Here is a 60948-nt window from a genome sequence, read left to right as displayed (position 1 = left end):
AATTTTCTCAAGGGCAGAGTCTCCCAGTGCTTTCAGTTCTTTGGGGATCTGAAGAGACTCTTGTTGCTTTGAATTAAGGACTTCCTTCTGGCTTGACTCCCATAGGTCTGCTCTGGACAGTCTGATTGCTAGCTATGTAGGGACTATCAGAGTGTAGTGCAGTTAGCGGGCACTTCCTCTGACTTGGGGAGCCAGATTGTCAGGCCTCCTTTATTGTGTGCCAAGTGGGGTTGACAGTCACTGATGGGGAGCAGACAACTGCAGCTGTGTGCAGATAGCCCTAGGAGCAGCCCTGGGATCGGAAGACCAGCACGGAGGCCTGGTCCAGCTCTTTTTTATTAGCTCAGTGAATGTAGGTACATTCTCTAACCGTGTGGGGAAGTTCTCTAAACTCTCTGGGTTTCAGTTTCTGCAGCTGTAAATGGGGCCAAGTAACACCTGACTCACTTTACTAGGTTGTTGAAAGGATTAAATTGATAGCATATGTAGAACAGCTACAAGGTGTAGGCACTGTGAACTTGCTTAGTAATCTTATTTGAGTAAGTCATTTAATCACTCTAACCTCAGTTTTCTCATCTGATAAATAGGGATAATATATACCTTCTGACAACTTAATGAAATGAAATGTAATAAACAGCTTTGAAATAATAAATCTCAATATAAATGTTATTCCTGCACACATGCAAATTGATGCCACTAGCAACTGAGGGTTGTGTGGCCCAGCAGATTGCTACTGTGTGTACGGTAGGGAAGGATGTATGTAGGGCTGGGGAGAGTAAAGGACACAAAGTCAGAAGAACATGACATTTTGTGAAATCTCATCTTAGGCAGGCCAGGGTTTTATTTCAAAATAAGACCATGAGGTCAAAGTCATATATAGTTAAATTTAACTAGCCTTAAAGCTCCTGAATTTGCTCACAGGGCATCTCTCAGTAAATCCAGTAGAGTCAGTTTCTTTTCCAGCATAGGAACAGAGTTTTGCCTTTTCTTGGGTTGGGCACCAGCTAAAGTGTTGAATTTAGGTTTCAGGGCCATGCTGAATTGAAAACTTAGCATCACACAGTAAGGGAGACCAGCTGAGAGATCGGCACATTTACAGCTCCCATCATTCATAGCTCTCATCTCAGGCCCACTCTGGGTCTTATGTCCAAGTCAATATTCTATTCTTTAACAAATATTTATTGATCACCTACTGTGTGCCAGGTGCTATGGTAGACACTGGGGAACAGCAGTGAAAAAACATTCTATATTACCTTTTAGTTGGGGAGGCAGATAATAAACAAGCCAAAAGATACTTAGTTTATGAAGTGGAAGCACTGTGGGAGACAAACAGAGCAAGATCAGGGTAAGATAGTGCTGGAATGGCCAATAGCAGTTTAAAAGGAGTAACCTGCCTGACCAGGTGGTGGCACAGTGGATAGAGTGTCGGACTGGGATGCAGAAGGACCCAGGTTCGAGACCCCGAGCTCACCAGCTTGAGCGCGGGATCATCTGGTTCGAGCAAAAGCTCACCAGCTTGGACCCAAGGTTGCTGGCTCCAGCAAGGGGTTGCTTGGTCTGCTGAAGGCCCATGGTCAAGGCACATATGAGAAAGCAATCAATGAACAACTAAGGTGTTGCAGGGCGCAATGAAAAACTGATGATTGATGCTTCTCATCTCTCCGTTCCTGTCTGTCCCTGTCTATACCTCTCTTTGACTCTCTCTCTGTCTCTGTAAAATAAATAAATTAATTAATTAAAATTCTTTAAAAAAAAAAGGAGTAACCTGCTGGGAAGCTCTGCTTTGCATAAGCCCTGCTGGAATAGCCAGTGCAAAGGCACTGAGGCAGGCGGAGGATGCCAGCATGTTTGTGGATGAGGAGCACAGTGTGGCTGCCATGGAAGGAAGGAGGAGGGGAGCCGTGGGGATGAGATCTGAGGGCAGGGGTCGGGAATCTATGACTCACGAGCCAGATGTGGCTCTTTTGATGGCTGCATCTGGCTCGCAGACAAATCTTTAATAAAAAAAATAATAACATTAAAAATATAAAACATTCTCATGTATTACAATCCATTCATTTCCTACCGCCTCATGTTCATGGTTGCGGGTGGCTGGAGCCAATCACAGCTGCCCTCCAGGACAACACCAAATTTTTATTGGATAATGCGTAAGGTACACGGGTCGTTGTATGGCTGTCATGGAATTATATTTTAAAATATGTGGCGTTCATGGCTCTCTCAGCCAAAAAGTTTCCCGACCCCTGCTGTAGGGCCTTGTTGGCCATTGTGCTGACTTTGGCTTTTCATATGGACAAGAGAGGCAGCCATTGGATAGTTTTGAGCAGAGGAGGGACAAAATATGCTTACTGAGGTCATTCTGGTTTCTGTTGAGGAAAACCTGAAGAAGGACAAGGGAGCTAGTCAGGGGACTGTTGCAATGGTCCTGGCTGCAAGGTTGGCTTGAACCAAAATAGTGAGAATTAGTTAATACTGGATATTTTAACATTAGAGCTGCCATTGCATTTATTGTCAGAATAGACTTGGAGTATGAAACAAGGAGATGAGTTCAAGAGAAGTTTCAAGGGTTTTAGCCTGAGTTTTGGAATCAGCTTGCCATTAATTGAGGCGGGAAAGCATTTGGAAGGAGCTGGAGAGTGGTGGTCAGGAACTGGGTTTAGGGCAGATTTAGTTCAAGATCCTACCAGACACTCTCAGGGGTAGCTATAGAATGGGATATTGGATGGATGTAAATCTGGAGTTCAATGTAGAAGTTTAGACCAGAGCTCTATATTCAGGACTCATCAGCACATAGGTAGCATTTAAAACCAGGAGATAGGCCTGACCTGTGGTGGCGCAGTGGATAAAGCATTGATCTGGAATGCTGAGGTCCCCGGTTTGAAACCCTGGGCTTGCCCGGTCAAGGCTCATATGAAAAACAAATACTACAAGTTGATGCTTTCTGCTCCCCCAATTTCTCTCTCTCCTCTCTCTAAAATCAACAAATAAAGCCTTTATAAACAACAACAACCATGAGATGGGACAAGTTCTCCCAGAATAGGTAGGGAAAAAGTCCAAGGCTGAGCTCTTGGCCTTGCCAACATTGAGGTCAAGAGATGAGCAGGAGCCTGACCAGGCGGTGGTGCAGTGGATAGAGCAGTCGGACTGGGATGCAGAGGACTCAGGTTTGAGACCCCGAGGTTGCCAGCTTGAGTGTGGGCTCATCTGGTTTGAGCAAAGCTCACCAGCTTGGACCCAAGGTCGCTGGCTCGAGCAAGGGGTTAATCGGTCTGCTGAAGGCCTGCGGTCAAGGCACATATGAGAAAGCAATCCATGAACAACTAAGGAGCTGCAACAAAGAATTGGTATTTCTCATCTCCCTCCCTTTCCGTCTGTCTGTCCCTATCTGTCCCTCTCTCTGACTCTGTCACCACAAAAAAAAAAAGAAAAGAAAAAGAAAAAGATGAGCAGGAACCAGCCACCAAGACTGGGAAGGAGTGGCTGGGGAGTTGGGAAGAGAAACAGGGGAGTGTGATGTCCTGGATGCAGGTGTTGAGGACAGAGGGACATGGAGAGAAGATGCTTTAACTGTTTGTGGTCATTTCTCTGAGCACTGGCGGTTCTATTTGAGAATGTGAAATACACATAATTTAATTCCATTGTGTTGTCACTTTCAAAAAAGTACCATTTCGGTAGTGTGTGGGACTCTAGGAATGAGACAAGCAGTGTAAAATTCCCGTGCTTGCCCTAATAGAGCCTGTGGACACATGCCAAGAAGGGCTTCTCTAGACACACGACAGTTATCTGACACAGAGACTCTTGGGTATGCATCCAGGTGCTGTAAGCCTGTTTCCCTGTCTCTGAAATGGAGTTCTAATAACCTTCACCCACCCTAGAGTGTTTATGAGGATTCAAAGAAAAACTGCGCCTGAATTGCTGCTCAGCCAGGCCCAGGAACCTACCACGTTCTGGGTAGGTTCTGTGACTCTGGGCCTCTGCCGTGGGGTCTCAGTGTCGCAGTGATTTCTCATGGTGCCAGAGCCTCATGTGGATGCCCTGTGCAGATCCCCTCACCTGTTTCTCATCCCCCCTTCCCCAGTAAGTCACACCACTCTGGTCATTCCAAGAAATCTTACTTTCTTTATTTTTTTTTGACTCAACAATTTTTTAAAACTTTTTCTGAAACGTTCTTGTTATGAGCCTTTTGTTTTTTTTTCTCGTTAAATGCACTCGACCCAAAATTGGTTTGGCATATCGAAAAGGAGACCAAGGAGGGACTGGGGGCATGGAGGGGGTGAAGGCCCGAGTGGACAGAAATTGAGGGTGAGAGAACACAGAGACAGTTAAAAACAGGGAAAGAGGTGGAGACATAGAGAGAAAAGAAGGCTGGGGTAACTAAAAAGGAAAGAAGAAAAAACTAAGAGAAAAATAACAAGATTAAGAAGCAAATGAATTCAGGAGCCCAAGCAAGGGAATAGGAGAGGAAACCAAGACCCTTCCTTCTCTATACCGTCCCAGCTGGGGGGGAGGGGGTATCAAGGCACCAGGTCTGGTTGGGGTGGGGGGATGGACACCTGGGCTCTCGGTGGTGGCTTTGCACTGTTGCATTGATGTTTAGCCCTATTAGGGGCCCTGCCACACAGTTTTGTGGCCTAGGACTTCACCTTGGTGATTCAGTTAGAATGGGAACCAAGGGACCCACTGCACCCTCTCTCCCCGATTGTCAGTGTCTGGAGATAAAAAGAGGGCTGGGCAGGGGAGAGGATGAGGGACTCCTTGCATGCCTTCAGTCCCCCTGGAAACATTCTCACCCTGCCAACTCTTCCAGCCCTCTTGCTGGTGTCAGAGGCAGCCTCTGGCTCTAGCTGGGCTAGGCCTACTCCTTCATCTACCCTTGTCTCCCACCAGCTCTTCACAGACCTCCAGCTACCCCTCCCACAGTGGAGCTTCTGGCCTCCTGAAGCTAAGGCAGACCATAGAGCTGACTCCTGACCTCTGCACAGAGCCATCTGGGCAAGATCATCCCCATCCTTACTTCTCTTCCAGGTCCAGACTCACCCGTAGGTCTTCTGGTGAAAGGCGTTAAGTATCCCTTCCAGAAATGGAACTCAGCACTGCCTTCCCCCCACAGCTGTCCCCCTGCACAGGACAAACCACCATCTTTGGTCTGACCCCTTCTCCCCTAATGGGGACAAGCCAGCCCCAGCTCCCCAGAAGGGAGGGGCTTTCTAGCAGCACAAAGGGCCCCTCCAGCCACCTACCCGTCCCTTTCCCTAGTTCCTCCCTAGAGCCCCTCCCCCTTAACCCAAAGAAGTTCATGGCAGCAGCAGGCTGAGACCCAAAGATGTTTGAAAACTCATGGCACTTGTGAGAAAAGAGGAAGGGGCAAGAGACACGGAGGAGTCAGAGCAGAGGTGGAGGGCCACCCCTGGGGAAATGGCAATTATGGGGCTTGGTTAGTGTGGCAATGGGACTATGCTACCCCGAGTTGGGGGGGGGGTCCTGGGAGGTCCAGGGAGGCAGGCTAGAGAGGATGAGGCCAGAAGAGGTACTTAGGAGACATCCCAAGCCTGATACTTTCAGGGTCTGCAGGCTTGGGGTTAAGTCTCCAGAACATGGGTATCCCGACTACAGGTTTTGCCTCCCCTGTAGGGGGTATAGGGTAGGGAAGGTGATCTCTCACCTTTGTGCCCCATACCATCCCCACCATTCCCAGCCCTTCCTCAGTCACATCAAACCCTGCTGCTCTCCTTTTCCTCCCCCCATCAACCTCTCTAGGCAGGAAATCAGCCCCTCATCCTTCATCCCTGGCCGAGTTCCAAAAGCAATACACAAGAGGCAGGAACTCAAAGGGACAGCGCAGCCATCTTGGCAAAAGCCTCTTTGGGTGTGAGGGGTGCCTCCCCCGGGCCAGTGGGGAGGAAAGGGGGAGACAGGTCCCAGGTCCTGGGGCAGGCAGTGAGGTACATACCCCAGGAGGGCTGGCTGACTGATGCCAGGGACAGGTAGAGCAAGGAAGGAACAGAAATGGGTGCCAGGAAGTTAACGGGTTCTTTGTTTCACTGTTGCTTCTAGATTTTTTTTTCTTTTTTTCTTTTTTTGTCTCTGGATCGTAAAAAGCTGCTCTGGCAGCCTGCCCACCCGGCTGGGGATGCACACATACACAGAGAAGTCCTGGCTGCCAGGGCCCAGCAGCACCGCTCTGCTTCAGGGAAAGCCCCGGCCGGCTGGGCCGCAGGCTCCTGGTGGCTTCAAGTGATTTTTTTTTTTTTTTTGTCTTTTCCATTTCGTTTAAATATTTACAGCAATGGGGGAGGAGAGAGGAAGGGAAAGAGCGCCCCCTAGAGAAAGACCCAAACCCAGGACCCACTCCCCAGGGAGATCCAGACCCAAAATCTGTTCCCCAGATAGCCAAGCCCACAAGGACCGGAAGTGCCCAAATATGGCCACCCTGTGGGCTGGCAGCCCTCGGGGAGTTGTGCTTCATCAGGAGTCGCCCCAAGGGAGGGGGTCATTGGGTGCACTTGAGGACGGCTGAAGGGGCAAGCTTGCTGGGGAGACAGGAACTAAGAGCAGAGGGAAGGAGCTTCAGAGAAAATTCAGCCTTTAAACCACCAGCTACCAATGCCCATTCCTCTAGCCCTGAGGCTATTTCCTGGGCCAGAGGCCCTCCTGGTCTCCGGGGAGCAGGGAACAGCAGTGCAGGAGGAACCTGTCTATCTGTCCTTCTGCCCCCAGTGCTTCCTCGGGGTACAGCCAGCATTTCTGGCTGCAGAAAGAGGAGCAGCTGACAGGTTCCATCCAGCAGGGCTTTTGGCCCAGGGTTACCAAAGCCCTCATTTCCCTCCAGCAGGTAAGGTAGGAAGAGTAGGGGGAGAGGGAAGTCAAGAGTGGGTTGCACACTTCCAATTTCTCCTTCCTCATTCCCTTGGGGATTTCTTATTTCCTCCTTGGGGCACTTCCCTCAAATCCAGCTGGTGTGTGTGGCTGGTGGGGAAACCCTGTCTGTGAACCCTGAACCTCAGGTTGCCACACCAGAGCCCCCAAGGTGCCTAGAGGGCCCTCAGACAAGGGATGTTTAGAGAGTGGCCCACCGGCCATTGCCTCCTTCAGTCTCCCTCTCCCACCAGAGCCCTGTCCAGGGTGCCCTCCCTGGCCTGGGCTACCAGCCCCTGGTCCATGAGGTCCCTCAGAGGCTGGTGACCAGCTGCATCTGCCCATCCCCATCAGGCCCTGGCCCCTCAAGGCCCGGGGCTGCCAAATAGCCTTCATGGCTGGGCCGCCGCACCTGATAGTAGCCCTGCAGGGGGTTTCGGGCCACCAGGGCTGGTGGGCGTGAGGTGTAGTAGATTTCAGGGGGCACTGGAGGCGCAGGGGGGGGTGGGGGTAGAGCTTCGCTGGGCCCCTCTGGGCTGCTGTCCGGGTAGGAGGGTGAGTCCCGCAGGTTGGCCCCACTGGCATAGAGGGAGTCCCGGCCTGGAGGGGAGGACAGGGGCCGGCTGGTGGCCCCGTCCTCTGCCGTGCAGCTCTCCGACTCGTCCAGATCACTCTGGTACAGCACCGACTGGGCCCGGGGCAACAGCAGAGGCTCCTCCAGGGCCTTGTAGAGAAGTTCAATCTCCGCCCGGTCAGCACCCCCGGGCCCACCTGCCTCTTCCTCATTTCCACCCCCTGGCACGGGTGGCACAGGGGGCTCGTGCGGTGGAGGGCCCTTGGCCCCACTGCTGCTGCCCCGCAGGTTGTTGTGTACCAGCTCCGAGATAATCATCTTCTCAAAGGCAGCAGCATCTGCAAGGTTCCGGCCTCGGGGTGGCTCAGGTGCCCCGTCCCCTGGAGGGAAATCTCCACTTCTCAAGGAGTAACTGTTGTTGAAGTTGCCGTTGAGGGGCAGCGTGTCCATGCCGCAGGCTTCTCGGCCTCCCAAGGGGTGTTCTGCAGGCAGAAGGGGGCTGCTCAGGAGGGCAAGGCAATGAGGATGCAGGCCATGTGGAGTTAAGAGTGCTGGGTTTACCCTGCCCCTCGGACTGGGGTCTTCCATTCCTTCTTCTCCTCACTAACACTGGGGACACCCACCATGGAGGCTGGTGGAGGCGGGTGAAGACCAGTTTCCCCTGAGTCCCCTCTGAGCTGGCAGCTCAGAGTCTTAGCAGTGTGAGAAAACCTGAGTGACTGGGCCCACTCCCTGTGCTCTGACCCTCATAACCTTCATTCCCACCTGAGGCCTAAATATGACACCAGCCAGTTGCCAAGCCAGAGGCTGTGCGCGCATGCGTATGTGTACTGAGGGCAGAGGAAGCACCCTGAGTTCTCCTTCCTAAGTAAATGAGGCTATTTACTTCCACTGTCTCCTTCCCCTCCCAGCTCAGAAATGTTATCAGGGAAGTCACACTTACTGGGTTCCCGGTAGCTCCCTGCAGGTGCCAGCCAGGAGGGAAAAGAAAGAAGGTAAGTGGGCTTGTAATGCTGAATCCATGCTCCAGTTCAGGAGGTACGAGGACACCCCAAGTGAAGACCTTGGGATGTAGACCCCACACTCCTGGACCTAGGCTGTTCCCCTCTCCCAGCACTAGAGTATTCTCACCTGGGGAATTGAAGACAGGGGGTGAGGAGGGATTGAAGCCCACTGACTCAGCAATGAGGGTGTTATAGGGGCTAGTGCCCCCACGGGGCTGCAGCACAGGGTTGGTCAACAGGTGATTCCCCATGGTACCTGCCCAGAAGGTCAGAGGTCACAAGGTGGCCTGGAGACACAGACCAGGACTGGAACCTGGGATAAGGGATGCTATCTCACCTCGATTCAGGGTGGGGGTGCTGTTGATGTCTCCTGCCATGAAGGAGGATTCTGTCTGTTTCCTCACGGTGTCATTCCACATCCTCCTGATTCGGCTCTGGGGACATAGCCCAGACATGATGGGGCCCTCAAGCTGCCCACCCCCCAGGATCGTTCTGAGACCAGTTGCCTGATGAGTACCACCAGGGACCTGGGCTGAGCACTGACCCGCCCCTGGGGCTCTTGGGTCCAACACTCAGCCCCAGGGAGCCCTGCCTGGTGTCCAGCCCCAGCTCAGATACCTGGGTCCCTGTGTAGTAGCGGGTGTTGCTCCGCATGGCTGAGGTCTTCAGTGAGCCGTGAGCACCCCCAGGTGGGGAACGGATGCAGCAGTAGGAGTGTCGCAGGCACTTGCTATACTCCTTATGCACCTGTGAGGCGGGGAGGACAGGCACCACCTCAGGAATCCAGAGACCAAGCTATGGGCAAGCATCAGAAACCTGTCCTGTCCTCCAGCAGACACCCAGGTACTCTCTCTCCTCAGGCTCATCTTTCTTTCTCCGCCTCCACCATAGTTTCTCATCCATTCATTGACTCAACAGCTCTTTAATGAGTATTCTTTATGTGTCAGGTCTGGTGTAAGCCTTGGGGATAGTCAGAACAAATCAGACACAAAGCCCTACCTCTCAGAGCTTCTATTTTAGTAGATGGAGACATAACATAGATGCAAAACATCAGTACATAATGTAGGATGTCTGATGGTGTTAAGATGCTACAAAGGGACCTATGGCTAGGAAGGGGGTTTGGCAGTTCTGGAGATGAGGGATGGTGATCATTTGCAGATTTCAAATAGATTAGGGGAGGCCTCACTGAGATGCAGACATTTCAGCAAAGACTTGAGAGAAATATGAAATAAGGCAGCGGGCCCTGTGGCTATCTGGGGAGGAGCAGGGGACAAGCCCTGAAGAGGGTCTACGTCTAGGTGTCTGACGGCAGAGGGCATAGCTGGTGGGGAGGAAGGGAAAGGAGGACCCTGGTCAGACGGTGTGGGCCTAGGAGCTCATATAAGGATGTCATTGTCCCTGTGTGTCCAATGGGGGCCACCAGTTTTGAGGGGAGGAGGGATACAGTCAGCCTTGTAGGACTCTGATCGCTGCCTCCTTCATCTCCAACCTTAGCCACCCACCTCACTGCCCCCTAGACTAGCAACAGTCTGACAGGTACCCCCAACTCCACACTGCCCTCAGGACCAAGCACACAAATGTCTTGGCTCAGTTTCCACACCTTGAGTCTTGTACGCCCTGTATGCCCCTCTATGTTCCTCTGGTTCTGTTACTGCCTTCATTTACTTACGATAAAGATTCAGCCCTGGCCGGCTGGCACAATGGATAGAGTGTCGGTCCAGCGTGCAGATGTCCCGGGTTCAAGCCCCAGTCAGGGTGCACATGAGAAGTGACTGTTGGCATCTCTTCCCTTCCCTCTCCCCAACCTTCCTATCTGGCAGCTAGTGGCTTGATTGGTTCAAGTGTCAACCCCAGGCACTGAGGTAGTTCATTTGATTTGAGCATTATCCCCAAATGGGGGTTGCTGGGTGGATCCAGGTCGGGGTACATGTGGGAATTTGTCTCTCTATCTCCCCTCCCCTCATTTAAAAAAATGTGTGTGTGTGTGTGTGTGTGTGTGTGTGTGTGTGTGTGTGTATATATATATTTTCCCCTATATTTCCCCCCAACACATTTATTTATAAAGGAAACTTTCTATCACTATAAAACTCATAGTTCATCCCGTAACTATTGAAGCAGGAAATGTTTGTTTGGATGGTGCCCAGTCATCCCCATTCTGCACGCTTGCTTCATGCCCCACATCCTGGGAGAGCCCCTGTCACATCCCGAAACCACCCTTATTTCTGCTCTTCCAGTCCCCTCATCCTGCTCTTTTCCAGAGCCCTCTTCATCCCTGGCTAAACCCTCCCTGATGCTGAGCCTGTGCTCCCCTGCAGCAAAGGCCACAGCCGAAGGCAGCAGGTGCCTGGGCTTCCTCCCTGACCTCACCTTCTTCTGTAAGGCGCAGTGAAAGACAAAGATGAAGACCCCCTGGAAGGCGTTGAAGGTGGTGAAGAGATAGGCCATGACCACGGACTCTTTGTTGATGAAGAGGAGGCCGAAAGCCCAGGTGAGGCCCAGCAGGAAGAGCAGCGCGATGGCCCCCAGGGCCCAGGATCTGGGTTGGGGAGGGAGAGGGGCAGGGACATCAAAGTCACTGCCAGTGGAGATGCCTGCTTGACTGACCTCTTTGGGCTGGATACTGTCTGCAGAGACCTATGGGTGAGCACCTCTGGGCAGTGGCCTACCCAGCAACACTTCCACCCAGCTTGGGCTAAGGGGCATGCAGAGGTGGGGGCTCGGGGTTTGTGAATAGTAAGTCATTTCCCTGCATCCTTTATCCTTTTGGTCATATTTCCAGACCCTTAAACTATCTTTTGCTGCCTATTTCTCTTTAAGTTGCCTTGAAATAGACTTATTTTCTGAATTCTGCCTTGCTCTTAGCAATTATGTTTCCCGAACCACAGGCTGAATGTGCTTAATACCAAGTATTTTAATATTCACTAAATAGATATATAACAAGCACAATAAAACACCATCTTTGTCCTTAATTCGCATTGTGTGGTACTAGAAGTGGCAGCACATTTTATGGAGAGGCTGGGCCGGTGTGGGGTTTTAGGGTCCAGGGGTACAGGGAGGGGTTGCTTACTTAATGTTGTCAAGGCGACTTGAGTCAGGCTTCAGCACTGAGGAGCTACGGATCATCTTGTGCAGGGTCACCATGAGGAATACCAGGTTCACCTGGGGGCAGGACAAGGGGAGGGGCTTTGCTAGGGTTGCTCTTCCTGCTGGTGTGAGCTCCTGGCCAAGTGTCAGCCTAGACCCCCTTCTTCAGGGCCTCCTCTACTGGTTGGTGTACCTGCCCCTCAGGTACTTGACAACTGGTATAACTGTCTGCTAACCGGGCTCCCACTGCTGGGAGGATGGGGCTCTCAGCCTGATACAGAGCACAGGCTAAAATCACAGCTGCTGGACAGATGGACCTCAGTGCTGGAGCCTGCAGACCCACTGTGCTCCTGTCCTCTTTGCTGGCTGTTCAGTTCCCATGGTTTCCAAGGGCTTGGGGAGATTGGGGGTGCTCAGAGACATGTCTAGCCTGGATAAAGGGTGGAGATGCAGTATCAGGGATATCACCTTCCAGCTTACCACAATAACAAAGGAGACGGGCCCAATGAAGCTCCAGATGAAATAATTATCCACTCGGAGCCAGCAACTATAAAGGAAGCAGGGCCAGGTAGAGAGAGGCAGTGGGGGGCCCCTCCCTCCAACCCCAGTGCCCCAAGCGTCGTCCTGTTTAGCAAGGAATCAGACAGGAGGAGAGATGGGGGTGGGGGACACTGTGGCACTCACGCCTTCTCGGTGCCGTAGCTGCGGTAGTCAATGGCAGCTGCAATGCCTACCACCAAGGCTGGGAAGCAGTAGCCACCCAGGTAGTAGTACTTGGTGCGGGAGTACTCGCTCTCAAACACCTCCACCAGCAGCAGATAGAGGTGCACACCCTCTAGACACAGCCAGGAGAAGGCAGCCAGGAAGAAGTAGTGCAGCAGACCGGCAAAGATGGGGCAGGCAATCTAGGGGCAAAAGCAGCACAGATGAAGAGCTGCCCAGCCAGATGGCCTCTCTCCCCTCCCCCCACGCCCACCTTGTGCCTGGCCTACCTCATACTGAGTCTTGTCTATGCCAACTAGGAAGAGCAGCTCAGCCAGGAAGAGGTTGATACACAGGTTCTTGTGGATGGTATTGCGGTCGGTCTGCAGCCCCCGCAGGAAGCAGAAGGTGGAGATGCAGATGGCTAGGCAGACCAGGGAGATCACGATGCCCACCCAGGTGATGACTGACAGCAGCAGCTCGTTGATACGGCCCTGGTACTGGGGGACAGCAGAGGATAAGCTCAGTACCCTTGGCCTTACATACGGCCAGGCTCATCCTGGACGCAGCTACGTGCCAGCTGGGGACAAGGCTGCAGGCCACAAGCACTTCTGGTGCAGCCCCCTCCCCACTGGCCTTCAACCCCGCACCAGCCAACTCACTGGCCCCCAACCCTCTGCAGGTGGCACGCTCACTTCCTTATGCTCTGGAAGGTGGGTGGAGAGATGACAAAGGTGACACCAACTTGCTTCTCCATAGTGCCTTGGGAGAAGGTGGGACTGTGACCAGAGAGAACCAGATGTGTGGCCTCCTGCCCTGGGCAAGACTGGTGGCCCTCCATGCCCATGAAGCTGGCCTTCCCTGGTCCTGCCCATGCTTCACTCTATAATGCCATGCAAAGCTGGGCCAGTGAGTGGGCCTGCCGAAGCAGCACGACAACGCCAGCCAGCTTACAATCTCGCGGTGAGCCATGAGCACGGCAAAGTTGGTGAGGTGGCTGCAGGCACATGTGGTATGGGTCTTGTTGGACTCCACCAGGCGGCAGCCCTGGGTCGACCAGTAGCCCAGCATGGAGCGCTCCGAGTAGTTCCAGAAGGAGCAGTTAGCATTGAAGTGGTTCTTGGCCTGTTGTATGGTGGTGGCCTGGGAGTTAGATCTGGGGAGTTTCTCTCCAGCGCTCACCCATCCCCAGCTACAGGGATAGCAACAAGAAAAACGCCTGGGGCTCTAGGTAACAGTCTGGTATCTCTGGGGACAAATGACCTAAGCAGCTGAGGTAGGGGCTGGGAGGGGGCTGGTGTCCCAGGGAGGGTGGGAACTTGCTCTTGGGGAGATGACCAGGCGGTGGGGGGATATGCAGCCTGGAACACAAAGGGGTGCTAGGACCCTCCTGGAGGGTGGGGGAGGCCTCAGCTCACCTCCAGGTGGGCCACGGTGAAGATGACAGGATCCATGAGAAAGACGCGGCTAGATTCCTTATTGATGGAAGCTGCGATGACCTGCGAGTTCACCACCAGGGAGGTGCCCCCTGCGCCCCCCGTGCCTGTTTCACCTGCCAGCTTCACTGTGGCATTCTCAGTGGACAGGAAGAGACCCAGGTTGTTGTAGAGGATGAAGACAACTTTGACCACCCCTGGGGAAGACAGGTGTAGCAGGGTGTGCAATCAGTGCTTGGCTGGTAAATCTCCAGCCACTGGGATCTGCTTTCACCAGGCTGTAGCTCAGGCCAGTGGGGCTCAGGGAGCCCTGCCCCAGAACGACTGTTCATCTGTAGGCAGTGCCAAACAACAAGGCAGCAGGCCAAGACGCACAGGGGCTGGGTCCCCAGGCACCTCTCACTTGTGGAGTGACCTCAAGGGAATCCCTATCCTCTCTGAGCCTTAGTCTCAAGTGGGACAATCCTCTGTGATTTGTGCAGATCAACTGCTGCTGCACAGAGCTGCGCCATACAGACTGCAAAGCGTCCTGGTCTGTGTGGGGCTTTGGGAGGACCCGATGGGTACCCTGAAATGATCTACCAGTCTGAGTGGAGAACTCTGTGTTGTTATAGGTCCTGACCTTTTCTTGGACTCTTAAACCCCATAAAAGCTGAGAGCCACCTCCGAAAGTGAGGTGGGACTACCTGCTCAGGGGCTGGGCACTGACCGTTGCGGCTGTTCTGCTTGATGGTATTAGCTGATAGCTGGATGGAGTTTTCTCTCGGCAACTCCTGAGGGAACACCAGCTCCTGTACTTGGCCCTCTGTGTTCAGAACTGTGACCTCCAAGACTGTGGGGACAGAGGATGGCATATGGCAGCGGAGTCTGTCCCCAATCCAAAGGTCAGGGAGCATTCCCTGTGGTCTCTCGAACAGGTGGGCCCCACAGCTCAAGATCTGCACTAAAACTTGCCCCAGTGAGACAACAGCACTCACCCACATTCTGTTTGGCAGCCAAAAAGCGGGCTGGCTCCCTGACATTGTCAGCTAGCAGGAAGGCGCCCTCTTCTAGGACATCCAGGAGCATGGTGGCCGTATGCACCTGCTCGGTGGCATTCATGTCCTTCCAGGACTCCAGAGCTTCTGGTCGCAGCAAGTTGTCCACTGTCTCCACCACAGCCTAATGGGAGGGGACGAGGGGTGAGAGCTGGGGCAGTGCTGTGAATTCCCCCCACCCCCCAGTTCTTCAGTCTGGGCTCCACATTCCCTCCTCTCAACCTCCATGCCCCCAGTGCCTCCTGTGGCCTACCCCGCCTGCTTTGGACAGCAGGAGCCCCTGGCCTCACCTTGATGTAGTCCTTGCAGGTTCTCTCCCGCTTGTGCATCTACGGAAAGATGGAGGCATTGTCAAGCCCAGCCTCTGGCTCTGCTCATCCCCACACTCTCACTCTTCAGGGTCTGCCACTGACCTGGCACTGGGCCATGAGCAAGAGTTGTTCCTAAGGGATCCCCCAATACCCAGGACCCTCCAGGGTATCCCAGGAGGGAGACCAGCAGACCTGGATTCTATCCTTCCTTCCTCTGACCACTGCTGGTGGCAGCCCAGCTTGTAGGTACCAAGATAGGACCTTCCTAAGCCCCCAGGGCAGTGCCTACAGTTGGCCTCGCTGCCAGACCCCACCTTGTTGTAGTTCTTGCCAGCCGACTCGCGCTCAATGGGTCGCAGAGCCTGCAACTGGGCATCCAGTATGTCCAGAAGCTGTTCCATCAGCTTCACAGAGGAGGACACATCTCCCGCATAAATGGAGCCCCGTGTATGGCGGGCCAGCTCACTGGCAATGTTGGCCGCATTCTCCCCGCTCTTGATCTGCATGAGGCAGAAGAGGGGGACCCCTATTTGTCAGGGACCATCTTGCTTCGCCTATGGTCCCTTTGTACATGCCCAGTCTGCTTGGCCCTTCTCACACTGCTTTCTGCTGTCCCTTCTCCCTGTGTGCCCTCTCCCCTTCTCTGTAAGCCAGGGAGGGGACTCCACATTCCTGCCTCCCAGACCTGCCACCCATTTGTCTCCCCTGTCTCCTGTTGCTTCACTGCCCCCACAGCCCCCAGCACCCAGCCACCCAGAGCCATGTTGAGCACAGGTGCCTGTCTGGGAGGAGCAGCTGCTGCTGGTACCTTCTGGGCCACCTGGTTGACCCAGGGGGAGGTGCAGTTGCTCAGGTCAGGGCCCCGGGGGTTCCAGAGCCCCAGGGCTGGTAGACACTGGAAGGAGGCAATTCCTGCAGGGACAGACAGACAGGAACAGAGAAGGGAGCCACAAGGACGGAGAGAAGGATGGGCCAAAGCAGGGGGAAAGGAGATGACAGAGGGGGCAAGCAGGTGAGGGGAACATGGAAGACCAGACATAAAGTAGGCCAGACAGTCAAGAGAGGTGTCACTCTGAGGTGACATAAGTCACCCCTGACTTCCTAAGCTCTCCCTCTTGGCTCCTCTTCCATCTTTGCTTACAAAAATTAGAACCAAAGCCAACCTTGGAAGCCCCCTTTCCATGAAGCCTCTTCTGACCTTTCCCTCAGATCCCTCTAACATGTGATCCTGGTCCCACTCCTCTGGTACTTCAACTGCTGTCTGTCCTGCTATCAGCCACTCCCAGGGCTGTTCTGTCTCAGACTGAGGCTGGGACACATCCAAGTCACCTCTGTTGGGGTCCCTGCAGGATCTACCCAATGCTTTTCATGCAGCAGGAGCTCAGTATTGCAGGACAGGATAGGGTCTGGGGCAACAGAATGGGGGGTATTAACTGAGCTTCTACTGTACCCTGGGAGCTCTGCTGGGTTCTGGGGACTCAGCTACAGATGTCAGGTGTGACCCCTGCTGCATAAAGCCCACGCTCTGGCAGGGAAGATAGACAGGTAAGTGCATCTATGATAAGCGGTGGGCAGGTCCCCTGTCCTTTCCCTGTCCAGGACTGACCAGCAGTGGCCACCCCCCAAGCCAGCCACAGTGGAGATGACGGAGGCCTCTGCACTCACCTCGAGTCCCCTTAGGGCAGGGCCTCTCCACCAGCATGCCCTGCTGGGTGGCTGGCCACTGGACCCGCCGTACCTCTCGAGGTTCGCAGAAGAGTTCTGGGGACACATGCAGATTGGGGGCTGGGGGCCGCCGGGTGCTTGGGGCTGGGACTGTGGCTGGAGGCAGGTCAGGTCCCAGCTGGTTGATGGCACCCACTGGGTGCGTGGTGAGGGGTGCTCGGCGGAGCGGAGTGGTGGCTGCAGGTGAAGCTGTGCTGGTGAGGGGTGTGGGCCGGACTGTGGTGGTCGTGCTGAGGGGTGGGGAAGTGGCTGGGCCTGGAATGGAGAGAAGACACGAGATAGTCACCACCATGCTTGGGGCCCTGCCACAGTGTGCCCGGGCTCTGGGATCCCTGTCACCCTAGCATCTCTCTTGCCAATGAAGTAGAAAGGTATGCTGGTCCCCACTGGGTTTGAAAGCAGATCTCCCCCACATTCTCTGTCCACAGAGGTCCCTCACACCTGTGGGACCATGTAAAGCATCAAAAGGTGGTAAAAATTCACCCATGTATACCATACCCTGAGGTCTGAAAAGAATCACCAGAGAGGACAAGCCACGAAGGAGGTGAACATAGCCACCTCCCATCCTTAGTTACTTTCACTCTGGTGTCTATAACCTAGCCATGTCCCTTCCCTCAGGGGTGGGGGTGGGGTGGCATGGGGGGGCATGGATCACTTCCCCATTATGCAAAGGAAGCTGGATTAGATTAGTTTCCCTAGAGTCCTGGACTGCTCAGGGCTGGCTCACAGCAGCTGAGGGGATAAATGAAATTAGAGAGAGCCCATCACCCCTTTAACATCAGCAGCTCAGTCTTGTTTCACCCGATATTTGGGCTTCCACCTAAGATTTTGACTGATAAAGGTTCCCGGGCTAAAAGTACACAGACCACTCGAAGAGGAAGTGCAGGTGGGTGGTTAAGTGCCCAGAGTCCTGAATCCAAGTTCTCAAATACATAAACTAATCCCACAACCCCGCCAGTGCCTCAGCTTCCTCATCTGTAAACTAGGGACAGAAAAATCCCCATGACTATGAAGATTAGGTTAGTTACCAGCTATGACATGCTTAGAATAGCATGTGCTGTGACTCCCACTTCCAGGGCTCCCCAAGCCCACCTCTAGGTCTCTAAGAACTCCCAGAATGCCTCCCACCTGGGACTGGGGGTGGAGCCCAAGGGTAATGTAACAGGAGCCATCCTCACCAGCACTGGGGTCTGGTGGTCCAAACTCTAGGCTATAGCGCACCACGAAGTAGTTATTCCAGACATAGAGCTGGTTGTCGCGTGGGTTGTAGTCCACGGAGGAGACAAACTGGTAGGGATTGGGGAAGGCCAGGCTGACTGGCTCCTCGCGGTTAGCATTGGTGTTGAAGGCGTAGTCTATGCGGTTACCAGCTGCCTCACTGTCGTCGTCCACATAGACCGAACGCAGCACATAGAGGACGCCGCACACCATGAAGGCGTTGGATGCAGAGCGCTTGTCGTATCCTGTTTCCCATGTGCCCTCGAAGCGCAGTGTATAGGGGTTGAGCTGGCTCACCACCAGCCGCCCGTTGTTGCCCTCAGTGGCATAGACGACCCATAGCCCATTCTCATCCACAGCCAGATCAATATCGGTCTTGCCCCCCCAGCGGTAGGGCGACGTGTCATGGTAGTTGGCGGTATTGATGACTGTCTCCCCGCTTTTGATGCGTGTGCGCAGGTCGTACTTCACGATGTTGCGCGTGCGCTCCTTGTTGTAGAAGACGGCACCATCATAGACTACAAAACCAGTGCCATCTACGCGGTTGGGCAGGCGGTAAGTGGTGGTGTGGCGCGCCGCCACGTAGTCCTCCCATGAGGCATACTCAGTCAATGTGTCTGTGCGGTAGGGGATCCAAGGCATGACATAGATGCGGTCGCCTGCCTGAAGTGGATCCTTACACCATGCACCAGACTGGTGCTCCGACTCATGCGTTGAGGTGGGCTCCAACACCTTCTGTAGGGTTCCTGGGCACACGAAGACTGGGCCAGGCGGGTGGGAGGGGAGGAGACAGAAGAGGAGGAACAGGGGTGAGGGAGGAGAGAAGAGAGAAAAGGGAGAGAGAGGCAAGTTAGTCACAAGGCCATGGGAGTCAGGCTGTCCCCTCCTGCTGCTGCAGTCACGGTTGCTTGGTAGGGCTAGTGATGGGAAGAGGGTATCCGGGCTGGGACCCCCACCCCGCCCAGCTGCCCCTCTCCCTGGAGATGTCAACCCTGGAGGCCATTAAGAGCAGGGTTAGTGTGTATGTGGGGGTGGCACCCCCCTTTCCTTTCCTGGCTGCTAGAGACCCCACAGGCTGGGGAAAAGGGGTTTGGCAAGAGCCCTCCCAGAGATTTTCTGTCTTAAGCAGGGCAGAAAGACCTCCTCACTGTAGCCACTGCCTGGCGGCTTTGAGATTCCAAGGACTCAGCACCCTGCTCTTTTGCCATTGTCTCCACCCCCTATTGGAAGAGCTGGAGTGGAGGGTCCCACCCTTCACCAACCACACAAGGGCAGATTTATTTATTTTTTACTCCACTTTGTTTCTCCTGCAAAAATTGCAAGGTAGTGACATTTCTATACCCACTATGGGTGTCGGGAGCAGCCCCCCATTCCAGGGTGGGGGAAGCACCCAAGGTTCCTGATGCAGTCTGTGCCCCCTCCCAGTACCCACACAATTAGGAAGGGTTTTTGGAAAAGTCCAGCCACACCCCTGTGGTGCCCAGCCCTGCGCCCAGCCGGCAGGGTCTCTCGTGGGGTTTGTTCAGCAGCAGACACTGACACTGGTGCACAGGGATGGGGTGGGGGTGGGATGTGGGGAGAATTGGGGAGGGAAAAGTAAAGCTGTGTGGAGGGAAGAGAGACAAGGTGGGGGCCTCAGCATAGGTCCTGGCTCCAAGGGAGGCACACTGGAGACCACCTGGGAAGAAAGGGTTAGTGCTGGCGGAGGAGAGAGGGGTGAGCAGAGAATTCACTCCAAAGCCCAGGCCCAACTGAGGGTCCCTCAGGGGGGCAATCCCAGGTCCAGCTCAGAGTGGGCAAGGGAGGGAACCAAGTGCTAGGATAAAGACCCAGCCCACCCCAGCCAGGCCCCCCACCTCCCCTGCCCTGGACCCCGATTTACCTGCGACCATCCCCGGCTCGGGAGGAGGGACCAAAGCAGCGCTGATGTCAGAAAGGTGGGGGGCCCCGCCCCACCCCCCCATTCCCTGAAAAGGAGGAAAACCTCAACTGCATCTCATTGGCCCCCGCTGGCCTGCCCACCCTTGCCCCATCATGTCCCAGGGTCACCTACTCCTAGGCTCCCCTACTGACACAGTGGAGATCTGGACTCTCATGGCCAGTATGGCCAGACTCTCCTCCTCCTCCTCCTCCTCCTCCCAGAGTGGTGATGGCCAGAGGCCCCTCCATCCAGGATGGCTAGGGCCTCCCTCTCACCTCCCTGCTACCAGAACCCACGGACAGGCCAGGGTGAGGATTTGCAGTGAATTCTCTGCTTCTGCTTGGTCTGTCACCAAAGCAGCTGGCTCTGAGGGGGACAGGGAGGGCTGGGACCTGGCACTGGCTTGGGGGGCAGCCCAAGGGTCCCCAGGCACAAAGCAGTCAGGAGCCTGCCCTGTTTTAGGAGGGGCAGGGGAGCCCAGGGCACAGAGGTGGGCAGGGACCAGAAGGATCCTAGCTTGGACCCTAGGGCTTCACCATCTCCCGGTCCCTGGTGCCCTGAGGTGTTGGCCTGTATCCTCTCGCCAGCATACCTGGCCTCTACCTGTTTTCTCTGTACCCAGGTCTCCCCTCTCCCCAAGCCAGGGAAGGCCCCTGTCAACTGTGTGCGTGAGGGGGGCAGTGGGAGGCCTCAGAGCCTGACCTGGTCAGAAGGGTGTGGAGGAGGAAAATGTGGTTAGAGGTTACCCTGGGGAAAGGGGAGAACATGAGGAAGGGTCTGTCTGGGGCTTCTGTCAGTCAGCAAGGACCCCTCCCTAGCACCAAGCTCCCAACACCTCCTCTTTCCTCCCTCTACCCGCCTCTTGAAGAGAAAAGATCCAGGGCTGCGTATCCAAACCACCACCGGACCTGCAAGAAGAGTGTCTGGTGCTGGGTGGGAGAGAGACTCCAGGAAAGTGAGAGGGAGAGAGTGACAGGGTGTTTTGGGGCAAACTGTGGGCTGGCTGCCCAGGTCTCTCTGAGATGGTGGAGGGAGACAGTGGGGAGGGGAGCAGCTTTGAGGGACCCTTCCCCACCTCCCTTGAAGGGGATGCTCCACAGACCACCGTAATTTCAAGGCAAACGCTATCTGGAAAGATGATGTCGCATCCAGACCTTCTCCTGCTGCCAGCCTCAGAACTGTCAATTTCCTAAAACTTTCAGGGGAGGAAGCAACCATCCCCAGCATCCTGTCCCACCCTCCAAGCCCTTTAGCTGCAGACCTTGTCTTCTCCTCCATGACAGGTGCCCTACCCACCACAAGTTCTCCCACTCCCCAGCTGAAGGTTAAACCCAGCAAGAAATTACGGTGCTCCTGGAAGTCCCCAGACCTGGCCTATACTGTCCCCGCCCCCTTTCCCTGGTCCTCTAACAGCCCAAAAGAAACCCTGACTGCAGCTTCGCAAGTGTTTCAGAACCAGAGAATAATGCTCTCCCACCCCGCGCTCCCCCCACCACAAGGCCCACCCCCACCCTTGTGTCCCCCCACCCCAATTTGACAGGCTGCCCTCCCAGGGCTGGGGACAGTTTATACCCTTCCCTAGGAGTGAGCCCCAGCTGGCCAAGGTTGGGATTAGGGTGGGGAAACTGGTGCTCTGTGCTCCAAAACAGCTCTGGGCCTCGGAAATGCCAAACCAGAAGGAACTTAAACCACCAGGAGCCTGAGGGGTAGGACGAATCTGCTCTCCAAAAGGAAAACAAAGGTGTCCCCTCCATCCCGCCTCCCCCAACTGGATAGAAGTTACCAAAGTTGGGGCAGGAAGAAGAGAGGAGAGACGGCTCACCCGGTAACCCCCTACCCCGCCCCCAGTCGGGAGCCAGGGAAGGGGGTCCCCACCCGCCCAGGATGCTTACAAACTTCTCCTGAAGGAGGCAAAAGAAATATGAGAGAAGGCCAGGTCCCTCTAGCAAGGGCCAGGGACTAGGAAGGAGGGACAGTGAGAGACAGAAAGAGGCAGAGAGAGAGACAGAAGGTCCTGTCCGTGTACTCAGAGAGGAGCTTCCTCGGGTGTCTGGAGGGTGGTGTCGCCCAATGGCTGGACCAGGGCTGGCCCCACTGGGAGGACACCTGGGGTGGGGGCTAGAGACTGGTCCCAGTTTGGGGGGAGAAGAAGGGGCCAAGAGGGGAGGGTGGGTCACATAAGTATGGTACAGGTAAAACAAAGTGTGAGTTAGGGGTTAGCATTGGTAACAGTGCGTTTACCTTTCTGCTCCACTTCTACTTTAAGCATCGGAAGAGAGAGAGAAAACAAATTGAAAAAAAAAATGTGCAAGAAAAAAGAGAAAAAAAAAGAGATTAAATTGCTTTCGTTTCTTTTTTGGCAACATGCCCCCTTTTCCTTCCTTTCCTCACTCCTGGTTCCCCAACCCCAAATGTAGCATCAACTCAGCCCCCACCCCCCAAGTCCCTTCCTCTGGGGTAGGGTTGGGGCAAGAGGTTGTGGGGGAAGACAGTCACAGGGAGGGGAAAACACGCAGGAGGACAGAACCAAGAGAGACATGGGATGAGGGGGATACAGGCAGGCAGGTGGACCATGCCTTCAGATGTGAGTGGGTACCCTCGTGGGATGGGGGAGTCCCAGCTGGGAGGCGGGCTCTGGTTAGGGGGCACCAGGGAGGGAGTGGAGGGCACTCTGATCCCCTCCCGCCCTGCCTGCTACCCTCCTGCCAAAACCAGGGGCCCAGGGGAGGGAATTCAGTGCCTCCCGGGGCGGGACCGGGGTGCCCAGAGCTGAGAGATCAGGCTGAATTCCTTCCCAGGCTGTGCTGGCCCCACCTAAGTCCAGCTGGGTTCTTCCAAGCCCTCACAACCCAGAAAAAAACCAACACAGAGAAAGGAAGGGCAGCAGAGTTGGACACATGACTGAGAGGCAGACAGGCAGAGCCCCTGGACCTCAGAGAGCTGGGGTGGGTAGACAGAGGCAGAGAGGGAAGAGGTTGGGTGGGGAGATGTCACAGATGGGGCAGGACAGCAGGTGGCACAGACACGCTCCCCTGAAACTCAGTTTCTCTGCCCAGCAACCCCCCTGGGGGCCCCGGAGCCAGGAGCTCCACACCACCCACTGCCTGGTGGGCTGGCGGTACCTGGGGGAGGAAGGGGGCGTGGTTAGACTGTGCACAGCTGCAAGGCAAATCCAGCATTAGTTGGGCCTGTCCAATGTGTGTGTGGGGGGGATCCCACACACCCACTGCCCCCTCCCCATGGCAGCCCTTACACCCACCCAACAGGCCTGCACCAGCACTGGGATCATCCAGCCTCTGAAGCCTCCAGGCTCTGCGTCCCTGGCCCCTCAGGAACCTCTGAGCAGGGTCTGGCTCTCCTACTCCCTCTTTGGAGGTAGAAGCAGGGAGTTCCACAGGGGCAGGGTTTGGCTGCCTTCCCAGGGCCTTATCCAGGGCCTGGAATACAAGAAGTGCTCAGCGAATGTTTGGGGGACAAGTGAGTGCCTGGCCTCCTGGTTCTGCAGCCTAGCTTTAATCCTCCTGGAACCTGGAAGGGGCTCCTCTGGGACCAGGAGCTAACAGGTCTGCCTGTCCAGGACAGCATGGCCCCAGTGTGTCCCCCACACAAGCACCGTGTGTGTTTGTGTGTCCTGTCTCCCCCAGAGCTCAGGCCAGCTCTCTCCCATCAGCCCAGGAGCCTCCCACCCCCTGGACTGACCTGCCTGCCTCTGGTCTCTATGCGCCATGCTCCTGCCCACCCTGGGGGCTGGCTCCAGGAGGTCTCTTTCTTCTCCAAGCTCTCTAAACTTTTTTCCTGCTTCTTTACCTGTGTGGCATCCACTTTGGACTCCATTTGGACCAAGGGATTTTTTTTTCCTGCCCTTTAAACCATCTGCCTCAGGAGAAACTGGGTTCATCATGTGTTGTTAGTTTTATTTTTGATCACCAGTAGCAATAACAAGAATTGGTAGTTACAGCAGAAATAATGACTACCAAGTGCCCAGTGCTCACTATGCACCAGGGACCACACTAGGCACATCCTGGGCAGTCTTTTGAGAACCCTGTCTATAGATGGGGAAACTGAGGCTCACTGAAGTGAAGTCAAGCAACACGGCTGAGGCCATATGGCTGGCAAAAGTGGGCAGCACTTTATCCACGTCTATGGCTCAGGACACATGAAGAACTTCATCCCTATTCTCTCTATTCCTGGCAGCATCCCAGGGAAGGTGTCTGGGTGCTTCCCCCATCACAGGTGAATATACTGGGTCAGCCAGCTTTAAAGGGCAGTTGGACCATTACTGAGCACATCCTGAGCCAGGCTTGGGTCTGGGTGCTGGGGGGTGAGGAGGTTGCCTCTGCCACTGGAAGCAGGCTCTGATGCTGGCCCTGGGCCAGCTGCTTGGCACATACAATCTTGATTTTTGCCTCCCCTACAGCAGCCCAGAGAAATTAAGTCATTTGCTCAAGTTTCAGAGCCAGAAAATTCAAGAGCCTGGCAGAGCTTTGAACCCAGTCTGATTTCCCCATTGTGCTAAGCCCCCCTCCTGCCCTCCTTCCCTGCTGCCCCAGCCCTGTGGGTGGGCAGTGTCCCCAGTGCTGTGGGAAGGCTTCAAGGATCAGATGGACATCCCCCTCAGGCAGTGGCTGGAGGCCTCGATCGCTAAAAGGAAAGGGTGAGGAGTAAAAGAAGAAATTTATGGAAGCACATAAACAAACGGTCCTGTTTTCCTCAATGTAGATCATCACCTGTGAGGAGAAATCAAAGGTTGGGGGAGAAGGCTGGAGTGGGAGGGGAGAGGAGGGGGAGTCACGGGGCTTCCTGTTCCCCTGCCCCCACCCTCACACTCACACACTCTGGTGGCCCTGCCTCCTCCCACCTCTGCCAGGGGGAGGCCCTACCTCCTGGCTGGCCATAAGAAGCTGGGGTTTGGGGAAGGAGAGGGGAGCAACGGGAATTCTGAGGGCAGGAAAGAAGGATGATGTTAAGGGTGGGATGCTGAGGAGGAGAGACCCTGTCTTTGTCTGTTCCCCTTGGCCAGATGCAGGAAAGCCTGGCCTCTGGCTCCCCAGAGAACCTTCCTCAGGCTTCCTGGGGGCCACTTTCAGTCCAACATGGGGGCACTATCTTTGTAAACAGGAAGTACAATTATGATAATGGACAAACCAACCAGGAGATAGGAATGTGTAGATGCCCCAGCCCTTCACACAGAATCTGCCACCAGGCCTCAGCAGGTGATCTGCCTCTCTCTATGAGCATCGAGTCCAGCTTCCAGGGCTGGGAAGGGGCAGGAGTGGGCATCTGTGAGGTGTGAGGAGGACAAGAGAAAGGAGAGGGAGTTCAGAAAGGAAAGGGAGTGAGAGGGAAGAACATGTGTGTAAGGGAAGGAGGGTCAGGAACAGAAGGGATGAGAGAATAAGGAGGTAGAGGGATTATAGGGCACAGGGTCAAGGGAAAGATGTAAGTGTGCCAAGCAGAGTGTGGCAGTGTGGCCTTGAAGTGTGGAAACAGGCAGGGGCCCGTAAGGAAGCAGGCAGAGCGGGCCAGGGTAAGGAGAGTTGGAGATGGTGCCCTGTGGAAAGGGACAAAGTCCTCAGTGACGGCTATGGGGAGAGGGGAGCTGAGGCAGCAGAGTGTAGACAAGGGTCTCTAGGAGAAGAGAATGTGCAAGGGAGGGAACAGGCCCAGCTGTCCCCAGGTACCTAGCCCCAACTCTGTGTGTGTGTCACAGGTCAAGGTGTCTCCTCCTCACTCACTCTGGATGGGGGAAGGGCCCATGTCCGCATGAGGAACAAGAAGACTCACTGTAGGGGACACAGTCGTACTGCACCTCCAGGTACTTGTAGGTCCCGGGACAGGGGTCAGGAAAGGCGTCAGACCCGGCAACCACCACGCACTGGGTGCGGTTGTTACACCTATGGAGGAAAGACAAGGAGCTGGGAAAAGACAGGTCTAGAACTGGGGATGGGGCTCCAGTGTAAGGAGTGGAATGAATACCCCAAATCGGGAAGGAACCATGAAGACCAAGGCCAGGTACCTTTCATGGACGTTGCTTTCTGCTTCCTGCCTGCTCTGTCTCTTCCACTAGACAGGCTTCTCCTCTCCACCCAGCATGGCATTGAGCTCAGGGTGGGGACTGGAGCACTGCCCAATGCACTGCCTCCCCAGCCACCCTTCATCACTTCCATCCTATCTCTGTGTCACTAGTGCTAGCACATCCTTGGTATTTTTCCCTAAGTTGACTGTAAAGCCCCTTTTGTTCATGGAAGAGTAAGACATGTGAAGCCACACATGGGAGGGGGTATCTCTGCAAACATTCTGTTAACAAAATGTTCAGGGTCCATCTGTGTCTATCTCTTTGGACAGTGCTGCTGTGAGGACCTGCCACCAGGACGAGCAAAGTCCCCACCTCGTGGTGAAGCCATTCTGGATTCCCCATGGAGCACTATGAGTGTCTGCTTGCTTCTCAGGGTCTGACTAATATGTCAAGTGAGGCCCACTTAATAACAGCTAGAAGATGTTTCTCCTATGCTGTCTGTCTCAAAGTCAGGACCTCCATTTCCCGCAGCAGCCCAGGTCCCAGCCAGTGGGAAGGTGATCTGACTGTGGGTATGCAGGAAGTGGTTTGGAGGGACTTCCTGACAGGTATGGGGCAGAGGGGCTCCTGTGTCTTCTCTCTTTAATTCCGCCCTGAACCAATGACGATCTGCTCATACCCACCCACCTCAAATTCCTTCTTTAAAAATAGAACACTGGCACCTGACCAGGTGGTGGCTCAGTGGATAGAGCGTTGGACTGGGATGCCGAGGACCCAGGTTCGAGACCCCAAAGTCTCCAGCTTGAGCGCAGGCTCATCTGGTTTGAGCAAAGCTCACCAGCTTGGACCCAAGGTTGCTGGCTTGAGCAAGGGGTCACTCGGTCTGCTGAAGGCCCACAGTCAAGGCACATATGAGAAAGCAATCAATGAACAACTAAGGGGTGTTGCAATGAAAAACTAATGATTGATGCTTCTCATCTCTCTCTGTTCCTGTCTGTCTGTCCCTATCTATCCCTCTCTCTGACTCTATGTCTGTAAAAAAAAAAAGGAACACTGGCCCTGGCTGGTTGGCTCAGTGGACAGAGCATCAGCCCACTGTACGGACTTCACGGTTTGATTCCTGGTCAGGGCACACAGCAGAAATGACCATCTACTTCTCTTCCCCTCCCTTTCCCCCTTCTCTCTCGTTTCCCATCTCATAAGCAGTGAGTGACTCAATTGGTTTGAGCATTGGCCCACGACGGGGGTTGACAGGTGGATCCCGGTCAGGGCACATGTGGGAGTCTGTCTCACTATCTCCCCTCCTCTCACTTAAAAAAAAAAAATCTAGAAAATAAAAAAATAATTTAAAAAAACACTGGCCTCAGAAGGTTAAGCCCAGAAACTCTCTTTTGTTATACTCCCAAAAGAACTAAAAGCAACTGCTTAAACAGCTACTTGCAAGTGAACATTCACAGCAGCCATTCACACAATCGCCAAAAGGTGGGAATAACTCAAATGTCCATCAGTGGATGAACAGATAAATAAAACCTGGTCCATCCACACAACGGAATTCTCCTCAGCCAGAAGAAGGAATGAAGCAGTGACATGTGCCACAACAATGGATGAACTTCGAAAACACGCTACAAGAGAAGCCAGACACAAAATAACACATTTCGTGATTCTATTTACATGAAGTGTCCAGAACAGGCAAATCCAGAGACAAAGAGAAGATTGGTGCCAAGAAGAGGGAGCAATGGCAAGTGACTGCGAACGGGTACAGGGTTTCCATTGGGGGGGAACAAAATGTTCTGGAATTAGGCAGGGATGGTGGCTGCACAACTTGTAAAACATACTAAATGCCACTAAACTGTTCACTCTAAAATAGTAAATTTTATGTCATGTGAATTTCACCTCAATATTGAGAGGAAAAGAGAAAGCTGGAAGGCAGGGAGCCTGTGTCCCAATGCCCCCTGCAGCTGGAAGTGCGTGTAGTGGCTGTGCAGAAGCCCAAGACAGAGAAGTGGGTGCTTATGGTCTCAGCTTGATCACTGTATTGATTCTGGGGCATCTCCGTCAGAGCAGTGAGCTGTAACCTCACTGGTACAGAGTACCTCAAGGTTTCAAGATAGTGGAGCAGCAGCCTGATAACTCTCCCTCAGCCCTGGTGATCACATAGCTCAGCGTGCCTGCCTCTGGAACTGAGAAGCCATGAGCACTGGAATGGAGCCAGACACTGTGCTTGGTGCTGGGGAGACACCGCAGAGCCCAGAGCCAAGCCTGTGTGCTGGATGAACGGAAGGAGAATTCGGAGAAGCAGGAGGGAGGAGCAAAGGGATTCTCAAGAAGGGGCATAGTCTAAGCGAGCAACACCGGGAAGGCTGGACTGTCAGCACCCATGCAGGGGTGACTGGAAAGGTTTGGGGCGAGATTATCGGAAAGGGATGGACGTTGGAGACAATAAGGGTGGGAGGGAGGGGATGAGGTGGCTGGCAACCAGGCTGAGCCACCTGACCATGCCTGTTCTGCGCCCCAAACTCTCCGCAGGCACTCAAGGACCCCACCAGTGATATAGTCTAGAATCCTCTCCTGCCATTCAAAGAGCTGCAGAGCTAACCCACGCTCCCCTTTTCCAGTTCTATGCCCTGGGTACCGGAGTGAATCCTGCATTCTTGTAGGTATGTGTAAAACCGCAGTGCCTGCTGCGGGCACAGCACTGACAGACAAAGCTCCCCACCCCCGTCGGGCTCACGGCCCAGGGAGGGAAGACACGAAGTAAACAGCATAAAGAGGCAAAATATTTGATAGAAGTGTGGATGGAAGTCAGGGCCAGCAGAGAAACAAAGCAGAGGAGGGGTGGGGAAGTGGGAAGCTGATTTTAGAGAGGTGGTCAGACGGGGCAGTTAGGTGAAAAATCCCCAGCGAGGGGAGGGAGGAGCCACGCGGCCACTGGGTAGTGTTCTAGGCTAGGGGAACAACCAACGCAAAGGCCCAGGGAGGCCCTGAGGGGAAGGTACCTGCTGTGTGTAAGGGCTGGGCGGGTGTCTAGAACCGAGTGAGAGGGGTAGCACGGAGGAAGTGAGGGCTGGGAGAGGAAAGGGCAGAGCATGCAGGGCCTTGCAGGCCAAGGGAGGACTTAGGCTTTCGTTCTGAGTGAGGTGGGAGCCAGGTAGGGTTCTAAGCAGAACAGAGATGTGCCCAAATTCAGGTGCTTACAGATGCCATCTGGCTGCTGTGAAGGGAACAGACTGTGGCAGACAAGAGGGAGCAAGGAGAGGGGGAAAGGAGAGGGGCAGAAGGTTCCAGGGGTATGGGGAAGGTGAGAGGGGGAGGCAGGGGTTGGATGCGGACTTGGTGGAAACAGTGGTCAGATCAGTATAATTTGAAGGCAACAGTGACCAGTTTTAAGTGGACCGGCAGTGGGTGTGGGAGAGGCTTCTGCAGCAGTGCCTCTTCTGGCATACCCCCACACTCACTCAAACTCAGACACATGCAGAGAACCAGTCTTGCACACTCAAGCACTCACATTCTCTCACACTCACATGCACTTCTGTCATCTGTACTCAGAGCTGTCACCTCCACAGGGAAGCCTGACCAGACTCTGGGCCCTCCCTCAGCTCCCACGATACCCGCACCTTGTCCTGCCATTGCTTTCACACTGCAAGCCCCGCCATCTCCCATAACCCCGGCGTGAGCCTCTGCAGGCGTCAGGCTCACATGTGAATGTGTGTGTGTGTGGGTACAGACTGCTGGGCAGATGGGCTGAGTGGGGGATGGGCGTCTCTATGTTGTTTGCATGGCACCTGGTACCTAGAAGGTGCCCAAGAAATGTGTATGGGATGCATACAACTAAGACAGAAGGTGCACAGGGTGCACTGTCCAACGAGTGCATGGTGTACAGGCACGCCATTCAGGGAATCCATGAACAGGCACCATCCTCCTCTGAGAGCCCAGGGGCGCCCTCACCTCTGCGACATGATCTTGAAGGCATCTGGCAGGTAGCACTGCACATTCTCCATCTGGAATGGGTCAGCGTCACAGATCTTGTCATCCGTGCGTCCGTAGTTGGCGTTTTCTACCATGATGACATCACTACCTGGACACCGTAGCTCGATGGGGTAGCCTTCACACGCCAGCTCCCTGCGCATCAGGCCAAATGGGAGCCCAGCCCGGCTCAGGCCTGTGGGGGGTAGGGGAAGGCATCACACTCAGGGCACAGGGAAGGGAGCCAAGACCCCTCAGGGGAGGTCCCACTTCCAACCTGGCTGTATCTGGGACAGAGGCTATATGAACCTCAGCTTATTCATTTGCAAAATGGGCTTCTCAGGGGGCCCAATGTATAGGAAGGTCATTAACTTGCTCAAAGAGAATTTGACATTTGCCTCAGGAGCTGGGTGGGGCCCTCGAAGCCCTTGGAATGTTCTGATTGATAGAGCGTGTTTACCTGGGGGCCTTGGGCCATGCCAGATAATGTGTGCTAATAGTTATGGGTTGAATTGTGTCCCCACCTTCCAAATTCCTGAGCTGAGGTCTTAACCCTAGGACCTCAGAATGTAACCAAATTTAGAGATATGGCCTTTACAGAGATACTCAAGTTAAAAGGAGGCCATTAAGATGGACTCCAATCCAATATAAAAAGAAGAAATCTGGACCAAGAGACATACCAGAGGGAAGACCATGCGGAGTCAGAGGGAGGAAATGCCATCTACAAGCCAAGGATAGAGGCCTAGAAGGAACCCTCCCCTGTGGCCCTGAGAAGGAACCAACCTTGCCAACGCCTTGATCTTGGACTTCCAGCCTCTAGCACTGTGGGAATTAAACTTGTTGTTTAAGCCCCCCAGTCTCTGGTACTTGCTTACAGCAGCCCTAGCACGCTAGTTGTTGGGCAGATAAAATATATTATGCTCACTTTGTTAAAGACGGCGCTGCCCACGAGGAGGCCATCGCCCAGGTGATATTAATGTGTGTCTCTGTGGGCAAGTAGAATCCTTGTAGCCTGGGGCTTGGTTTTGGGATTAGGCCTTTCCCACCCGTTTTGATGTGGGGTGGCACAATCCAATATTGCCTCAGAGAAGTGTCTTTGTATTAGAGACTTCCCTGTTTTGTATATTGGATTAAAGGTTTGGATTCCTACACTATAAAATGGGGGCAGAACGAGAGCTTGCTCTCTTGGTTCCTGGGATGATTAGCATGAGAGAGCAGAGGGAGCAGAGCAGAGAGCAGCGGAAAGAGGCCGTGTGGCCAGGAGAAGCAGCCAAGATGGCGGAGTGCTGAGTGAGATGCCAGTTTGTGTAGAGTTTGTATCTGGGATAAGGAAGGAGATGGGGAACTGAGGAGAATAAGGCTGGTGAGCTAGAAACCTTTGATTCTAGGAAACTCGGATAAGTCAGTAGCTTTGTGAGCACTGAATGTGAGTGGGTTTTGGAGCCCAGTGTGTATTTTTACTTGCCCGCCGGGTGCAAGCTAGAATTAAAGACTATGGCCCATCAGTTTTTGGCTCTGCTGTTTCTTTACCGACTGTCTGAATCCAATGCGAACCTGCATGGGCCAGGCTGCTGTGATGGTGGTGGCCCTGGCCGTGGATACTGGCTTTACACTAGTGCACTAACAATGTGGTTTTGGGTGGGAGCTTTGTGTCATGAAGTATCAGTTGACCTCTGGAGGGACTGAAGATCAAGGTCAGCCATGTGGGTGGTCGTCAGTCATGACTGAGCCCCAGTAAAGATGGTGGACCATACCAAGGCTAGGGGAGCTCCCAGGTTGGCAGTACCATGTTGTCACTCGGCACTGTCAGGAGAGTTAACACTGTCCACGACTCCACCGAGAAGGGACATGTTACAGTAATATGTTATAGTAATTAAATATATAGAAAATATAGAGGATATATAGAAATAAATTAGGATATAATACTATTAAAAGCCATTAAGGCAAGTGGATAAGGCTACACCCTCTGGGTGGGAACTAATCTAGTGTGTACAGATATGACAGGCAGACTAGGCCTTTTGCACAGGGCCCAGTTAGTGTGTGTGAAGTTATATATAGATAAAAAGTGGTTTGATGTGACAACTCTATAGATTAACATAAAAAAGGAGCTTCCCTAGGAACTCCCTAAAAGTGGTTTGATATGACAATTCTGTAAATTAACATAAAAAAGGGCTCCCTGCTAGGAACTCCCAAAAAGTGTCTTGATGTGATAATTCACTAGATTAACACCTATTAGAAGGCTTTGGCCAGAAAAAAATACTAAAGCCGAGGGGCCCCAGCTGCAGGTAGTCGTCCAAACTCCAACATTGAACGTGGACTGTCTCCACCACTCGGACCAAGGACAGCTGAGAGGAGCACGCCGACAGGGCCCCATTAAGCTGTACCCAGGCACACCATAGGATTTGTGAGTAGTAAACTGGCCGTGTGATTCTTGCAACTAACTTGTGTGTCGGTCATGTCTTTCCTCTGGTGGCAACTGGTCTCAGTACCAGTAAGTAGAATTCCTCATAGTTGCCTCAAAAGTAGTCTCAAAGAGACCACCAGCCCTGCTGATAAGCAGGAGTGTCCCCCTACATGGGGAAGTCGAACAGGGGATGGATGCCTGATCAAAGTAGAGCTTGGGCTCTACTGGGACAGGACAAGTGCCAATCTCCACACATGAAGCTTGCCTGGACGCTGCCCCACACACCTCTTCTCTTGGATGGTTTTAATCTGTATCAGTTCACTGTAATAGACTACAACTGTAAGTTTAATGGCATTTTGAGTCCTGTGAAACCGTCAAACCTGAGGGTGGTCCAAGGAACCCCCAAATTGCAATTAGTGTCAGAAGCAAGGGTGCTCTGGGATGCCTCTCTAAATCCACACCATTCCACACAAGAAGTAGAAGGCATGGGGGTAGGTACACTCATATTCTGGAAAAAAACACAGTGCCTGGCTTTGCCACTTCCCAGCTGACAGGCCAGGTGTGGCCCAGGGATCAGCAGCACCAGTCACATGGCAGCTGGTTCAGAGTGCCAATTACTGCCACCCTCCCCCCAGGTCGGCTGAATCAAGATCTTCAGATGAAGCCAGGAGCCTTTGGATCTACACATCCACCAGAAATTCTGATGCACACTCTTTTGGACAGTCACCCCTGTAACTTCCCTAGGCCTCAGTTTCCCGATCTGAGAAATGGGCACCCAGAGCCAGGGCAGTACTGTCTGGATTCATGCAATAGGAATGTTTGTGAAGGAAGTGCTAAGCATGGCACCATGAAGGGTAAGGGTGCCCAAGGGAGGGGCCTCCTCGTTGTCACCTGGGAAACCCTCCCCCCAGGGTTGTGTGAAAAGGAAAGAGCACACTGCACAGGCCCAGCTCTCCCTGGGTCCCAACGGCGCGGGTCAGTCCCCATCACATATTTTGTGGGGACAGAGAGGGACTGATTGGTTTAAATCCAGCTTGGCCACTTCCTGGCTGGTAGCTCTGTCTAGTCACTCACTGCCTCTGTGCCTGTTCCCTTCCCTAAGGGGCTGATAGCTCCCATGTCACAGAATCAGGATGTGACCAGGATGAGGGAGGGATGCGGTGGATGCAGCAGGACACAGTGAGACAACAGAGTGCTAATTACTGTTATTACTAAGGTGATTAAGGCAGTTAGTCTCTGCATGATGGAGTGGCCTTGGCAGGGTCCAAGCCTGCTGAGGCAGCCACCTTCTCAAACACTAGTCCAAGCCAGGCCTTGCTGGGGGCCAGAGGGAAGTGGGGACGCACAGTGGCCTGGAGGCTCCAACGTGGAAGCAGCTGTCATTGGTAGATGAGGAGAAGGTACCAGTGCATGATGGCAGCAGAGTGAAGCAGGCCCGTTCTCTGAGATCTGGACCCTCCCCTGTGGCTGGAGACCCATGGAGAATGGCAGCCAGGCCCCTGGGGTTTTCTGGGGTGAGCTGTCCTGCTTGGGGGAAAGTTTTGCATGTATTCCTCTAGCACCATCTGCTTCCACAGCTAATTTTAGCCCTTCTTGTGGCTGGGAGGCAGGCCAGGGGTGGAGGGCTAGCTCAGATGGGTCTGGGGTAAGGGGTGGGGGGTGGAAGCAGCCCCTCCCGGCCCAGCTGGGGCTATGGGACAGGACCCGGTTGGGCAAAGAATGCAGGCACTGAGGAATCAGAGGGTGCCAGCTAGCCAGAGTAGTGTCAAAGCCCTGGGGCATGGTTCAATAATGCCCCCTCCCCTTTCATGGCTTTCTGAAGGTGGGGCTATATGATGGGGCAGTGTCCACTGCCAGTGCCCTTCAGACAGGGCTGGGAGGGGTGGGCTGGGGGCATGCCCCAGGGTGAGGGGCAAGGCCAGCAGGCCCCTTTTCTCTGCTTCCCTCCTTGCCCTGCCCTTGCCTTGCCTATTATGGGGACCATAATTGAGTAACTGGTGAGGGTGGGCGGGCAGGCTCAGGGCACTAATTGTGGCATGCACAGGATCCTGGGGCCGGCATAGGGCTGAGCTGGGTAATTAGTTGTTTTTAAATAAATGTCAACAGGCATGCTTTAATTAAGCCTCTTCCCAATGAGAGCTGGAAGATGTAATCACGGACACACACTCAAGCCTCAGCTCACCAGGAAGGCCTGTCCTGTCTCCCGGGGGGCACAGCCTGTATCTCAGACTCTGGGATCCCTGAGTGTTGGGGGTGAGGGACCGGGGACCCCCCTCAGTGTTACTGGGGCATGCAGCCACCAAGTCTCCTGGTCTGGTACCTCTGAGATGTGGGTGGGGTGGGGGCTCTAATAAGTGGTCCAGAGGTAATCTACTGTTCTACCCACCCTCCCAGTTGAGGTTTGGAGGCATGGCCCCAGCAGCACCTACCTTGGGTGGCCGAGGTGACCAGGACAGCGGTGATGCAGAGACTCCACAGCACAGCGGCCAGGCGGGCCATGGCAACGGCCGGGGGCGTTTTGGGGGCTCTCAGCGGCTTATGCAGAGGTCCTTGCCCCGCATCACCAGGTGGGCATCACTGCCTGGCCCACCAGCCTGTGAAGGACAGAGAGGGTAAGGTAGGGGCCATCCATAGCAGGCCCAAGAAAGGACTTTTGGGCCACTCCCTCCTGCTAGTGGCCAAGGGCATCTGTCCTTTAGGCCTGAGAGAGGCCAGACCATGTCCAGCATCTCCACTGACAGAAGCCACACACCACACACTTTGGCCAGAGGCTGCTCCCTCCAGGGCCTCTGGCTCATACTGTATTCCTACACCCACCCCAGCACACAGGCCTACCTGTTTTGGCACCTCAGAAGTACCCATGGTTTGACAGCACCCTCTAATAACAGGAGCAACTCATCAGGATGTCACTAGGCAGGCCTCAGACCCTACACCTTGAGGAAAGGGACCCTTTGGGCGCCTCTTCTCCATTCTGAAATCCCAACCCTGTCCATTGGTCCTTCAGTCTGGCCTCCTCACCCAGCAGGGCATCCAGGGTAAGGACCAGACATCCTGGTCCAACTTGTAGCTCTCCCCTCCAGATCACCGGTAGAAACTCAGGCCCTGCCCCAGCCCTCTACTTCCTGTCTCTCTCACTCTGGCAGCTAATTAGAATCTAGCTGGCTGGCGCCACAGATCAGGGACTAGGGACAACTGAGTCCCATCTTTCTTTTCCAGGGGGCCTTGGGAGTAAGCTGGAGACAGGCAAGCAGGGGAGTGCAGCCCCCTTCAGGGTTAGGTGGGTGAGGTAGGGGGGTGCTGGGTGCCCTCCCCCGCAGTCCTCCCCAGGACAGGGGCTGTTCCAGCAGAGTGAGGTCTGGCCCTCCAGCTCCCCCTTGCAGTCACTCCTCCCCACTTCTCACTGCCTTGGCTTCCCGTTCCAGCAGAGCGAGGTCTGGCCCTCCAGCTCCCCCCTCGCAGTCACTCCTCCCCACTTCTCACTGCCTTGGTTTCCCATTCCAGCAGAGCGAGGTCTGGCCCTCCAGCTCCCCCCTCGCAGTCACTCCTCCCCACTCTCAGTGCCTTGGTTTCCCATTCCAGCAGAGCGAGGTCTGGCCCTCCAGCTCCCCCCTCGCAGTCACTCCTCCCCACTCTCAGTGCCTTGGTTTCCCATTCCAGCAGAGCGAGGTCTGGCCCTCAGCTCCCCCCTCGCAGTCACTCCTCCCCACTCTCACTGCCTTGGTTTCCCGTTCCAGCAGAGCGAGGTCTGGCCCTCCAGCTCCCCCCTCGCAGTCACTCCTCCCCACTCTCACTGCCTTGGTTTCCCGTTCCAGCAGAGCGAGGTCTGGCCCTCAGCTCCCCCCTCGCAGTCACTCCTCCCCACTCTTACTGCCTTGGTTCCCCGTAGGTGCTCTTCAGGCTGCATGTCCAGATTTCCACTCTTGGTTTTTTGCTGCATCTACACCCAGTTCGCCACGTGTGGCCCAGGCACAGCAGCACCAGCCTGGCCAGGAACCTGCTAGAAATGCATTCTCCGTGGGAGCCAGCACCCGTGTTTTAACCAGCCCTTGAGTGTATCAAACCCCACTCTGTACTCTCCCGCTGTCAGCCCAGCCTGCCCCATGGTTTCAACACCATCAACCACCCAATACTTTCCAAATCTCTTATTTCCAGTCTGGAATCTCTCAACAGAGCCCCAGCTACTGTTTCCCCTCCCAAAACGAAAGCCTGTTTGTTACAGGCCGGGCTGTTAGCTCGCTGACCCGGCTCTGCTCCCGCCACCCGTCCGCTGTTCCTCCACCACACCAGGCCCTACTGCACGGCCTCGCTTCCTCTGCATTTATCTTCTGCCTGTCAGTTATCCACATGGTCACTCCCTCTGCTCCTGCTCCTCCTGTAGGCCTTTGTTCAAATGTAACGATCTCATGTATGGAGTGGCCCCTGCACAGGCAGGGATCATCGGGTTGTTTCCCTCACGACCCCAACTCCACCTTCTAGAACAGGCCTGGCACACAGCAGTGAGTACTTGTTAAGTGAATCTCAGACCTCAACCTAGGAATCTGCCTCAACTCCTCGCCTCTTCCCTCCTCTTCATAAGCTCTGTCAGCAAGTCCTGTGGGGTCTGCTTCCACAGGATCTCACCAATCTGTCCATTTCTGGTCCCCCCTGTCACCACCCAGGAACAAGCCACCACCCTGCTGCACCTGGACACTGTCCTGGCCTCCTCCTCCTCCTGGCTTCCCTGCTTCCACGCCTCCCTCCACTCAGGGCTAAAGGACCCTTTAATGCTGCAGATCCCTCTGCTCTCCCTGGGGGTCTCCATTCCTCACCAGGGCCCACAGGCTGCTGCTGATCTGGAGCGACCAGGTTCTCCATCCCTTCCACTCCCGGAATGCTCCAGCCTCCTTCTACCCCCTACCCCAACCCTGGCCTGGGCTGCTCCCTCTGCCTGGAACACTCTCCCAGGATGCTGCACACCTGCTGCCGCTTTTCACCATTCCGGCCAGTCTCCTCTCTCATGGAGGGGACAGTCACCCACAGTGCAGCACGGCATCCCCATGCCTCATCCTTTCATCCCTGCAGCAGCTCTCTGCCACTTCCCCACCCCACGGCAGGAAAGTGCCCCTCTATGGCCCCAAACTAGGTCTCCCCCACAACCCTGACCAGACATGGCCTGCGGCACTTTCAGGTCATTTCACAGCATTTTACAATTTTGCATTAGAGGAAGGGCATTCCTCACCACCACATGTCTCCCCAAGTTTGTCCTCCCGCCATGGTCAGGATCAGGGGAGGCACTGACCCCAGGCTGATGGACACTCCCTTCCCTGGCTGTCCCTGAGGCAGTTAAACTGGTCAGCAGCTGGTTAATGCTGGGGAAGCTGGGATGAGAGGCTATGAGGGCAGCTAACCCATTGGGTCTAGATCACGACTCCACCATTTATGTGCTATGACCTTGAACAGGTCCTTTTCCCTCCTCCACCCCAGTTCCCTCAGTAGTCTGAATCTGCAGGGTTCTGGTAAGGACAACAGTCTACATACACAACAGGCCAGCTGGGACCTATCTGAGGGTGCTGTTCACAGCACCTGAGCCAGGGTACAAGGGCATCCCTCTGGGGGGTGGCTCCTCTCCCTCCTCCTAGGCTGCACTCCAGGACCGTGGGAATCCAGTTGGAGTCCCCAGGCCTCTTCCCTGTCCCTACTCCCCTCTCAGGGATCCCTACCAGTCTCATGGCTTTAGCCGCCATGTATACCGTGATGACTGCCACATTTGAATGCCAGCCCTGCCTCCCAACTCACCGTTCACACCTCCACAGAGTCTCCAACATACCTTCTGCCTGCCAAGACCAAAATGAAGCCCCGTATCAGTCCATGGTCCCACCCTCCCAGGTCCTTGGGCCAAAGCCTCAGGAGTCAAAATCCTTTGGCTCCTCTGTCTCCCCCCCCCCCCCCCCTGCCAGGAGCAGGTCCTGGGTCTGTACCTCCGGGACATTTCAGTGACCATCTCTCCTTCGCAGCCACACTTCAGACCTGGGCTCACTGTCTACCCCAGAAGGCCTTGACCTCTTTCTTTAAAAATTTTTAATTGATTTTTAGAGAGAGAAACATCAATTTGTTATCCCACTTATTTATGCATTCCTTTGTTGTTCGTTATATGTGCCCTGACTGGGGATCAAACCTACAACCCTGGCACATCAGAACACTCCACCAACTGAGCTGTCCAGGGCCCTGACCTCTTTCCTACTGCATTCTGGCCTCTCTTACTCCAACAGTCAGGCTTCAGGCTGCCCCAACAGCCAGAAGGGTCTTTCAAAAACCTTATAGTTAAATATGTATATAACATAAAATTAGTCATTTTAACCATACAATCCAGTGGCATTAATTATATTCTCAATGCTCTGCCACCACCACCATGATCTGTTTCCAAAACTTTTCATCAGCCCAAACAGAAACTCTATCCCTATTAAGCAAAACCGCCCTCCCACTCCCCACCCCTGGCAACTACTATCCTGCTTCCTATCTCTACGGATTTGCCTGTTCTGGACATTTCGCATCAATGGGATCATATACAACGTGCCTTTTCTGTCTGTCTTCTCTCACTCCACATCATGTTTTTGAGGTTCACCTACGTTGTAGCTGCATCAGTGCTTTATGATTAATATTCCACTGTATGGATGAACCATATTTTGTATAACCATTCACCCAAAGATGGACACTGGGTTGTTTTCACAGAAGGTCTTTTCAAAGACAACCTGGACAGATTGCTCCCCAGTTTAAACCCTGCAACAGCTCTCACTCCATGGCCCCTGAGCCCACACACGCTCTGACTCCTGTCCCTTCTCCCCCTGCCCCAGCTACCCTGTTCCCACCACAAGGCCTTGGCCTGCGTCCCCAGTTCTGCATTTCTCCTTAGATTTCAGCTCAGATGTGCACCCTTCAGCAGTGCAGACAGGCCCCTGCCACCCTGTGTCACAGCACCTCGCAGCCAGCCCCCGTCACCCTGCAACCTCCTGTGTCCCTGTTTTCCTCTTGGTAAAATGGGGATAGCTCAGAGGCTAGCTGTGTGATAAGATAGTCATTGTTTTTTGTTCATTTTTCTTTATTTTTTTAAGTGAGAGGAGAGGAGATAGACTCCCACATGCACTCCAACTGGGATCCACCTGGCAAACCGTCTGGGGCTGATGCCTGAATCAACCAAGCTATCCTCAGCGCCTGAGGCTGACACTCAGACCAACCGAGCCACTGGCTGAGAGAGGGAAGAGAGAGAGAAGGGGGAGAGAGAGGAGAGGAGAAGCAGATGGTCGCTTCTCATGTGTGCCCTGCCCAGGGAATTGAACCCGGGATGTCTACATGCCGGGTTGACACTCTATCCACTGAGCCAGCCAGCCAGGGCAAGATAAATTCATATTCATAGAAACACTTAGGGCTGTGCCTGGCACGCAGTGAGTGCAAAATGTCCATTGTAGCAATCATCACCACTGCCAACACAAATCACATCTCTGCCATGTGACTTTACTTGTCCACTCGTGGATTTCTCTTGTACCCCCAGGAGAATGGAGTCTCTTGAGACCAGCTCCTGGGACCTAGACATGCAGCAGGTTCTCAAACAAATATTCACCAAATGAACCAAAGTGAGTGACTAAGGATGATGGTGAGAGCCGCTGGACATGGGGCATGTGCCCTGTGACCAGGGGCCAAGCCTGGCTCATACTGGCTAGGCACCAATGCCTCAGGGGCACAGAAAGCGTTCCCCAAGGGCTGCCTACTGCTCCCTGAGGCTGGCTCCCTGGAGGAGTTCCCCCATGAAGACCCAGCCAACATAGAACCAGCCCCAGCTCAGGAGCTGGACACTGTGGCTCCCATTCCCTCCCTTCCTAGCCTGATTGCATGCCCACCCACACTGGGGTGTTTCACTTGCCACCTGGTGCCTACCCAGGTGGGAAGGCCAGGCTTGGGTACGTGAGCACCAGCTGGGAGACCCAGGTCTGACCATCCCTGAGGCCTTCAGAGGGGGTCATTATAGATTGAATTTTGTCCTCCACCCAAAAAGATATGTTTGAGTCCTATCCCCCAGGATCTCAGAATGGGACATATTTAAAATCAAATTACAGTGAGGTCATCAAGCTCAACCCTAACCTTATATGTTGTCCTTACAAAATGGGGAAATTTGGACACAGACATGTACAAGAGGAGAACCCCACGTGAAGACAGAGGCACAATCGGGGTGATGGTTCCACAAGCTAAGGAACAAAGACTGGTGGCAGCCACCAGAAGCCAGGGGAGAGGCCTGGGACGGACTCTAACTTAAGAGCCCACAGAAGGACCCACCCTGACAACACCCTCACCTTGAACTTCTGGCCTCCAGGACTTGAGACAATACATTCCTGGGAACTCTGTCACATCAGCCCTAGGAAAGTCCCACAGGGGTCAGCACACATGGGAGGTGGGAGGCAGAGAGAGGGGCAGGGCCCTGGGCCACACAACTTCGGGGAACCTTTCATAAACTGCAGGGGGCCGGGGACTGCTGGGATCTCCAAGGCTTGAACTATCTGAGATGCCAGGCACAAAAACTGACACCATGCCCCTGCCAAGCACTGTGCACACTTAACTCATGTAATCCTCATAAGAACTTAGTAAAGTTGGTGTCCACATTTTATAAATGAAGAAAGTGAAGTTTCAAGGGTACCAACCTATAAGGTGGTTTCGAACCCAGGTAGGCTGGCTTCTCAGGCTGGGTACCAGGAACTGGGGAGACCGGGGGCCAGCAGAGCCCCTCCTCCAGCCCCCACTGCATGTGTGAGACTGAGGTTTCTCAGAGCTGAACACTCCTCGAGGTTCCACACCATCAGGGCCAGGTGAGCCTACACCTGCCTCTGTCGCCACCCTGAGGCCCAGTGGACTTGAGTGACCCCAGCTGAACCCAAGGGAACCCTCACTGCCCTCATGCTAAGGAGGTCTGGGCCCCAGGTATATCTGACTATCAGGTTGGGTAGGTGGCCCACCTGCCTCCCACTTGCCTTTCGGTTTATGCCTGAGTGCCTGATCCCCACGTTGGTCTCAAGTCAAGGGGTGAGGGTGCAGTGGACAACCTGGTGTTGGACCCAGGCTTTGTCCCTGGGTGCCTTGGGATGGGGTGGGGTGGGGCAGGGCAGGTGACAGGAGAAAAACAGGTTGCTGGAGGAGAGGGGGCACCTCCAGCTTGCCCTAGAGTGTGGTTGCCTTGGCAACCCTCTGTGTTTGAGTGGGTGGGGCTTTGAGCTCCTCACTAACCTGCGCCTCCTCCACACAGCATTTCCTGTCTCCTGTTCCTTCCCCAGTAGATTGAGTCCTCCCCAAACTCGGCAAGCAGCCTCAGAGCCCAGCTCCAGAGGCATGACAGAGTGAGGAAGGGGCAGGCCCTGGGTCTGAATCTGCTGTACTGCCTTGGGCAGGGCTCTTGGCCTCTCTGAGACGATTTCCCCACCCCTACTCCAGACTAACAGATGCACCTAGCATAGACAGAACAACTGTCCAGAGTGCTCAGAACATGGCCCTCCTTCATGAAGGGAGCTGGAACTCAGGGAAGGCAGGGTCTTTGCCGAACATTCATAGTCTCCCATTTCAGCAGTGAGCTGCTGATCCTCCCAGGTGCTCAGAAACTACAGTTACCCTGGACCCAACTCCTCTCACTCCCACATCTGAGCCCAGCGCTTCCTGTGCCTCCCCTTTACAATCTGTTCACTTCTCCCACCCCTGGCCAATTCCCTGGTCCAGTCCCATCATTTCCCCTCTGCAGCAGCTCCAGGTGGGCTGGGGGGCCCTTTCCGGGTTTCTGCTCTCAATGCCCAGTCTGTTCCCCCCATAGAAGCCAGAGGGCGCCCATGAGCAACTGAGTGCAGGCCTGTCCCTCCAAAACTCGGACTCCTCCATGGCTCCCACCTCATTCAGAGCCAAAGCCCAAGTCCTCCTGTGTCCTGCAAGGCCCGCAAGACCCTGTCCCCTCTCTGCCCACTTTGCCCTGTCCCCTCTCTGGCTAACTCAGCTCCCTTTTTCCTGGTGAGAAACACCAAGCCCAGTCCCACCTCGGGGCTTTGCAGGAACTGTGCACTCTTCCCCAGCCACCCCACCAGCTCCTATCAGGCCTCCTCCATCCAGGCCTTTATTCAAACACCAGCTGCTGGGAGGCCCTGGGGGCCCCAGCACTTCAACAGCTCATTCTGGCTTGATTTTTGTTGTTTTTTTTATCCCACTGTACTTATCCCTCACACACCAGCCATGCATTTTACTTATTTGCTTATTATCTCTCTTCCACTAGATGTCAGCACCACTGGGTGGGGTTTGCCTGTCAAGTTTTAAAAGATCACTCTGGCTGCTGAGTGGCATTGGACTGCAGAGGAGCAGGGGCTAACCAAAATATCTCCACACCCCAGAAGCCTCCTCCCTGCTCTCCACCGCTATCTGCCACTCCCACTCCATCCAATCTCCATCCTGTAGCCAGAACAATCTTTGCAAAATGAAAACCAATCATGTCCCTCCCTACCTGCAGTCCTCCACTGCTCCCTATTGCCTCAGTGCCTTAACGTAGTGTCATGGGCCCTGGTCTCCTGCCACCTTGTCATTGACTTCTCTACTCCGTCTCTCTCACTCACACACAGCGCTGGGCCGCCCCCACGCCTCCCAAAGGCTCTGCCCACCAGGACTGTACTGCTCTCTCCAGGCCCACATTTGTAGCACACTGGGCCTCCATCTTTTGCTCCCCTAGTCAGATCTGGACTCTGCTGTTGATCAGTTGTCTTTCCCACCCACTGGGGACTCCAAGGGGAAAGTCCCATCGTGGTTGCTTGGTGCTCTGTTGCATCCCCAGCCCTGGGCCAGGAGCCTGTACTTGTTAGTTTGTTTGATGAACTAAGATGAAACAAATCCAGAGAACAGGTTGTTCATTCAGTGAATGGCTGCCTAGTTCTCACCAAGTCACAAGTGCTTGGGGGGTAAGCTCAAAGGGGAGAGACTGGGGGGATAGTATCCACAGGGAATGCCTCATTGAGGAGGTGACAGTTTTGGCAGAGGTCTCAGGGAGGTGAGTCATCTAAGCACCTGGGGAAAGAGCATCCCGAGTGGTAGGGACAGCCTGTACAAAAGCCCTGAGGCAGGATGTGGAGTGTAGCTTCAGCCAGGTGAGAGAGGGAGCTAGTGGGAAGAAGAAAGAAAGGGTTACAGAGCAGACCATGCAGGGCCTTGTGGGCCTCAGGAAAGACTTGGGCTGTTTTCTAGGTGAGGTGGGAGTCAGGGCGTTTCTGAGTGGAGAGAGGTGGGACCTGACTCAGGTGTTCACAGATTCTTGAGGCAAGAGGAGATCAGACTGTGTGGGGGGCAGAAGGGGGTGAAATGGGGGAGACTGAGAGTAATGGGTACTCTCCACTCCCACCCTCTTCTTTCCTTCTAGTTTACCTCTGCAAAACCAGAAACCTGAAGTTTCTCCCATCCTGCCTTCCCTCCACCCTCCAGCCAATCACCAACCAAATGATGTCAACTCAGACTTGAAAACCCCATGCCAACCCATCTCTACCGTCTCAAGGCCTCCACTACAGCCCTTGGCCTGATCACAGCAATGGCCTCCTCTCCTTGCCCTCTGTGGTTCTCTCCCACACAGCAGCCAGAGGGAGCTGACGCTGGACATTCAGACCCCGTCCTGTGGGGCTTGCCCCCTCCACAGGTCTTCTCATTCCCACAGATGAATAGAAACACAAACTCAAAAACGTAGTTCTGTGGCCCCTAGAACAGGCTTAGCGTTCTCTGCATGTGCAGCCATGAAGCATCTTTCATCTTTCCTTTCCCCTCTGAGCCACCACTTTCTTTCTGGCCTCACAATGGGCTCCTCCCTCTCCTTCTCCTTCTCCCTTCAGGCCACCGCTGAGAAGCCCCTTCCTCCAGAAAACGCTCCCAGACTTGCAGGCTGGCCAAGTGCCTCCTCCGTGCTCCCCACCACGAAGGGTGGCACCATGGTGCTCTGTGGTCCATTTCCCCACCAAGGTGTTCACTGCCTGGCCCTAAGCCCCCACTCTGGGAGAGGTGAAAAGTGGCAAAAGCCAGGGCCAGAAGCAGAGGGCACGTAAGAAAGCTCTAGGCTCTCTGCTGCCACCAGATGCTGGCAGTGAAGGGGGGTAGGGGACACAGAACGAAAAGCACAGGAGATGGTGCTGGCATGGTACGCGTGTTTGAGGACCAGTGAAGAAGCCAGTATGATGGGGGGCGCACGCACAGGAGAGTAGGACAGGGAGAGGGCAGGGAGGTGACAGGAACAGGCTGAGCTGGAGTCGCCCCGAATGGAGCTGCCCCTCTGCTGGGGAGGGTACATCCAAGGGTGCCCCAACCTCCACTCCCACAGGCAATCTGGGGATGCTCCATGGCAGGGGTTGGCTACCGAGGGCCCGGCCACCACCTGTTTTGGCACAGCACTGAGAAGAGGCCGAGGAAGAGTACGCAACAGAGGTGGAAAGTGGTCCCCAAACTTCTCCAATACTTATTATTTGACTCTTCACACAGAAAGTCTACAAACCCTGGTTTAAAGCAGTGGTTCTCAACCCAGGGTGGTGGGGACATGTGGGATGGGGGGGACCAATTTTGACCCCCACCCTGACCATTTGGCAATGCCTGAAGAAATTTTTAGGTGTTGCAATTAGGAGGTGGGTGTGTGGGGTGCTACTGCTATTTAGTGTTTGGGGGCCAGGGATGCTGTTAGAAGTCCTATGATGTACAGGACAGCCCCCCACAAAGAATAATGTGGCCCCAGTCAAGACTGCCATGGCTGAGAGACTCTGCCTTGGGCCCCTCACTTGTTTGCACCACCTCACCTACCTGAACTACTTTACCTGCCTGCCCCATTCCTCATCAATGGACACAAGCCCCACCTGACTTCCTGGGTATCTTTAGCCTCTGATGGAGAGCCTTGGCTATTTTTAGCTTTGGGGGGCAGGGCTATTTTGAACCTGGCATGTATTTATTAAAATTTTTATCCTCCCCAAATTTTGGAGTTGGAGGGTAGCAGGGGGCTTCTATTTGGCTAGTTTCCGAGGGCCAGGGCAGCCCAAAATGATGGGTCCCCTCTCATGAAAGGTTGTGCCAGTGACCTGGGAGGAGGTGGGGAGGGGCTGCTCAGGTTTTGACCTTGGAGCTCCTACCCCTGGCAAGGGCAGGGGGCCCCACATCCCCTCTCTGAGCTCTAAACTCTAGCACACACAGCCCCACAGGGAAGCCTCCTGCCCACTCAGACACCCTCATCCACAACTACCATGAGGCCACCTCAAAGACAGTCTACCCAGGTGTGCCAGGGGACAGGTACAAAGCTGGTCTAGCCTGGCCTCTGGCACACAGCTTTCAATTGCCCCAAGGGGTCGACCAGGGCAATAGGAAGCCCTAGCTATGCAGTTATCCGGAGGTCTAGTCCATTGTGAGGCCTCCTCCCAGTCACTCAGATAAGACTTCTTGAACATCTACCGTGGGCCAGGTATAAGTCTAGGCATCTGGGATCCAAAAGCAAACCAAGTAACAAACTCCCTGTGCATTTGGATCCTGGTCAGGGAGACAGACCATAAATAAACAGGCGGAATAAATCAGGAAATTACAGAGTGTGTGAAAAGCCATTTGAGCTCTGGAAAATCAGGAGGCGAGTGGAAGGCTGCCATTTTAAACAGGCTGCATTGGTAAACCTACTGGGGAGGTGACAGTTGAAGCAAATGAGGGAGCAAGTCTTTTTTTTATTTATTTTTTATTTTTTTATTTATTCATTTTAGAGAGGAGAGAGGGAGAGAGAGAGACAGAGAGAGGAGAGATGGGGGGAGGAGCTAGAAGCATCAACTCCCAAATGTGCCTTGACCAGGCAAGCCCAGGGTTTCAAACCGGCGACCTCAGCATTTCCAGGTCGACGCTTTATCCACTGCGCCACCACAGCTAAGGTGGGAGCAAGTCTTTTAGATGTCAGAGATCCCTGGTGGAAGGACAGCCAGTGCAAAGGTCCTGGAGTAGAATCATGCTTTGCATGTTGGAGGAGCAGCAAGGAGAGAGGGAGTGAGAAGGAAGAGGCAATGGGGAAGGTTTTGCAGGGTTGGAACACAGAATGCTCCATGCCTGGGATTACTGTAATGCTGGGATGCAGGGGCTGCTCCTCCCCAGCTGGGACCCTGGTTGCCCTGAAGAGGGAGACACAAGCCTTCTCCCCAACTCCTGTGATATAAGCTCTTGACTGAAATCACTTATGTGTCACTAGACTGTGAGATCAATGAGGGTAAGACCAGGGCACTGTCCCCACAGTGTCCCCAGCATGGTACCTCATGGAGAAGGCACTTGGCAAATGATCACAGATTGCATAAAGAGATGACCCAGTCTCATTTCAAGGAGCCCTACGTACACACACCTGGGCACACACCTGCAGATGCACACAGGATGCAGACAGCTACTACACATGGAGCCACACACACCCAAACACAGGGCCACTCCCTCTGCAAAGCTCACAAACACCAGTACACAGAGACCCCTATGAACATAGGACCAGCTTGCTGACACAAGCTGGCTTAGCTAGGTCACCATCTAAATCACTCACAGAACAAGTACACACAGGTGCAGAGAGACAGATGACGATGGACAGAGGACTGGATTCCAGGGGCACAGAGAGACACCTTCCTACACTTGGACCCCACTTTTCTCTTTCATTAGGGTGGCCAAGACCCATCCCAGGAGGGATGGTGGCTCAAGCATGCACCTCCAGGGCCACTGCAAGTCAGGTCCCGGTTCCAGACCCAGGGAACTCCCACCTTGGAAGCCCCTCCCCCTGCCTCCCCACAAAGGGGCCTGGAGGAGGGGAAGTGTCTGGCATCTGGAAATCTGATCCTTGAGAGGAGCCCACACAGAAACTAGAGCCTTCCATGTCCTTGGCCACCCCTCTGACTGGAGAGGTAAGAGGGGGCAAAGACCATGACGGAGCTCCTGGTGGCCAGGGGAGGAGGGTGGCAGGGATCCTGCTCCTGTTCCCCAGTATGGCTTTCCACTTCAGGGCATAGCAGCACAACCGCCTGGAATCAGATGCCCACACTGGGGCTCAAGTGCCTCACCATCTCCTGCCAGGCTGGGGCGCACAGGGAGGACAGACACATGAGACACAGATGACACAGCCCAGCACACAGATCTACCGTCCTGGAACCCAGACCTTGATGCAAACAGACTCAGGATCAGCCCAGGCACCTGCCAGTCCCTCCCCCACATACCCACAGAGTTCTCCTTGGGCTCCCATCCCCAGGAGAAGGGGATCCCCAGGACAGGCTGGGAATAGAGCTGGGCTTTGAGTCGCCTACCTTCCACCTCCTCCCTGCAGGGCTCACAGCCCAGATGCCCCAGTCCCTAGCTCCCTGCCCTACCCCCACACTAGGCGCCATCTCCACGCCCAAGGGCAGGCATCAGCTCACCAGTCAGTGATCAAGCCCCATACCAACTCCCCATGAGTAGGGGCTGGGACAAGCATCTAGCAGGGCATTAGAGAGCAGGAGCGCCAAGCATGGGGTGGGCTGAAGCCCTGCAGGAGGTCACTGAGGTAGGGGAAGAGGAAGGTGGCGGTGCCAGCAGGAGGGCTAGCACTCATACGTGCACACACATGTACGTGGCTCAGTGCATGGGTGTGATTAGCGCCAGCCAGGGATCGCATTAGTTCCCTTGTCCTCTTTCCAGATGATTTTTCATCTCTGTAATTAATGGGCAAGTCAGTTCTGAACGGCATGGCAGGCAAATTGCTAGTTAGGAAAATCATGGATAATTTTCTCGATATGATAATGAAAGCTGTATTCTTTCTCTTATTCTCCCCCTTTTTATCCCCCTTTTAAGTAATAAATTCAACATTAGTGGGAAGGGAGTGGGGAGGAAGAAGAAGTCAACTGGCCTGACAGTTAGGCCTGACCCAGGCCCACCCATAGTCCTTAGCCCCTAGCTACTAGGCAGGAGGAGAGGATGACAGATGGGGACCCTCTGTGGGGCACCCTGACACCCCAATGATCAATTCAGGATGCCAGGGCTAGCAGATCCAGTGAAGGGCAGGGAGCCAGTCCCCAGGCTGTTAGCCTGAGTGAAGAGATTGAGTCTGGGGTCAAATTACAAGCTTGTGAGGTGCTGAGGAGAGAAGAGACCAAGGCCTCTCCTCAAGCAGCATTTGAGGTCAACAGGCTCACGGCAGACATCCACACTCAGGCATCCCACACACCTGTACCCACACTGTCCAAACCCCTCCTGGCAGTGACTCCCAGCAGCTAAGGAAACAGAACAAGCAGAGAGAGGTAGAGAAAGAGAGAGAGGCAGAGAGGCGACCAGCCATCTTGGCAGCCATTTTGAACCCCTCCCCCTGCTCCCCTAGGCACACCACATGTTTGGATGTGGGCAGACAAACCCAGGCTCAGGGTCCTGCAGAAGCCAAGAAAGAAAGGGGGCCCTGCCTCAAGACTAGGATAGAAGGACACCCACGCAGCTGCCACAACTGGGGGAAAGGGGACAGACCAGTAAGGTACAGTGAGATGCTGGGCAGGTATGGGGCTGGGTGCTGAGCTACACTGGAAGAGTTGGGACAGGGATGTGCGTGGAGGCCATGTACAGGCTGGGTGCTGTCTTTAAATGGGGGCCACGGGTTTAGTGAAAGGCATTTTCTGGCTGTGGCTGGAGCACACACAGCACTTCCCACCCTCTTCTGGCCCAGCCTCTTGTCCCAGGATCTTCAGATGGGAGGATGGCCGTGAAAACCTCCAACACCTGGTGCAGGGGGAGGCTGGTCCTCAAAGCCCGAATCCCGGAGGATCAATTCTGACAGCTTCCCATGCTTAACTGAGTACCACGGAGCGAAGATGCTGCCGAGCTGCACCACTCTTCCTGACAGCGGCGCCCAGACAGACCCCTCCCTATCCCCTGCGCCTCTGCTTCCCAAAGAAAAACAACCCCCAGCCCAGCATCCTGTGGTGCCAGCCTCCAACAAGGCTCCTCAGAGGCCCGGGGCCCGCGCGCGGCGCGCACACGCACCCTCTCCGCTCACACCCAGACACCTACACAAACAGGGCGCCAAACACCCGCGCGCACACGCACCGGGGACACGCAGACACCGCCGCGCCGCTTCCCCACAAAGGCTGGTGCGCGCGCGGGCACACTCGCGGTCCCTTCACCCCCCCGGGTCCCCGCGGCCGCCCATCTGTACCCCCGAGTCTCTGGCGCTCAGTGGGGGCCGCTCCTCTCGGCCCCATCGCCGGTGGGGGTGAGGTGTCGGCCGTTCCTGACTCCCCTCCTGCTCGGGTGCGATGACCCACGGTTTCAGCATCCCCTCCCCCTTCGCGGCCCAGACTCCCTCTCGGCCCGCACACCTGATCCAGGTGCGGCGTATCCCTCACCCTGGGTCCGTAGACACTCACCTGTCCAGCGCCGCTCTGAGCTGGGCCCTGCGCGTCTCTCCTGCGGCTCCGCGAACCTTGACCCCCCGCCCGGCACATCTCCCGGAATCGGGACGGGGGGGGGGACGGATGAGGGGTGGCGGGGCGAGGGCGGCCTTCGTGTCCCCTCCGTCCCCCGGCCCAAGCACCACCGCCACCAGCCAAAAAAAAAAAAAAAAAAAAAAAGCGGATCACACAGCTTTAAAGGCGCCCCCCTCGCGGCAGCGGCGGCTAGGGGCTGGGGACGAACGAGTCCGCGTCCCTCCCCGGGAGGAAGGCGGCAGAGGCGGCGGGGTGGGGGCGGTGTCAGTGCTCCGGGGGCTGGGGCAAGGCGGAGCCCCCCGAGGCGGCGCCGGCCGCGGCCTGCATCTCCCCCGCAGCTCCGCGGCCCCGACGGAGGTGGCACGTGTGCGCCCAGGAGACTTCCCAGCCCCCTCAGACGGCGCGGCGGTCGAAGGGTTAACGGGGTAGCAGGGGCACCCCTGCAGCCCCTCGCCGCCCGGCGGCACCGCTCCGGGACCCGCACAGCCCCATTCGCCGGGGCTTCTTCGGCAGACGGCGGGCGGGGGCGCCGCAGCGCCGACAGCTCCCGCACCGACGGCTCGGGCTCCCCGCAGTGGCCGCGGGGGCTCAGGTGGGGGGCGGGCGGCTTGGAGGTTGGCGGGGGCGCGGCTGGAAGTGGGCGCGGCGGCGTCGCGCCCCCGGGGCGGCCGGAAGGGGGACGCCGGGCCGGGCCCGTGGCCACCGCAGGACGCGCGGACCGAGCCGGCGCCGGGCACCAGCAATGACAAGCCGCCTGTTCGCTCCGCTCCCCGGCGCACCAGCTCCGGGAGGGGGACGGTGGGAGCACGTAAAACCCGGCTCGGAGCCACCGCCCGGGACAGGCCGCCGCAACCTCCCCAGGCGCACCGAGGGCCGGCCCGAAAACCCGGGCTGGAGTTTTCTCCCCTTCGCCTCTTGCTGCTTCCCCTGGGAAAGCGGTGAGAGGGAAGGCCAGGTGCTGGATCCCAGCTTTGGAACGGGTAATGGGGGGGGGGGGGAGAAGGCGCAAGTAAGACCCGTAGCGGATTTTGCCCTATTCCCCAGTAAAGAAAAGACCAGAGAAGGAAGAAATGGGGCAATCTGGAAAGGGCATGCAAAACCCGGATTGGATTAGCAGAGGCAGGAGGAACCGCGAGGTGGGGAGCTACGACACGGCCAAATGCACGCGGGGCACGCAAATTTTGGGCCGGATCCTTCCTCGGGAGACGGAGTAATGCGTCATGCCTAATGCAGTGGAAACAAGTAAGACCCGGTCTGGGGTTCCTGGGCTCGCTGGGGGCACCAGGAAGGGGGCGCTTTGCTTGCTGAGGAGGCGTGTGCTGCCCCCAGCTTCCTGGCAGCGACGTGCAAGGGAGAGGGGCAAAAGGAGGGCTGGATTCAGCACGAGGAGACCTGGAACGCTAGCTGCGCTGGAGCAGGAAGGTAAAAGTGGTTTCAGGATCTAGGGGTGATGCGCATTGGGCAAGGGACGAGGAGGCCGCCACCCTGGGAGACCATACCTACAATAAAAGGCGAGGGAAGGCCGCAAAGCCAGGACTGGGATTGGCTGGACGGGACAAGACCCCCCCCCCCCCCCTCAGAAGATCGGGCAACCAGACAAGGGCTTGGAGCTGACCAAGCAGGAGGGGCGGAGGGGAATGTTAGGGGTAGGTTAGTATCTAGAAATGCCTCAAACATCTCACTTTGGAGGTGGCGGGTTAAGAGAGAAAAAGAGTAAATTTTAGGTTCTTGGCAAGAACAAAAACACGGTATGGATTTCCATAGCCTAGCAACTACGCTGCAGCTGGTGGACTTGAAGAAATAAGGCAAGGAACGGGTGGAGTCCTAGGCATCTGATTGAGTAAGGCATAGGGCAGATTTCAAGCTGAGGCTGCAGAGCGAGCCCCACATCCCCTATCCAGTCTGCCCTGGCTTGGATCCCTGAAGTCACAGCAGTGACTGCCAGACCCAGAGTGGGGGCTATAAAACCAGGCCCCAGGCCAAAAATAGACACTTCAGCAGAATAGACAATTCAGCGCAGGGTGGGGGCTGGGAGGATATTATAAGGGAGCAGAATCCCAGAGGGGGGAATAGGGCAAGTCCTGAGCAGTAAGATTCAGTGAGTATCTGGGGAGACCAGACCTGGAACCCTTGCTACTGGCTCTGTTTTATGAAGGATAGATGCAATTCTTAAGACTGATGAATGGGAAGGAGCAAATCCCTGGCTTTTATCTTTGGGGAAGGAAGTCCATTCAAGTAAGGCCAAATAGTAAAGCAAAGTCCAAAGTAGGGGCCTAATCTTGGCAGACCCAGACAGGGCACTAATTGGGTGTGAAGAGGAGTAGGACAGACAAATCTGGATCTGAATTATAGAGGAAGGGGCTGGGCTAAGGATGGGAAGGGTGTCAAACCCAATCTCTGTCTCCAGAGAAGAGAATGCATTGCCAACCAAGTTTGAATCCACAGAATGAGTGAAGAATACAGAAAGAGTGTGGAAAAGGCAGTGGGAGGGGTTTGGTAGCAAATACACAAAACTTAGGGACAGAACTGCATGGGAACTATGAGTAACTTGTTGCATGGGGACGATGCTCTAACCAGCTTAGCTACTGGGCCAGGGCAGAACAGAGTACCTAAGAAATTTATTTCTGGCCTCCAAAAATCCCTTCTGAGAAACATGTCCTGGTGGCTGAACTTAGGGAAAGGCAGAAACACCAGACTTGCAGGCTGGCTGGTGACTCGGGGTGACCTCTGTGACAACCCCCCACCCTCCACCCTCGGTTATGGACAGCCTTCATTTCAGGACTGGGCTGGGATTCTCACAGCCTGGAACCTGGGTCACAACTGCACCCCATACTTCACAGTGGAGGGTGTAGGCGTGCCACCTTCGTTCTCCCTTCACGCACAGGACTTTATGGCTCCAGAGCTCCACTGGGTAGCCAGGCCGGACGGCTGGATCTGAGAGACCTAATGTGAATGAAGCAGAGGTTGCTGCGTGCAGAAATGATCCTATCCATCTGTGTTTGGCAGCAAATCTGATTATGCAGGGATCAGTGTGGAGGTGCTTCAATTTCCCTCTTTGAGATATATCAACAACACCTGGTAGGACCCATGGAAGGTCTTGGGGATGCTGGGGAATGGGTACAGTGCTTCAGGGACAACCAGAACTCCCCTTCCCCCCACCCCATCACATCCAGACAGCTAGCCCTCTGGCTCCAAGCCTCCTCTGATCACCCCACCCTCCGACCCTATTCAGTCCATCCATCTACCCTTGCGGGCCCTAAGAACCAATGAGTTTGCCGAGGAGGTAGTTCTAACTTGTAGTCTCCAGAGGCTGTGTGCGAGAAGGGGTGGCTGTTACTTTATGAGGGGAAGAGGTAAGGAACCCCCAGCTCAGTTTGGAAAAATTTCCCTCTTTCTCCCAGAGCCTCTGGGTAGCGCAGCGCCCCTTGGTCGCGACTGGGATCGGTTCGCCAGCCTCTGATCCATCCTGGTCTCTGGCCTTGTGGGCCAGGGGCACAGGAGGCGAAGGATGGGAAGAGAATAGGGTGCGAAAGAGCCGCGGCATCCCCAAGAATCCCTGGCCTCCAAGAATCCCTTCTGAGAAACATGTCCTGGTGGCTGAATTTAGGGAAAGGCAGAAACACCAGACTTGCAGGCAGCCGGTTGCGCAGCCGCAGTGAAAGTCACGCCAGCAGCTAGGCTCCGGGAACCTGAGCGTCAGTGCGCGCGCACTCTCGCCCTGCGCCGCGTGCCTCTCATAGCGGTTGATACCCGCGTCCCCGACGCCTTGTTTCCTATTCCTGGGCGCTCCTCCTTTCGCGCGCGTTCAACTTGCGTCTCCCTGGGATTCTCACAGCCAGGAACCTTGGTCACAGCTGCACCTCATACTTCACAGTGGAGGGTGTAGGCGTGCCACCTTCGTTCTCCTGCCCAGCGTGCCCCAAGCCTTGGACAACCCACATCCCGTTCACTCTGCGTCTGGACACTCCACTTTCTGTGCCAGGTGTCAGGAAATCCCCACAGCCAGGATATTCCGCGCCTAGGACATCCCACCCCACGCTCTGATCCCCCGCCTCTCCTACCCCCCTATATGCTGGGCACCTAGCTCCTCTGGCACCCGACTTGACACCACTCTTCTTACCTGTGCCTTCTGCCCTTTCGCTGTGCCCTCCGTGTCCGCCCACTGCCTACGCTGACCATCCCCGGTGCTGTGTTCCTCCACCCTCCCTGTCCCCAGTGCTCTGTCTCTTGCCTTTTGCCTCAGATCTAGCTCCCTGGTTCCGTAGGTCCTGTAAGAGGGGGTGGGTGAGGGGGAGAGGGTAGGGGAAACACGGTTCTGGACCCAAAGGAACCAGTACAACACCCAGGCCTCAAACTAAGGACAAAAAACAAAACAAGAAAAAAAAACCAACCACCCAGGCCTCTACCTTCCCCAGCTAGGTTTTTTCTCAGAGTACCTGCGCGCGCGCACACACACACACACACACACACACACACACACACACACACCACATCACCCTTCAGGGTGGCTTCATCATCCAGTTCATGTATTCACTCCTTCCTTTTCTTCCTCAGAGGGTGCCCCTTCATGCCCTTATATGGTGCAGTGCAGGGATTTGAAAATGACCTGGGACCCCATGAACAAGACTGCAAGCCCTCTCAAGGGCACGCTCCTGCTAGTGGGAGAAGTAGACACAGAAGGCATGATGGAATTAGCTCTGGAAAGTGAGCAGAATGCTCAGGAAGGGATGGCAGACCCCTCCAAATCTTGTGGGGTAGTGCGATTCTGTGTCCCTGACCCTCTTGCAAGCTCCCTGTCTCCCCACCTTAGGCAATATCCGAGCCCCTTCCTGTTCTACACCCTCACGCAAATGAAAAGCGAGGTGAAGAGGTCTCAACATTGGCCAAGGAGGATAGGGGCAATGATTCATGCCAACTGCTGTCTTTAAGGAGAGGGTGGACCATTCAGTCAATCAACATTTATTGAGCACCTACTGTGCACCAGGCATTGTGCTGGGTGTGGGAACACAGTGGTGAACAAGGTAGACAAGAAATCAGACAAAGGAAAGCTACAGCGTGTCAGATGATGTTAATTATTATGGGAGAAAATTAAGGAAGGAAAGCAGAGGGCATGGTGATAGTTGCACTTTAGATGGGGGGCGTCAGGGAAGGCCTCTGAGAAGGTACTATTTGGATAAAAACTTGAGGAGATGAGGGAGGAAACATGGAGGTCCTAGGGGAATGGCATTCCAGGCAGAAGGAAAATCCTATGCAAAGGTACTGAGGCAGAAGAGTGCTGGGTATTCAAAGGTGCCAGGAGAGGGCCTGTGTGGCTGGAGGGAGTGAATATGAGGAAAGCAGCAGGTGAGGTTTGGGAGGTGATGGGGCAGATTATGCTAGCCTGGTGTGCTCTGGGAGGACTTGGACTTTTGCTCTGGGAGGACTTAGACTTTTACTCTGAGAGAGGTGGGAGCCATGGAGGGTTCTTGAACAGAAGAGTAACATGTCCTGATGCAGGTAAACACAGGCACCCCCTGGCCACTGTGAAGGAACAGAATGTAAAGGTCAAGTGCAGAAGCTGGAAGACCAGAAAGCGACTGCACTGATCCAGGTGATCTATGCTGGGAGTAACAGTGCAGGTGAACAGTTGTAGGTATTCTGGGTGTATTTTGAAAGTGAAACAGATAAATTGGAAGTGGGATGTAAGGGAAAGAGGTGAGTCAAATGTTGTGGCCTGAGCACCTGCAAGGATGGAGACCATGGAGGGGGGCAGTTTTGGAAGTTAGATCCAGGAGTGACGTTTAGTATGACACGTTCAGGTGGAGGTGGCTAGTGGTGACTGGGGTGAGGCCCAGGTAGCTGAGAAATGGCCTCAGTTAACATGACAGTCTCATTTATTCCTTTCTTTATTTTTATTTTTTGAGGAGGAGAGAGAGGGAGACAGAGAGACAGTAACATCGAGCTGTTCCTGTATGTGCCCTGACTGGGGAATTGAACCAGCAACCTCTGTGCTTCGAGAGGACGCTCCAATCAACTGAACTATCCAGCCAGCATGGGCTTTTTTTAATAGATTGATTTTTTTTAGACAGACAGAGAGAAGGGAGGAGGAAGAGAAGCATTTATTTGTTTTGCCATTTAATTGTATTATTTGCTTCCCATGTGTGCCCTGATCAGGTATCGAACCTGCAACTTTGTTGTTTTGGGGTTGTTATCAGCCAGGGCCTCATTTACTCTTTATGATTACCCTATGAGATGAGTACTTTCTTCTCAGGTTACAGAACAAGAAACTGAAGTTCCATAACTCATCCAAGTAGTTAAAGTGGTCAGCTTCTGAGCCAAACCTGTCTGACCCAGGGACTTGGGCACTTGGAGCCACTGCCCAGCTGTGCAGGGGACAAGAAGAGAGACTATGGGGTTGGCGGTTGTTTGGCTTCCAGCTTTCCTCCTACTCATTGATTCACCCTCAAGCACCTATAGATGGAAGAAGCAAATACCAGGTTCCAGGCTGGGCTGGCATTAGAGTGAAGAGAGTGAGGCACTTTTTAGGCCACAAAATATAAGAGGATGCAAAACAAACAAACAAACAAACAAAAGACAAAAAACTCAATGATTAAGAGAAATAGTATTGCAATGCAATATTTTAAAAACCCCAAAATCATGCCAAAAATTCATGGTGACCAAAATAATCAAGTTTTTAAATAAACGCAGGATCAGTAAGAGTGCCGTGCAGAACCACATTAGGAAGGGAAAGCTAGAAATACTGGCGCTCTTTTTATTAAAGAAGATTTCAACATTTTGCACATTATGGATTTTTGCCATGAATTTTTATTAAAAAAAAAATACTGCATTAAAGTATGATTTAGCCTGACCAGGCGGTGGCGCAGTGGATAGAGCGTCGGACCGGGATGCCGAGGACCCAGGTTCGAGACCCTGAGGTCGCCAGCTTGAGCGCGGGCTCATCTGGCTTGAGCAAAAGCTCACCAGCTTGGACCCAAGGTTGCTGGCTCGAGCAAAGGGCTACTCGGTCTGCTGAAGGCCCGCAGTCAAGGCACATATGAGAAAGCAATCAATGAACAACTAAGGTGTCGCAATGCGCAATGAAAAACTAATGATTGATGCTTCTCATTTCTCCATTCCTGTCTGTCTGTCCCTATCTATCCTTCTCTCTGACTCTGTCTCTGTAAAAAAAATAAAATAAAAAAGTATGATTTAATGGCTGAGTTTTTGCCTCACTCTGATTCTGACCCTGGTTCCAGGCCATGTTCTGGAAGCCAAGGATATGACAATGAACGAATAAGAGACACAAAGTCACTATACTCCTGGACCTCACACTTTATTTGGGAAGTATGTGATTTACAAGTAACAAGAAGAACTTAGGATGCGATCCCATAAAGAGTCATGAGGTTGGATGTAGATGACTATGATTTAGGCTAAGGGTGACTGGGTGGGGACACCTCTCTGAGGAGGAGGCACTAGAGCCAAGGCCTGAAAGCTAAAGAGACCACCTGTGCAATACAAAAAGAGGAAATAGCAAGTGCAAAGTCCCTGAGATTGGAACAGGCAGGACTATTTGAAGAGCATGAGGGCCATTGTGGCACAGCCTCTGATACTGTGGGAAGGGTCTAGATTAGATTGTCAGTGATGGGAAATCCAAGGGAGGGTTTGGAGCGGGGGTGGGGGTGGGGGTGGAGGGATATGGGGGAGCTTCTGAGGAGTGTGGTGTGCCTGCCAAACTCATCCTTGGAGCCCAGCTTGCTTCTGCAGAAGGTATGGCCAGATAAGTGGTTTATTCAGCCCGGCATGAGAGTTCTCCCTCTTTCCTTCATGCCCTGTGCCCCATGGCCAATATTCACTGTGCATAATCCTATTGGCATGTTTAAAAGACTACAGGAGAGGTTCCTCAATAAGTACGACATAGAACTAACTACTGTAGGACCTAGCGATTCCACTCTTAGTTATATACCCCAAAAGGACTGAAAACAGGGACTTAGCTACCTGCACACTAATGTTCACAGCAGCATTATTTACAAAAGCTAGAAGATGGAAACAGCTGAAATGTCGATCAATAGATGAACAGAGAAACAAAATGTCATATATCCATTCAAGGGAATATTATTCAGCCATAAAAGGGAAGGAAGTTCTGACACTACAATGTGGATGAACCTTGAAAACATTATGCTGAGTGAAAGAAGTCAGACACAAAAAGCTAGATATTGTATGATTCCATTTATAGGATATGTCTGGAATAGATAAATCCACAGAGAAGAAAAGCAGATTGGTGGTTGCCAGGGAAGGGATGGGGAGTGACTGCCACTGGATACAGTTTCCTTTTGAAATGAAGAAGCCGTCTTGGGACCAGATAGAGCTGGTGGTTGCACAACAGTGAATGTTCTAAATGCTACTGAGCTGCTCACTTAAAAATGGTTAGTGGTTAATTTTATATTATGTGAATTTTACCTCAATTGAAACCTCATTTGAAAGGGATTTGAGAGGGACACAGAAGACTGAGGAGGTAGCCACCATGGCCAATTCAGGTGAGAGGCAATGAAGGTGAGACAGGGTGCTGGGGAGAAGTGCTCAGATTTAAGGCATACCCTAGAGACAGTCAACAGAACCCCTTAAGTCTTGCACCCCTCCCCTCACCAGGCCTGCTCAAACATCACTTCTCTATTGATAACTGCAAACGCCCCGCGCTCCTTGGCTTCCTTCTCCCCTTTACTTCCTCCTGTAGCATTTTTCCACCTGACCTATTCGTGTTTCATTTATTTATTTGCCCCTCCCACTAGAATATCAACTCCCCCAGGCCAGGATTTTTGTTTTTGTTCACTGCTGTATGCTCAGCACCTAGAACTGATCCTGGCACATAGTAGGTGCTCAGAAAAAAGTAAAGGAGTGGAAGAAAACGAGCCCTGGACGCTGCCCGGGTCCAGCCCCAGCCCAGCCCAGCCCAGCCCAGCCCAAGCAGCAGGCTTGGAATGGTGCTCTGTTCCCAGTTAGGCACTGCGAGGGAAACCCCTTTGGGATGCACTTCTCCCCCAGGCCGCTAGGGGCCGCTGCCCCGCTGCTCTGCGGCCACCAGGTGAGGAGACCCTGCCCCTTTCCCCCAGGTGCGCGGAAGGCACGGTTGCAGGACCAAGGGAGGAGGGTGAAGAGCGCTGAGATGGCGAAGAAGTTGTTGGGTGAAAGGACTAAGTGGGGGTGAAGGGAGAGCTGAGCATATCTGAAGAGGGAGGAGAAAAAAGCCCTGGGGATATCAGAGGTCTGAGTAGGTGAGGAGATGGAGCCAGTTGAGTGATGGGGAGAGAGGAGGAGAGCGAGGAGGGGAGAGCTGAGGGGTTTGGCAGAGAGAGGAGTTCAGAGAAAACCCAAGGCAAATTGGGGGAGGTGAGATAAGTGAGCAGGTGGGGAGTCTGGGAGAGTCCCGGAGAGGAAGGGGGCTTGACTGGGAGACATTTGGACAGCACATGGGGACAACTGGATGGTTAGCGGGTGGGCCTGCCCTGTGGGAAGTTAAGGACTCTAGGGAAAGGGCCCTGCACTTTGCCAGCCTTGGCTGGTATGGACTTTGCCAATGAAGGTGCAGGGGACATACCTGGACTTCTCAGGCTCTGCCCCCTTGGGCCAACAATGGGAAAGAGCTTCTGAGGAGTGTGGTGTGCCTGCCAAGCTCGTCCTAAGAGTCCAGCTTGCTTCTGCAGACGGTATGGTCAGGTAAGTGGTTTATTCAACCTGGTACACGAGGGCTCTCCCTCTCTCTCCTTCATGCCCTGTTCCCCCAGGCCAATATTCACTGTGCACTGAGGAGCAAACAGACATGGTCAAGGACTCCTTACCACAATGTGAGGGGTGGCAGACAGGTAGGGGCAGTGGGGGAGTACAGCTGGGAGGTCCTCCCTGGCCAGTAGGCTCAGAGAATCCTACCCTGAGAAAATGATGTGGAAGCAGAGAACAGGAACCCATCGCTGAAGATAGGCCCTGGTAGTCTAGGTTCTGAGGATGTCGCCAAGAAAAATGACATCAGGGTCCAGACAGTAGGGTGATAGGGAGTGGCAGGGCCTGAAGCAGCCTGAAAATACCTGCCAGGTCTAAAGGGGCTGCAGGCTCTGTGAGATGGAGTAGAATTGGTGAGGGTATTGGGAAGGGAAGTGAGAGTCCCATGGAGGTCAAGGCCATGACCAAAGGAAGGTAGGAAGTGATTCCCGACCTTGCATGGAGCCAAGACAGGTGCTGCAAAGCCAAATGGCAACCAGGGGACAAAGATGCCGAAATGGGGCAGATGTGAGTCTGGAGACACAACCTCCCTTTAAGCTGGCAGCTGCTTGCTACTTAGTCAGCATTAGCTGAGAGCTATCATGTGGGAAGTCAGACTTGTAGTTGCTAGAATGGTTTCTTAAGAGAAGCCAGAAGTCAGGATTTTTATGCAAAATTCCCTGAGCTTTAACTATCACATATTGATCTACTATTGTTCCATTGCTCCAACCTAGAAATTCCATTCCTGTTTCTTCCCAATGGGGAGTGGGTGCTTGTGTTCACCAAAACACATACACGATGTTCAGAGCAGTTTGGTTTATCATCACCAGATGCTGGGCATCACCCCAGTGGCCATCAACTGGCAAAAGGAAAATAAATTGGGGTGTATTCGTACCATGGAATACAATGCAGCAATGAAAAATGACAAGGAATGGATGCAGTGTGGATGATTCTCAAGACGGTATTGAGCAAAAGTGCAAGACACAGAACAGAACGCAGATCATGGTCTTGTTATATTTCTGTGACATCAAGGACAGACAGAAGTAATCTATGGAGTGAGTCAGGGGAGCCTAACATTTTTTAATGGTGGCATCTTTGACTTTGGGGCTGGATGATTCTTTTTGTGGGAGGGCAGTGTCCTGTGCATTGGAGAATGTTGAGCCCCATGCCTGGTCTCTCCTTACTAGATGCCAGTAGCATCTCCACATTTGTGATAAATGTCCCTTGTGTGGGGAGGGGCGCAATCATCTTCAGGTGAGGACCACTGGGACAGTGACATATAGGGGACAGGACTTTCACAGGAAAGTAGCCTTAGGAGCTTCTAAAGGACTGGAATCATCTTTATCTTGAGCTAGATGGTGGTGACGAGAGTGGAATAAATTTTTTAAATTCACAGGACTATATTCCTAAGAGGTATGTGCTTCATAATGAAGGAGTTAACCCTACAACATGGATGACCCTTGAAAACATTATGCTGAGTGAAAGAAGCCAGACACAAAAGGCCACAGTTTGTATGAGTTCATTTATATGA

At 54.2% G+C, this 60948-nt stretch overlaps 1 protein-coding gene across 4 annotated transcripts; it reads right to left on the bottom strand.

Moving 5' to 3' along the window:
• Positions 1 to 4096: 4096 nt before the first annotated feature.
• ADGRL1 (adhesion G protein-coupled receptor L1) lies at positions 4097 to 50546 on the bottom strand. Of its 4 annotated transcripts, none has more exons than XM_066347313.1 (23): positions 49629 to 50545; positions 34677 to 34841; positions 29826 to 30039; positions 25649 to 25758; positions 17904 to 18704; positions 16666 to 16980; positions 15809 to 15912; positions 15315 to 15500; positions 14980 to 15018; positions 14630 to 14813; positions 14362 to 14484; positions 13635 to 13849; positions 13171 to 13341; positions 12507 to 12716; positions 12199 to 12419; positions 11995 to 12061; positions 11498 to 11589; positions 10798 to 10966; positions 9049 to 9177; positions 8768 to 8900; positions 8558 to 8686; positions 8370 to 8387; positions 4097 to 7908 (listed from the first exon to the last, which is right to left on the bottom strand). In XM_066347313.1, the coding sequence occupies exons 2-23, from the start codon at positions 34744 to 34746 to the stop codon at positions 7166 to 7168; spliced, it is 4443 nt and encodes a 1480-aa protein (XP_066203410.1). In that variant the 5' UTR covers positions 34747 to 34841; positions 49629 to 50545; the 3' UTR covers positions 4097 to 7165. The 4 variants fall into 4 exon arrangements, with proteins under 4 accessions (XP_066203410.1, XP_066203423.1, XP_066203417.1 ...); XM_066347326.1 differs by having other exon boundaries at positions 8768 to 8864; positions 49629 to 50543; XM_066347320.1 differs by lacking the exon at positions 8370 to 8387 and having other exon boundaries at positions 49629 to 50546.
• Between the last annotated feature and the right edge of the window lie 10402 nt (positions 50547 to 60948).

The sequence above is a fragment of the Saccopteryx leptura genome, chromosome 1, assembly GCF_036850995.1.
Source record: "Saccopteryx leptura isolate mSacLep1 chromosome 1, mSacLep1_pri_phased_curated, whole genome shotgun sequence".
Lineage (NCBI taxonomy): Eukaryota > Metazoa > Chordata > Mammalia > Chiroptera > Emballonuridae > Saccopteryx > Saccopteryx leptura.
Note: the sequence above shows the minus strand (reverse complement) of the source record. Positions and strands in the feature narration are given on the sequence as shown.

Bases quoted from the DNA above. Each gene is read 5' to 3' on its own strand.
- ADGRL1 (XM_066347313.1), bottom strand. From the start codon at position 34,746: ATGGCCCGCCTGGCCGCTGTGCTGTGGAGTCTCTGCATCACCGCTGTC. The intron at 18,705-25,648 runs GTGAGTCTTCTT...CGCCTGGCCCAG, and splicing joins GTACGACTGTGTCCCCTACA to TCTTCGTGTGCCCAGGAACC. The intron at 11,590-11,994 runs GTAAGCTGGAAG...TCCTGCCCCCAG, and splicing joins CCGTCTCCTTTGTTATTGTG to GTGAACCTGGTATTCCTCAT.